General features: G+C 33.5%; 1 protein-coding gene across 2 annotated transcripts; it reads right to left on the bottom strand.

Annotated features, from left to right (window-relative positions):
• Window positions 1-1,253: 1,253 nt before the first annotated feature.
• LOC118205710 (protease-associated domain-containing protein 1) lies at window positions 1,254-47,251 on the bottom strand. 2 transcript variants are annotated; one of them, XM_085810081.1, is made up of 6 exons: window positions 46,949-47,251; window positions 39,201-39,313; window positions 25,884-25,993; window positions 13,346-13,513; window positions 11,919-11,987; window positions 1,254-1,478 (listed from the first exon to the last, which is right to left on the bottom strand). In XM_085810081.1, exons 1-6 carry the CDS (start codon window positions 47,067-47,069, stop codon window positions 1,358-1,360), a joined length of 702 nt encoding a protein of 233 aa, XP_085666207.1. In that variant the 5' UTR covers window positions 47,070-47,251; the 3' UTR covers window positions 1,254-1,357. The 2 variants fall into 2 exon arrangements, with proteins under 2 accessions (XP_085666207.1, XP_035233894.2); XM_035378003.2 differs by lacking the exon at window positions 11,919-11,987 and having other exon boundaries at window positions 46,949-47,246.
• Window positions 47,252-72,089: the final 24,838 nt, after the last annotated feature.

Consider the following 72,089-nt stretch of genomic DNA (forward strand, 5'->3'; position numbering starts at 1 on the left):
TCAACCTAAAAATCTTCAGATTTGGCATCTATTACAGCAATGCAAATTTTATCGTCTAATTCAGCCAAATTTGCAACAATTCGCTTTAAGGAAAAAAATTTAATTTAAATTTCCTCACAGTTAAAATCTGGTGCATTTAAAGATGCTATTAACAAACTGTAGTGCTTTGTGAATGCTGTTCTAACAGGTGTTCTTTTATTAATATTTTTATATTAAAGTTTTAAAGCAATAAAGTCAATTTAAACAAATTCACTTACCTCTATCTTTAAATATCACATTCATACAGCACCACAATATTGAGAATGGATAGATTACCAATCTGCTTTCTCCTTAGAATTTTATTACATACTTATTATTTTAAACAAACAAATTTGAACATAAACATCGATGCCAATCACATCAAGGAAATTATTTTGTTACACTTGTTGCCAAATTTGCTTTGTGGCTACCTAAAGGTGGAGTAATTACGGGATAAAAGTCAGATATGTTTACGTTTATATATACGGTTCAATTACATTTACTGAATTACAGTACTTACTGTTATACAGGGACTAGACCAAAATAATGCGAAGTTTAGTAACTTATGGCGACAAAAATTAATCACCCATACCATATCCAGCTAGACTATATCTCGCCAAAATAGACTTGCGCTTGTAACCTTATTTTTCTCGCAAGGCATCACCTCTCCAGACCCTTCATGCTACACCGCAAAAAAGGAAATCAAATTTCACTAAAATTATCCGCATATATACTAAATTTGTAATAAGCTCTTTATGGAATCATTAACATGTTTTATAATGAAATAAGCATTTTGCCCCATGAGGAATAGCCTATGAGTGGCCTGCATGTAGTCAATACCTTCATCTGCATAGTCCTAACAACTGCATTTTGATACTGAGAGAGCAATTTAAAAATATATCAGCAAAGCATTACAAGCAGTTTTTATCAATAAACCTAAACATAACTGAATTTAATCAACAGGAAGCAATACCACTGAATGCCTTGAACTAAGATTTGTCATTTTGGAACTGTTTCTATCAAAGATCAATACAAACATTACTTTGAAAACAGGTTTTTTTTTTTTTTTTTTTTTTTTTTTTTTTTTTTTTTTATAGTTTATACGGCAAAGGTACATGAAGTATAAAAAAGTCACTTAATCATAAGCACTTGGACAAAACGAATGCTGTTGAAACTTATTAAATTTAAAGCACTACACTAGAAAAATAAAGGAGAAGTATTAATGAAGAAAATCATTTATATGGATATAACTTGTTTATTACAATTTACATATGTTTTATAAAGTCTGCATTACAAAGTATATAGGCAAACAATATTGAATGAAATATTGAATGAATTTTTACCACAAAACCCATGGTGGGGGTTTCTGTTCCTGTTGGGGCATGTAAGTCATATTTATTGGTATATTTATTATAGCTCTTGTAAGATTGTGCGTCTTCAGGCTTTTCTTTATCATGTACCTGCAAAAAAAAATTGTTGATTAAAATTGCAAAATGAAATGAAGTTTAAACTTCGTGATCACATGCTTATAATACAATGAATTTGTCATGCTTTGGAATAAAAAATATAATATTTAAGCTTTTTAGTTATTATGGAATGATGTCTGGAATAGTTAACAGCCTTATTTTTCCTCTCTACCAGCACTTAGATGATGCAAAGAAGCTGCTGCTCTCAAACAATTTCACAAAACTCTAGTTATTCTTCATTCGCTAATTAAAAAAGGTGGAGTATTTTTTTAGTTTTCTTGTTTAGAAGTCCTCATTGGTATTATCTGAATTTTTGCACCAACAACTTTGAGAAAAATTATATTGACTTCATTCCACATAAAAATTAGCTTCTGACAATACAAATTAAATATCATTATTAGCAATATCTTAAGTGATAATTTTAAAATTGGTAGTATTTTTATGGAAGGAAGGCACAAGTCAACAGCTCCCAGAAAAATATAATTCTGCCTTGGTGGAGCATGACATACTGTACTAGATGTCATCTCCCCTAACTGAAAACAAACTAACATCCAACAATAACTGTTAATGCTGAAAACAGTAATTTTTATTTTAGAATGTGTATTTTTGTGACGATATTGTTGCATGAGTATGGGTTTATAATGGATTGAATGCACATAGAACTGATAGCCCTAAAAAATTTATTTAAAAAAAATTACAGTTCTAGAACTTTCCATAAAAGTACTGAATGCACACAGAACTGATGATAACCCTAAAAAATTTATTTAAAAAAAAATTACAGTTCTAGAACTTTACACAAAAGTATTTGTACAACTCATGTCAGTATGATACAGCACAATCAGTAGTTACCACCTCAAACTACTAAGAACATTTGCATGGACATCTTTCAAGACTCTGAAATCTCAACTAAAAACTAATGCTCTCTGCAGGCTTATATAGTTTTCCCCTGGCCATTGAGAAATCTCTAGTACTTTCCATTTTCTCCAAATTAAAACCATCGCTATCTTGTTGATATCGCGTAAATTTAGTGAGATAGCCATTTACATCAATGTTAAATATACTTGCCCCCGTAACTTTATTTTTTTCGGAGGAATTATAAGCCGAATAAAATAAAAACATCTGCCCTGAAGATAAGGATAGTGCTGACAGATCAACTTCCAGTTCATTGCATGCAGCATCAGGAAAAGTTCATTGGAGGAAAAAACTTGCTGCTACAGGGCATGTCATGCACTGTGTTGCCATACCCACTGAAGTCAAAGGCACATATGATTCAGTGACAGGGGAATCATGTGTAGAGGAACACTTGCACACAGTTCATGCTGCAGCAGATGGCGATGAACCATGCAGCTAGACAACACAATACCTGTAGCTATGCTCCAATGTTGTACTACCACACGAGAAAACAATGTACGATCTTTCACAGCCATGCGGATCAGGTGTCTGTCATCGCATGCTGTTGGGCTACTGGCTGCCCCACTGCCAGGATTTTACCATGTTTGGTTTTCCTCTGTCCATTTCTTCCAAACACACATGCGACTGCTTGATCCATCCTCTCACATATCGACAATGTGGCCTCATTCGAACTCCATTAGTTGTTGGTATGGTACCCTCCCTCCGCTGTTGACAAGGCATACTGACCACTAATTAAATGTTCACTGCAGAGAGAGGACAATAAACAAATTTCAAACCAACTTTATAGTCCTTTATATATAGATGGCACAAGCCTGCTGTTCTCGTTTCATGCAAGCGCAATCACTTTGTAATTCTAATTGCTTGCATGTCTTACCTTACTCTCCTGAAAGTTTGATTCAATTTGCGTAATACCACACGTATTCCTTCATGGTAATGCAATTTTCACAAACATTAGTGTAATATCCAGAATCACCGAAGTCCCGATGAGTCCAGATCTCAGACTTCACACTATATTTTCCCTACTCATCACAGTACTATTTCTAACTTGTTTTGGTTCAGTCATTTATCTGCATATAAAAAACATTACATGATGGCGTTCAACTAAAAATGAATTCGGAGTCCAGATTTTGTTAACCCTCTGGTATTATCCCATCAATCATGAAAGTGTTGCCAAGCAGCATGATTTAGTGCCAATTATAGATAAGTGTGACATAACAACACACTAACATCTACATTTTTACTGCAGGTACTTAAGACAACAATAACATTTGTTTGAATGTACTTCTGATTGATTTTTGATAAACCACCTTTTGTTTTTACTAATAAGGATACAGATTAACTGTTAAAGCTATATTTTTTCTAGCATTTAGATAAAATGATTAAAAATCGAAAAGCCTGCCTTCTACATAACAGCAAGCAGTGGATTATTTTCAAAGTTATGGATTCCTAATATAAAAAAGTATATATTAACAGACACAACAAGTTCTTTATTAGAAAACAAATATAAAAATGGCAATGTAACATGGATTAGTATCACAAGAGAATATCCATTTCAAAAGGAACGTGGTTTGAAGGTTATAGAGTCACATTTGTGACTGAATTCCAGTTCATTTATAGCTGGTTGAGAAAACTGACATTGTTAAATGGGGGAAAAGAACAGCTATATATATGGCCAACATGACAGTAATAGGTTATTACAATTATCTGCTTTTTTTTTTTAATAAAAGTTTGTACTCATAGCATCAAAAACAAAGAGACTAACAAAATAGTACAAATTGACAAAAATCTTTTCATGAAGGAAAAAATTTAAGAGCGTCAAATACTGATTGTAGGTCCACCAGTAACCGAGCAGTAAAGTCCCTGAACACTGGTAGTTCAATCCGAGGTTCGAATCCCGTGAAGTGCTGTCTGCATGGGCATTTTCCTGGTTTTCACCATGTGTAAGGGCCATCACCATGTGTAATATCACATCTGTAGACGCGCGCGCTTACCCTGGACAATTCCGAGAAACGAGATTCTAGTAGCATGCACTTAAGCGGCAGGCTTCCGAGAAATGTTTCGTCTAGCTAGGAGGAACGTGTCCCGGCTATGAGCAACATTTTAAAACTTTCCCGAAAATGTTCCGGCTGGAGACGTGTTCCTCGAATGTTCAACCAATCAGACGAAAGTTCTGCTTCTGAAGGATCACGGGTAACTTTCAATATGGCGATGGCTCTCACTGTGAAGTGATGGACGGTGGAAATAGAGGCCGATTTAATTATTGCTGTTTTGTTGTAATACAACTGCCCAAGTCATTTTTTAAATATTTATATATTCATTACATATATAATCGTGGAAATTTCAGAGTTGACAGTATTTTACGACGTTCTTGCAGTTCGGATTTGTTTACAAATTGTTCGTCGCCAAATTTGTCGTATTTCGTGCTGATCGTTATTATCACTGTTATACAATAGAATTTTATTTTTTAAATTTAAGTTGAATAATTTTTTTTAAAATCCGTTTGTATATGCGCGGCTTTTCTCCTAATTACTTATCTTTTAAATTGTTAATTGCATAATCAGTGACACATTTTAAACAGCATAAAAGATGTATAAAAAAAAAGAAAAGCACAGCTTATGTAATAATGAGAATACTCATTAAATTTGTCTATTATTTTCATGTTATTAATGAAATACTTTTTGAATTATAAATACATTAGAAACTATACTTTTATTGTAAATGCTACATATTGAAACATTGGAAATTTATGGATTTATTATTTATTATGCATGATGAAAAACATTTGTATATACATTCATTAATATAAATCTTATTCATTACATTAATATTAATAAATATATATTAACAACTTCTAAACCATCGCATCTCTCTATCTGTATGTAAATATATGACTTATTAGATGTGTATATATATATATGTATGTATGAATACAAAAATGAACATTGCCAAGAAGTTTATTTGAAGTTGCTTTTAATTCAGATAACGATTACATAATTGGCAGCAACTATAGTTATCGTTCTTTGCAAATTATTATGGGTATGTAATAATCAGTTGAAAAATAATTGATGAGTATTTGAGTACTAAAGAGTGTACACATTTTGTTATTGAGTTAATTCATAATTATATCATACGTATGATCTACGTAATAAAAAAATGACTAATAAATAATAAGAAATGTAACAGCTGTGCATTTATAACATTTGATTACTTAAAACAGTGCACAACTGATTATCACCTTCATGTCTGTTTACATAATGAATTGCACTTTCCAATTAAGTGCACGTGCCTACTAGTGGCCGAAGAGTCGTTGAACACTGGTAGTTCTGTCTCAGGTTAGAATGCCACGAACAGGCTGGCTACATGACGTTTCCTTGGTTTGCCCCATTTATAACTGGTATACGAGCCAGTTTTAAAAAATCTTCTACAAAGGGATCCCTCCTGTTGTTATCCCTCGATGCTTTGCGGTAATCACATAAAACAAACTGAGCCCACCAGCGGCCGAGCGGTAAAGTCGCTGAACACTGGTAGTTCGGTCCGAGATTTGAATCCTGTGAACGGGCTGGCTGCATGGGCGCTTTCGTGGTTTTCCCCATGTGTAACGTGTATACGAGCCAGTTTCCCTTAGGCAGATAGCCCTAGTGTGCTTTGCTGTAATCTCAATAAACCAAACCATAAAACAAACTCATGATGTGAACACCTAATTTCTAGACTTGGTATAATTAACTCCTTCGCGCCGACTGTCACGTATACGTGCCAGCAACGAACGCACTTACCTAACGGCTGACATGCAGGCGTGCCAGAGGATTGTTCCATTCTCTACCGACTGTCACGTATTTGTGCCAGTACTTTGCAACGTTTTTCAAGCTATAATTTCTGCCACAAGATGGCACTGTATGTCCATATGGTTTCAGATACACGTAAATTAGACCTTCTACTCGAAATGAGAGAAGCATGACTCACATACACGTGTTTTTGATTATATAAACAAACGGGGAAATAAATGTTTCCGAATGACGTGATTTATGACGTCTCTTTAAATCGCACTTTATTTGCACATGGTAGTTGTTTACTGTAAGTAGAGAAGTTTTATTTGCTCTAAAGCATTGGTTATTTCGGTTTGCAGTTCAGTTTTTAGAAAATAATTAGATCTTGTTAGACGTGAATTCTTTGTTTTTACCGTTGCAATGTCGAAGCGTCGAAAATGTTTAACAGAGCACGAAATAGCAGAAATGATGCAAAATATTTCAGATATTGATTCTGATATTGATTCTGAAAGATTAACTGAAAGACATTTTCCAAAACTTTGTTCAGAAGAGACTGATAAGAAAATGAGACAACGATGCTTCGTTTGTTCACATTCCCGGGAAAATCCTCCAAAACGGCAAATGACTTATTACGAGTGCAAGGAATGTAACGTAGGACTGTGTGTAGATCCCTGTTTTCAAATTTTTCATACGAAAAGAGAATTTTAAGTAATATATTTAGTTTTCAGATGTATAATGTTAAAATTTATAAAATGGTGAGTAATTAAAATAAAATGTGTAAAATATGCATTTAAACAAGAAATAAGGTAATTAAAGTATATATATAAAAATATTTATAAAGCATAAGCCGTTTAAATACTCTATAGAGCATTATTAAACAATGCGTTGATACTTCGGAAATTTCATGGATTTAGGCTTAGTAGCAAAAAAGCCCCTGGCCCTGGAGAGACGCTCGTGTAAGACACTGCCGGACTCAGCGATAAGCGCGCGTTTTCGCTACCCAGCTCGAAGGGGTTAATGTGTTTTAGGTATATTACCGAGTGTTCTATGGGACAGTAAACAACTCGCACATGTTTGATTGCTCATGTATTCATATGCTTTATTTGATCTTCATTTTGCTAAATAGTATCTGCTGGCCGTGAGGAGGTAAATATCAGCCATATAGATTTTTGTCATAGAAGGTCTTTTTTTTTTTTTTTTTTTTTTTGTCTGTTTGTTTGAATGGACAGAACAGTAATTATGAGCCAAAAGGTTAGTCAGAAAATGCTTTCACCAGGTCACAAATTTTCCAGTGAGCCATCAAATTTTCATTGAAATCCAGACAACAGAAAACACACATAAGCGATGTGTGATAAATAAGACTTATCCAGCACATATTTCTAAACTATTCTTAGTGTATACAGAATTTGGCTATTACTGCTGTAATTGATTGCTATAACCAGAAGTGTGTTTATCTGTTACATGAAGTGCCAGAGTGGAGATCAAAGTGATTAACTTGATAGCAATCACCTTTCTATTATCTTCCATTACTAATAATAAAGTTTAAAACGAAAAGCATGTGAACGATACAAAACAACACGAAGAAGCGAATGTCACTTGAAAAGAAACGTCACTTTCGCCAATCTGAGCGATAACTGATTCTTGTTTGGCTTTCAGCCTGTTTACCAAGTGAAGATGGTAACCCTATTTCGCCAAAGGCCGTTTCTCAGAACTGTTGCTGCAAAGGTTTTGTTCGGGCAACAAACAGCTAATGTGATAACGCTTTGACAGATTAATAAATTCAGTTTCCCTCAGAAAATCTTCCATAAAGGCATACGGCAGGACACGTAAATAATAAAAGTAAATAAAATTGTTTATTAATAAAGAGGCATCAGAATTCTGCAAGAGCAATTCGCACAACTTTGGTCGGATCTCTGCCACATTTCATGGTTTGATAGTAGCCATCTTTGATGGTTGATGGGATAATAGGCAAGTGCCAATCTCAACAAGAATACATACTGGTTTAATTAGCTCAACCTGACTTTAATAACTATTATGCATTTTTTTTTCAAAACTTTTTTGTAGAGATAAAAAAAGGGCAACAGGTTTCAAAATATACAATATTTTTATACACTAAGTCCTTACACACATATATGCATATAGTACCCGACACTTATTAAACTCACTGGTTAATAAACTCAGCTGCTTAGTATACTGAAATTTCCAGAAAACACTACAAATACATAATAATTAATGAAAAAACTGTCGTTTATTAAACTCGACTAGGAAAAAGACCCAGTTCTTTGTTAGATATTAATTACTTTGCTTGCCGATAGATGGCAGTGCCTCTAACCTGACTAGCTACTGCACGGTATTTTTGCTGCGTCACACTCTCGTCACTTGCCGCCAACCATGTAGCATCAATGTCTCTCTTATGTATAAAGTAATATAATTTTATCTTATAAATAAACAGTAATTTATCTATGTTTGACGAGTCAACATATATAACATGGTGTCAGAGTAAACCATGCTCACAAATTTAATGCATAAATTGATTTTTTAAGGATTACGTGCATTTCAAAAACTTGGAATCAAAAATGGCGCATAACCTGCCCACGTTGTCACCGTTTGACGCTGGATCGAACCCTTCTGAAGCTTGGAGACACTGGAAGGAAGACTTCGAGGACTATATCGAGGCATTAAGATATCGTCAAGAGTCGGAAAGCACAAAAACTGCGCTTTTTCGACATGTTTGTGGTGATGAATTAAAAAAGCAATATCGATCGTTTGATTTGAAGCCAGAAGCAGGCGGCAGTGAAGTGTCCTTGAAACAAGTGCTACAAGAATTTGACAAATATTTTGCAGATTATCAGAATGAGGTTTATGCATCATTCAAGTTTCTCGAAATAAAGCAAGAGAAAGGAGAGAAATTCATGGACTTTTACTCAAGGCTATGATGTGCAATAGTAGATTGCAACTATGGGCAAGCGCAAGATAGAATGCTCCATGATAAAATAGTGCAAGGCATCTCAGATAAAACATTACAAGAATGGCTAATATGAGAGACAAATAGAGTGAAAAAGACGCTGCAGAATATCATCAGTGAATGCAAGCCAGCGGAACATAGCATAGCACAAGCAACTGAAATGAACGAGAACAAAATCTCCGTAGACACTCTCAGAAAAAACAAACATGGATCCAATCCCACGCAGATAATGCAAGTAAAAGAGCACAAGCGATGTGGAAGAAAACATGAGCCAAAGAAGTGCGCTGCATTCGGAACGGTCTGCCGAAAGTTCGGTGGGAAAAATCACTGGGCGAAAATGTGTCGCGCCAAACCAAAACAGAGAGTGCACGCCGTTGAACGTATGGAAGATAGCGACTCGGAGTTTATTTACCTAGGGGAAGTAAAAACTGTTGACGCAGTGGATTCAAATAAAGCATCAGACTGGTACCAAAAGATCACTGTAAATAAGAACGAAGTGAACTTCAAATTAGATACTGGAGCTCAAGTTAACATTATACCCAAGAGTGAATTGTTAAAGTGGAGTGAGAAACCAATAATTAAGAAAAATAAACAACCAATACTGGATTATAGTAAGTACCAATATTAGGTGAGTGCTACCTTACATGTAAAATTAAAAAATTGACAAAAACTCTCAAATTTCTAGTAACCACTCTGGAATCATCTCCTATTTTGGGTCTTCAGGCTTGCCAAGACTTGGATCTGATTGAAAGAGTGTATCATGTCAAGTAAGAAAAGAAACAAAATGAAGAGACACCAGAGCAAGTGATATTGAGCAAATTTGCAGATGTGTTTACTGGTGTGGGAAAACTAAATCGCACAGTAAAGACAAAAATAAAAGAAAATGTCGCACCTCACGTTGCAGCACCGAATTTGTTTAGATCCAAGGCAGCTTAATGAGGCTATTCAAAGACCTCATTATCCAATCCCTACAGCAGAAGTCCTTATGACAAAACTCCAAGGATGTAAAATATTTACCATTTTGGATGCCAAGAATGGATTTTGGCAACTACCGCTTGATGAGGAGTCATCGTACTTGACAACATTTACAACGCCCTGGGGAAGATTCAGATTTTTAGTTCTTCCTTTCAATATGAACAATGCACCTGAGGAATTTCAAAGGGCCATGGAGGAAATTTTTAGCAATGGGAACGAGATAAATCCATATTTTGATTATTTAGTCCTAGGATCGTTGTCTGTCGAAGAACATTGCAAGTTGTTGCGGAAGACACTTACGATAGCCAAAAGTGCTAATCTAAAATTTAACATCAAGAAGACACAGCTATCTCGGACCTCTGTGACTTACGATAGCCAGAAGTGCTAATCTAAAATTTAACATCAAGAAGACACAGCTATCTCGGACCTCTGTGACTTATTTAGGACATGTACTGTCTGATAAAGGCATTGCACCTGATCCAAAGAAGATCCAAGTGATTGAAAAGTTTGCAGAACCAAAAGGCCGAGAAGACTTGCAGTGATTTCTAGGAATGGTGACATCTATGTTTGACGAGTGAACATATATAGCATTCTTCAGCACCAGAATACCCTACGTCTACCTATTACACTTTTCACAGTTTTCCCATTTTACGTGTTGTGGACTGTGGCTTTATCATTCAGGTATGTAGTGCTTCAATAAATGGGTTTGATCGATATTTACCTGCCCCCCCCACACTGTACACGTAAGAACGTTTTCCAGAGTTCTTTGTGCACACTTGCTTATTAGGAACAGAATTTCCTTATCTTAAAGTTAACAAAAGCAGTTCTCTAGAGGCACTGTAAATGGGTGATGTTTCCTTCTTGAATACCACGTGATATGAGGAGAAAGTGCAACTTTTGTATCCCATAGCTTAAGATTTCGCTCTTAAATCATTTACTTGAGGTAGATAAATCATGTTTACCGTTTTAAGAAAAAACTGAAATGCTTTTAAGCATTACCATACATTAAGAGTGAATGGAAAGGAAGTGGTAGCTGTAGAGTGAAGAAAAGCAAAAGCATCGTCATGCTTGTAATCATGAAGTAGCAGATGGACTAAATAGACAAAAAACAATCTTTCTGCTGGCTAGGATTTTGAAATTTGAATAAATCACTGGAAGAAGTATTTTTTAAAATTTGTTGTGTAATTAACTTGCTGAATGGCCAAACAAAAAGACAAGCCTGAAAGAAAAAGATAAATTACGAAAAGATTTTCATGTTCTTGGTAATTGAAGCCAGAGGAAAAAACTGCATTTAAATTTGGAATTTCCCAAACAGCATTGTGCAGTTTATTTAAACAAGGAATTAATAAGAACTGATAAATGAAAATGTCTCACAGAAGCGCAAAAGAGACAGAAAAGTGACAGATGCTGAAACTGCTTTTTTAGAATGGTTTCAAATTATAATGCTAAAAAAGCTAACAAGCTTCTACAGCTTGGAGAAACAGAAATCCAATATTATTCATTAGAAACTGCATGGTGAAGAGGAAAAAGTGGATCATCACACAGCTGATAACTGTATAAAAGACATTTTCTTGGGCTATTAAATCAATGCAAGCCACTCGCAATTATAACACAGACAAAACTGAACTGTACAACAAAACATTACCAGAACACACATTGATCTCTAAAAGTGACACAGCAGTTGGTTTAAGAAACTGAAGGAATAAGCAACTGTTTTATAAACATGCAATATGAAGCCATAAAAAGACAGAAGTAGTTACTGACAAAAGCAGAAACCCTTGATGTTTGAAAGGAATCAAGAATTTACTTCTAACTTACCATAACAGCAAGAATTCATAGATGACTAACAGTTGTTTTACTAATTTTATTTTGAAATGGCACACTGAACTGAAAAATGAAAAAAAAACAGCTTTACTATTTAGATAACTGTGCAACACACACATCTCTTTCTGAAAAACATTAGTGTCTCTTTCTGCAAATACAACTTTCAAAATTCAGTTCTTAATTTTAGGGTATTATAAAAGCTTTCGAATGTCATTATACAATGTGTATAAAAACTGACTATTAGTGTTAACACGTTGAGTGCCACAACACATTGAGATTTTCCGTTTAGGCGGCGTCGACCGCCGCTGGCTGATAGCGTGTAACATGATATATAACATTTACACTGTTTTATGGAATTACAGAAAATTTATTTAAAATTTACTTAATTTTGATTCATTATAGGACTAATGGATTTCATTGAAACACGGTAAACATAAAAACGGTTCTCCATTACAGCTACTGCAAAATATGACAACTTTCTTAGTCTTTTTTTCTGGCCATTACTCTACCAGCTACCGTTGCATTTTTATTAAACATAATTTACAATATTTCCATACTTCAGAGGCTTTTCCTGGTTTTCTTTGGAGTTTATGATGTTGTTTTTTACATATTCCTGCATTCCTGTTCTATTGAATGTCTTCTTTTGCACAACTTGTAAGGGATAGCGCTAATTCATTCCAGAATTCAGTAATGCCAATTTTCTGCTTCGTAACATCTTTGTATAGAATGTAACTATTTACAAAACAGACTTGGCACGTAACGTGTTGAATGAATGTCTATAGGAATCGCGTTCCAAACATAAACTATCTTCTACTGGCCCTAAAATACCTACGCTTTTAAGTGGTGTGCGTGGCCTGAATGGTATTGCCTAAGAAATATGTGCAGCACTCAATGTGTTAACTGCAGAAACTGACCATGAAAGTGTTGACATTATCAATCGAAAAACACTGCAAATTCTAAGAATTCTTGAACTGAAAGATGGTGATCAGGAAAGCTATCAGCAGTTTTACAAAACTGAGAATGCAACTGATACACTGTTGTTGAACGATATGAAACAAACGCATACCAAATATCTGTTTGTTACAGATTGTACTTCATCAGGAACATATTTGTAAAAATACTTTTACACTATATTTGAAAAAGAATTTCAAAATTGTGTAAATATTTAATTTTAATATTAATTTTTAATAATTCTTTTTGGATTAATTGATGAATTAACTATTATTTATAATTTTCCTTGGGAAAAGTTTAAAACTATTATTGCAATTTGAAGTACGCAAATTGAAACTTAATAAACTCAAATATGCTTAGAACAGAAGTGATTTAAATAAATGGTGGGTATCGTATATTAGAAACAAATAAATATATTATCTTAAAAAATCAACATCAATGATTTGCATATATTATAAATTCTTACTTACCCATCTTTTCCCAAAAGAAATACAGCTGGTATACTACAGTTCCTTTTGGTACTATCATCTATCATATCAATGTACTGATCATCATTGGAAATATCATTATCACAAATTATCACTGCTAAAACACCAGAGCGCTCTGCTTGTATACATTTACTTAAAAAGGAACAACCCCTGTTGGAAGTTTAAATAAAAATAACTAGAATATAATTTATTCACAATACAAAGATTAGTATATATCACAGCTAAACAAAACATATATTTTCATCAATTGTTAATAACATTACACATAGGCCATGATAAACTAATTACACTCATGATTTTTTCATTTATCACTGCCCTGCCAGTATTTGACAGGATAAAAATACTGAATAGAATACTGGATAAAAATTTATCTCAAGTCTGACAACTCAATGCACTGCCTGTATGAAATTTTCCCTGTGCATAAACATGAATATGAGCCAGTTTTCCTTCAAAACTTCTCCATGAAAATGACAGCCATTTTATACTGGACATTTCTTCAGTGTGTCTTCATAACTAAAAAACAGCTTATCATAATTACTAATTAATCTAAACCTTAAAAATTTGCGAGGACTTTCAGATAAGTTTCACCTTCATGCATTATAAGCAACAGTTTAATAAATTTATTTTACCTTCAAACAGAAATGCTTGGCAATTTTTATTTCTACAACTTAATTTTTTTCTTAATATCAATGGTAGTCCATTATAATTAGTGGCTGGTTTTTCTTAAAAGTTACTGTCAAAAAGGCAAACTTAATAAATTTTTTAAGCTTGGAATTCAACATTAAGAAGCCATCAAAAATCTTGTAATCAGGTTAGGCAATCTGCACAATTCATTACAAGAGACAACTACCACAACTTCTGGGGAAAAGACCACAGTCAAGACAAACAGCGCAATAAAAAAAAAAAAAAATTGTACAAAAATGCTGCATCAGCATAAAAGTCATATAAAGTTAAACTGTGCATGGCATCACAATGAACATCACACTTAAAAAATTTTGACTTATGATATATGACATATACGTTAAGAAAAATCGATGAAATGAAACCACGAATCAAAAATAAATTATAGGTGAGAAATGCTGAAAATACAGTTATGTTCAGAATGTATTTATATTTACAAACTAGAGTCAATATATATAATACTCATAGCATGTTATAAAATATAGCAACAATGATATATTAAATTGAATGAAAAGAAAATTTCAAATTTTGCTAGTAAAAATAACTACAGAAAACTGTACATTATATGAAGCCATCAAAATCTTATTCTTTACTATCCGAATTAAAAGACTTAGCATTATCCCGATTTAAATAGTCCAAGTCTGCCATACCATCACATTCATTCGCTTTTTTCTACAGTCTCTTTATCTGGAGATATAATTTCAGCTTCTTTGAATCCTGATATTATTGACTATATTTTCAACAATTTTCACACACTTCTTACCCATTTTGCAACTTTTTCATCTAATGCTCTACACATTTTGTGCTTTTGGTATAAGAGTGTAATCCTTCACTCATCTAAATAAATTTAAGGACATCATCAAAATAAATTAAATTAGGACTCATCTAAATAGATTAAATAAATCTAAGGACTGTAAGATTTTTGTCAAGACACCAGGGGTTATTGCTAAGGTTGTAGACAATTTTGGACGTCTGATTTTGCATGGAATCCATTATCAACAATGTTTTTGATTGAAAAAGAAAAAATCCCTTAAGATACTGTCAAACTGTTTGTAGCCACTAATGTACGATTGTTTCACACATCCATCCATAGTTTTCATTTTAAATATTATCATTACCTTTAACCTGTCAGCACAAGCTAATAAACATTTACATGAAGTTCTTTCATATCCTGTCATAAGCATGGATACAGTTTTTGCCCAATTTCATCAACAGTTCTGTTTGCAGAGGAGTGTTTCATCCAAATTTACTATCTGTAATGGAAGAATTGTTTTCTCTCGTAAATAATATCTGTCATATATTTTAGAAAAGATGCTTTCTTATCCTCTCAGTATATTGGCAACTGCTGCCCAACTGTTGTTCTAGTATGCACAGTTTTTTTTTTTTTTTTTCTCTGTTTTATCAGCTAGGATATCTGTTTTATCAGCAAGGATCTCCATTTATGATATTTGTTACACCATAAATTTTGCTTGCAAGTGAACTTTTAGAGTCAAAATTGCCATTCTCTCTCCTAACTGCTCCCTTTATCCACTTTTATCCTCTAGATCTGACCATATTATTGTACCACTTCTTTGGGCTCATTTCTGTTGTGGCATATTTTAAATTCATTTTAAGTGACTTTTTTACGTGATTCAGGGTTCGTGCACATTTCTGCACAGAGAAATTAGGTACTTTTAAGGCCCATTCATGAAAAAAATTAAGGACCTATGAGCAAATGGGAACCGAATAAATTCAACTAAAAATATTATCTATAGCTAAATTTCACTTTTGTAATACCATCCTAAAAATAAAATAGATCCCTAAGTAGTATGCATTATTACTAAACATGAATTAACATAATTTTAATAAGTTTGAGAATAAAGTATACTTTATGCAATTTATCAAGTAGCATTAAATATTTTACACTTATAATAGCTGGACACATTTGAAAGATAAGTGACATTTACATTTTACTAACAGTTAGCTTTATTTATTTATTATTTTTTTGTCACATACTTCGTCAGTCTGGAGGTTTAGTAAATAGCAGGCAGATTTAATGTCAAAAAATATAGGTTAAAATGAGAAGTAAGATCATAATCAGCATGATTCATAAAGAAAGACTGAACGTTGTCACTGCTGCTGCTTGCCTAGAGAGAAACTTGCTGATAGGAACAAACCTGAAAGGCCTGATACAGGCATGGTTGGCAAGTGTTGAAAGTTAGTCAGGCTCTGTTTTATGCAGTTAGTGTCGTAGCTTCGTGTAGAGTTTCAGGGGTTGTAACCCGGTTAATATACTTTAAGGTTCCAATAAGTCATTAAAGCACCAGAGGGGATAAGTTGTTTTGTATTAAGTCTCACTAGATTCAAAGAATAAGTTTTACTTGAATTTTTACATTTTTGTATTTTATCTTGGGACCACAGTATTATTGAAAGGCAGTAACTCGCTTTAATATGTAGAGATAATTTTTAAGGGTATGCAGTTAGTTATAAATAATTAAATTAGGTAGTTTGATAAACTTAGTCATTATGGATTTACATGGCCACTATTAAATTTTATTTTTTAACAATATTTGTTTAAAAAAATAACAATATTTGTTAAAAAAAAGCCCTATAAAAATCAAAATCTAATAAAATTTCACAGTTTAAAATACATATAATTTATGACATTGATTCTTAAACGATATTAGGATAATTACACATTAAAAGCTACAAAACATTTATGTTTTGTAACAACACTCAACAAAATATTCATCTATTATTTTTATTTGAAGCCTTCCCAAACATTTTGGCTAGTTTATATAGATTTCCTTCTCTTTAAGCATCTTTTCTAACAATTAGAGCTTTGTCTCAAAATGTGTTGAGAATAATCACACGTACTCCCCGGTTTCTTATTTAATGTCATGTGTTTTAACCGTAACTGTTTTATACTTTTGCTTAGGTTGATCTGGCAACAGTTGTAGTAGTGTTCTTGTGTCATGGTGTGATATGTAGAAACGTGCTGTTCCATGTATGTGAAATTCCAACATTTAATAAAGCCTCTACTTAATTATCATTGGCCTCTGATTCACCTTATTTTTAATCTTTACAACAGAACGTGGTTCTGATATTGAACATGCTCAAGGTGAAGCATTTATATTTGTTTTGTGAACTTATTTGTTTGGAATGAAATCGCGCATTAAGTGAAATTTGAAATGGCAGCACGTGATGAGAACACAAAGTATTGTGTTGAGCCATGGTAAAAACTTTTCTCTGTTTAAGCGCCGTGTTGAAGCCGTGTTTGCGGCCAAAGAACTTGATAAATATTTAGATGTTGAAGCGGATGAAACGAAAGTTGTTGAAATCAAAGATGTAAAAAAGGCTTACGCATTGCTGCTAACCCTTCTAGATGATGCCATATTGGTGACCATGTCGAGTGAATCTTCTGCATGTGAAATTTGGAGCAGTTTAAAGAATAAATACCATAAGGTGAGTGCAGTTAGTCAAATATTAGTACGAAAGAAATTATCGACACTGAAGAAACGCCGAGATTGCAGTATGCAGTCACATATTAACAAACTGTTGGCGATCGTAAATGAACTGCGGCTCTCGGGTGCTGAAGTCAAAGATATGGATGTGATTATTTATTTGTTGATGTCGCTACCTTCTGAGTACGACATTATTAAATCGACAATTAAGAACCAGCCAAATGAAATGCTTACACTGGACTTTGTTATGCAAAGGCTCTTGAATGCTGAAGAATTGCAAGGTGAGAGAAATTCTTACGATTCTTGTATTTCTGGCTCAAGTAATAACGTAGCTTTTAGCGCTGATAAGCGTGATATCATCTGCCACAAATGTAAAAGTAAAGGTCATATTGCCAAGCTTTGCAAAAAAAAAATTAGTTTGTTTTGGATGTGGACGCCCAGGGCATTACAGGAAGGATTGCAGATTTAAGCATAAATCAGATTATAGAGAATCGGCTGCAGTAACATTCATGGTTGGCGAGCCTGCTGGAAATTTCATTCTGGATTCTGGAGCATCTACACACATGTGTAATAAAGGTGAGTGGTTTGAAGAAATTAAACCTTTTTCTGGAACTGTTGCATGTGCTTCCAAAAATGATGTTTTAAAGAAAGAAGGTATTGGTACAGTACCTGGAACATTAAATGGAAGAGAAATATTACTTAAAGATGTGTTATATGTGCCTGAGTTGAACTGTCAATTAATATCTGTGAAGAATATTCAAAAAGCAGGTTACAGTGTAATTTTTAAGAATGATGTAGCTGTTATTGAAAAGAAGAATGAAAAATTTGAGTTTGCTAAACTCAATGAGAAAGGACAGTATGTGAGTCAATTTGAACCTGTTAAAGCTTCAACATACATTGCAAATCATAGTGCAGAATTATGGCACAGGCGCATGGGGCACTCATCTGATAAAATATTAAAAGAAATGGGTTTACCAGTATCTGAGTCACCTTCAAGCTTTTGTGAAGAGTGCATATTAGCAAAACATTCCAACACTCCTATGAACAAAGGTCCTAGAAGTAGAGAACATGTGCCAATGAGAATGGTACACACTGACATATGTGGTCCCATTGATCCACCCACTATGGAAGGTGAAAAGTATTTTGCTACAATCATAGACGATTTTTCTAGATTTACTGAAGTGCATCTCTTAAAGCACAAAAGTGACATAAATGAAGTGTTTAAATTGTTCCTAAAGCAGAATCCTGATATCTACAAAATTCGGTGTGATAATGCCTAGGAATACGTGTCTGGTGAACTAGCTCGTTATTGCAAGAAAAATGGCATTATGATAGATCCTGCTCCTCCGTATTCACCTCCTTTAAATGGTGTGGCTGAGAGAGCCAACAGATATCTTTTAGAGAAGGCCCGAGCTCTAATATGTAAAGCAAAGCTTTCTAAATCCTTCTGAGGCTATGCTGTACAGACAGCTGCATATCTCAGGAATAGAATTCCAAATCAGACTGTTGAAAATGTACCTTATAAGCTCAAATATGGGAAGCCGCCTGATTTGAATATTATTAAGGTGTTTGGATCTGATGCATACATGAGAGTTCCTGATAACTTAAGAAAGAAATTGGATCCAAAATCAAAAAAGATGATTTTTATTGGATACTCTACCATGGGTTATCGTTTACTGGACCCAGTCACAAATCATGTTGTGGTTTCTCGAAATGTATTGTTCAATGAAGAGAAAAAGAAATGTATCTCAGTTCAAGATGATTTTTCCATAGAAAGTAAAGATCCTGCTACAGATGAAGTAGTATATGATTCAAGTGATGTAGAATCCAGAAATCTTGAAGAAAGTCACGAAGAAATTACTAGGCAAAGAAGAAATATAAAATTACCTGTAAAGTTGAATGATTACTTTGTTTATGAAGCTAATGTGGTAACTCTTGATACAGTAACATATGAGGATATAACATCATTGCCAAAAGAAGAGCAAGTCCTATGGAGGAAAGCCATGGATGAGGAAATAGCTTCTCTTAATAAAAATAAAGTGTGGGAGTTAGTCAACTTGCCAAAGGATGAAAAGCCAATATCCTGTAAATGGGTGTTGCGCATCAAACGAAACAATGTTTACAAAGCTAGATTGGTTGCTCGTGGCTTTGAACAGAAGCCAGGTATTGATTACTTTGAGACCTATGCTCCTGTAATTAGTACATCATCACTTCGACTTGTGTTGGCTATCATTGTTTAAAAGAATCTTGAAATCTATGCACTAGATGTAAAGACTGCATTTCTGAATGGTGATCTCCAGGAAACAATCTACATGGAACAACCAATGGGCTACAGTGACAACAGTGGTCGTGTGTGCAAGCTTCTTAAGAGTCTTTATGGACTTGAGCAAGCACCGAGGCAGTGGTTCAAGAGATTTACTGATTTTATAATTCAGTTAAACTTCCAACAACTAAACTGTGAAGCATGTACTTTTGTGAGAAGAACTAAACAGAGTGAAATATTTATTGAGCTGTATGTGGATGACTTGCTAATTGCTGGTTCTAATGATTCAGAGGTAAGAATTGTGATTGAATTACTTAGAAATGAATTTGAGATGTCCAAGGCTGAAGTTGCAAATGAATTTCTTGGAATAAGTTTTGAATATTCACAGAACAAACTTACTTTAGGCCAAAAATCTTATGTTGAAAAATTATTAAATAGATTTAGAATGTTAGATTGTAAGCCATCTGATACTCCTCTAGTACCTAAGTCAACTTCATCAAATTTTGTGAATGGTGAAAGATTTCATGGCCCTTATCGTGAACTTGTAGGTGCTTTGCTATATCTATCTATGACAACTCGTCCTGATATTCTGTTTTCTGTGAACTGTTTGAGTCAGATACAAGAACAACCCACTAACAGTGCTTGGGCTGGTCTGAAGCAAATTCTTCGATATTTATAAGGGACATCTGAACTGAAATTATTATTTTGTAAATCTAATAGTGTTGATATTATGATAAATGCTTATGTTGATGCTGATAGGGGGTCAAATACAAATGACAGAAAATCTATTTCAGGGTACATTATTTTCTTTAATGATTGTCCTGTAACTTGGTCTGTTAAAAAGCAAACATCTATTGCTCTGTCCTCTACTGAAGCAGAAATTTTGGCTTTAGCAAAAGCTATTCAAGACCTAACTGTATTTTATAATGTATCTAAAGAAATTTTAGGAGTCGACAATATTCAATTTATGAGTTTCAGTTTATGAGGATAATCAGTCTGTAATTAAAGCAATATTAAATTAAAGTAATTGTGCTAGACTAAAACATTTGGATATTAAATTAAAGTATATTAGGGATATTGTAAAATTGTATGATATAAATCTTGTATATGTTTCTAGTGAAAATCAGTTAGCTGATTTGTTTACAAAATGCTTGCCTAAACCAAGATTATGTTATTTAAGAGATAAATGTAAAATAATATGTGATTAAGGAAGGATGTTGAGAATAATCACACGTACTCCCCGGTTTATTATTTAATGTCATGTTTTAACCGTAACTGTTTTATACTTTTGCTTAGGTTGATCTGGCAACAGTTGTAGTAGTGTTCTTATGTCATGGTGTGATATGTAGAAACGTGCTGTTCCATGTGCGTGAAATTCCATCATTTAATAAAGCCTCTACTTAATTATCATCGGCCTCTGATTCACCTTATTTTAAATCTTTACAAAATGCAAACCAATGCCCTCATTAGTTTCTGCATGCTTTATCTCCTAACAATGTACCTATGAGGGTTTACTTGACCTGGTAAAAGTTAAAGAGTCCAAAACCCCCGACAGACGTTAAGCATATTATCGCTATGTCTGAAAATAACTACAATATCTGACAAAGGCTTAAATAAGTCTCTTATTTACAAAGAACTTGGAACATAAAAGCATGTTCTGATGCTAACAAAATCAATTACAGCTCACGGTGGCGTAGTTAAACAAGCACAGTCAAATTCAAACTAAAAATGTGGACTAGTGGTCAAAGATTTTAATTTAATCTGGCTCAGTAACTCTATCATATGAGGAAATAGAAATGGGAAATTATAGTAAAGGCTGAAGTCATAAACAATTGGGTAATTTATATAACAATAACTGCACATATCTTTGAAGAATAATTTTCTTTATGTATTCAGTTTCTTTCTTCAACACGTTTCCTTTTCATTTTAGAATTTCTGGATTTAATTAAGGATTTCTGTTCTAAAAATCACTAAATGCATTTAGAATGTATAGAAAAAGGGGCTAATTTTATTTCTTTAGTAATATGAACATTCAGAAGAAATATGAAATATATATGATAAAGGCCGGTTACAGAGCTCATGTGGCAGAATTTTTAGAATTTAGTAACACATCGAATAACAAAATCTAAAAATGGCAAAACTTTTAGAATTTAGAGCAGGCACTGGAAGAATTTAGAAAGGCATTAGGCAGCAGAATTTAAGATCCACAGAGATTGCATCAAGTGGGAGAATACCTTGTGCCAGCTATGTGTATGATGCATTAAGACATATTCGATGAATTTTTGGTACTTTTCTGTTTCACCGGCGCAAATTTCGCCAAGCATATTTTATTGGCGACAACACACAGTATACACATAAAAAATTTTAACAGTTCTAAGAAATTTTTATTTTAAAGGTATGAACATTTTAATAAAATTTTGTAAAAAGACATTAATTTAAGAATTTACTATGCTTCCATGCTACAACACCCTGATTCACAGTTTCTTATCACGTGACCCCAAGTGATCTCATCTCACGAAACTACGCTACAAAAATCTAATTTTCTCAGTAATTATCTACATTAATTTAAAGTTAAACCTTAATTTGGAATAAAAGTTTAAATGCAAGAAATATTTCAATTCATATGAACAGCTTACTCCGAAATTTAATTAAAACCGCAGTGCTTTACTAGTGCTAGTGCATTCTCATTAGAATTGAAAAATTTAACCCTTGACTTTGACTTTTCTATATTTTCGCCTTCGGGTGAGCAGTGTGATTGCATCCTAATTGTAATTACCGTGAATGGCCTTAGGGTATAAAATTGAACTATCTGAGTAAAAGCTCTATGTAATTGTATACCAGTGTTGAAAGAAATAATCAATCTGATAAGAACTGGATGCGACTTGTTTTGAAAATAGGGCGTAAAAGATTACCAGCAAGGATATTTCGTTTGGTATCCATTGTACCATTTTTGGCGACTTTATCACTTGCACCGGCAAAATGGAAAAGTACCGAATTTTTTAAATTGTAAGTTTTCAATTTCTTAATAAAAAAAATCCCTTTATATAATGCCTGCCCATGTGATAAGATTAGAAGCATTTTTGATATTTTCCATGCTTGTGTCTAGTGAAAAGTAGAGAAAATAAAGATAAAATAAACATGTTAAGATTCTAGTATCAGAAGTAACACATTCAAATATTGTGTTTTCATTCTTCCAGATGTTCTCCAAAAAGTAAGAAATTCATTGCAAACTTTCTGTAAAATACATCCATTACGTGTTGATACCATGGAGACATTTTTCATTTTGTCACATATTTCTCGAATCTTCTAGAATCATGGGTCTATAAATTTTGCCTTCAAATACTTCTAAACTTTCAAGCTACAATGTCTAAAATTCAAAAAGAAAAATTATTCCTACCATTTCTGTAACAGCAAAAAGCCATAAATATTTTGGAAAAAAGGGAGGGAGAGAAAAAGTGTAAAATTAATTTTATAGCGAAAACTGATGCACATTCTGAGAATATTGAATATTCTTACATAATTACATGGGAAAAAAATCTTACTATGAAAAAATTGAAAAGAACACATTTTGAATTAATTACATAGCTAATTTTGCTTTTTCTAAGAGCTGTTTCGTTAACTGTGCTTTATAGCATTATGCCTTGTTTATTTTTCAGATTTAAAATATTGTATAATTGCCAAAATGAAACTTCATAATATGACAGCGAAAAATAAAAATGTTTTATTTTAATGTTATTTTTTAAATATAATTTCAATATATTACCATTATTTTACTGAAATTTATCAACGTTACGTTTTTAAAAAAAATTGTTGAAAAATTCTCAGATCTCGGAATTAAAAATTTTCTATAGAAGCTGATCTTAAAATCGCCAAAATGTTGAAAAGTCGCCAAATTTAGAACTGTTTAATAAAAGAATTCACATCCCTAAAAAGTGAAAAGTTGTAAGAGCTCTTTATTAGAAAAAATTACTTTCCAAATGCTTATGTTTCACTTCTTGCTTAGAAACTCGAGTATCCCATCATTTATATTAGAAATAGAAACAAATTATAACTCATGAACCCATTCCTCCAAAATGCTAATTCACACTCAAAATGGCAGTCAGAGAAACAGACAGAAATTTCAGATGATTAAAATTAAGTACCTTCTGCTGATTTTGGTCAAAATTAAGGACTTTTAAGGACCAAAAATCCATTCCAAAAAATCAAAAAACATGAATGCAGTACCTTTAGTGCGGGCAGTAATCACCACCCAAATCTATGATTTCCTGCTAATGTTTTGGAAGTTTTTCAAAGCCCAAAAACTTGGTGGCCGAGTGTCAAAAAACATTTTGGACGTCCTGTGCAAAACAGAAGATAGCACCAGCAAGATGTAGCTAAATGTGTGAAAAAAAGTCCAAAGGAGTGATGTCGAGGCTATATAGTGGTTGTCGCAAAACCATTACAGTCCATACAGAGTCTAGCTGATGAATGCAGACACATGTGGTCTTGCATTATCTTGACAGAACATCACCTTTTTGTGTCGGAATTCAGTTTGATGTTTTTCTTTGAAAGCAGCATCAATACAGAATAGCATCTCACTATACACCTTACTGTCGAGGTTTTTACCTTTTTCCAGATACTCTTTGTGGAGAATACCATGGTAATCCTACCAGATACAAAAAAATTATCCTTTTGTCAGTCAAATTGCACTTTGTGAAGCTGCTGACTGGCTCACTGCTCCTTTTCGGCCTGTGTTGTTGAAGTAAGTCCACTTTTCCTCACAAGTGATAAACTGGTCCAGAATTTTATCCTTGTGTTAATATTCAAGCAGATTAGTGCAGGGCCAAACAAGTCTATCCTTATCTGCTTGAGATGCAACTAATGGAATGGCATTAGCAAACTCTCAAGGAGTTGCATACTAATCTTCTTGCACAAGTTCTTGCAGGCGGGTCTCATCAACATCAGTAGGCCAGCTAGAGCTATCTGCATCTTGAATGTCAGAGTTCTTAATTTTGAACTTTTGGTACCAAACCTTCACAGTGTCATATGATACCCCCTTTTCGGCCTGTGTTGATGATGTAAGTCTACTTTTCATCACAAGTGATAAACCAGTCCAGAATTTTGTCTTTGATATTCGAGCAGATTAGTGCAGGGCCAAACAAGTCTATCCTTATCTGCTTGAGACAGCTCATGTGGAACCCAGTGATTGAACTTGCATGTCAAGTTTATGCGATGCATAGCACAACTAATGGAATGGCACTAAAGTCTTACTCCTTAGCGGGTTCTCGAGGAGTTGCATACTGATCTTCTTCGACAAGTTCTCTCAGGTGGGCCTTCATCAACATCAGTAGGCTGGCCAGAGCGCTCAGTTTCTTGAATGTCATAGTCTTTGTTTTCGAACTTTCGGTACCAAAACTTTGCAGTGTCATAATGATATGACATAGTACCTAAAGTTGTACACATGATTTGGTGACGTTCTGTAGCTGACGTTTTGCAACAGAACTGGAAGTAAATGATGGTTCTTATCTGGTACTGCAATAAGTCCATTTCAGACACCTTGCGCTTAATGATAAAGATATTTTTTACAAATTTCACAACACAGTATTCTAAACCAAGTCTTGTTCTTTCAAATGCCAATAGTCATTTGACAAAATATGATATATCACGGCAATGCGAACTGTTTGTACAGACGTTATTTGTGGTAGTGGGAAACTTTCATTAAGACCCAATATTTCAACACTGAATGCATCATCACTTCAAATTCTTGAGCTGCTACTCTATTTCCAATTTCTTCACTACAGCAAGCAAAAATTGCCTTAAAAAAGTGTGAACAACCTCAGTATACCCTATATAAATAGTAAATACTTCTATACTTTTTTAATTTCTTTCAACTTTTGCACCATTCTCCTCTTCCTACAGGACATATTCTTATTTGGGTACAGCCATTTTAACATAAAATTACCATTCTAAGGTTAACATAAATTTTATTTTTATATTGTATCAATAATGGTTAAAACTATAAACTCTAAAATAATTTCGATAAATGCTGACATAACTTATGAATTCACATAACACATGATAGGACATTACCTCAACTGTAGCATTATTTATTATATCTGGATTAATATATTTGTTAATTTATTATATACCTTACCCTCTATCAATCAAGGCAATATTATTACGAAGTTCTAGCTTATTTATAGGAGCACTGCAACCATGAGAAGGCTCAGCTACAACAAGGCCAACATTTTGAAGACTATCATTCTACGGATGGATAAAGAAAAAACATATACATAGGTATAACTTGTATAAATTTATTAAATCATAAATTGCATAAATCTAGTATTCATTTTACATAAGTAACATACAACTCTTACATAAGTAACTCTTACAGCAAGTTAAACAATTTGATAAAATTATTAACAAATTGATAAAATTGACTGCTGGATACAGATGCAGATAAGTCAATGAAAAAAATTAATATGTAACATTAAAATATCAAACAGATAAAAACAAAGTTCTCAATTCATCAGGAAATATAGAGTATTTTGACAAAATTTTCTGCAGACTCTCAAACTAATAAATTAAGCTATTTTACTAATCATTAGATATGATAGCAGGATAAAATAATTATCCATTCAGTCTGTGGCAACACACAAAAATTTTAATGAATGACCACAGATACTGAAACCTTTAGCATTTTTTCATAACGATCTGCTCTCACTATCCAACTAGAGTACACTCACCTGGATATAGGACACCATACAAATATACCATTTGTAAAGTCCTGGCCTTCAAATGCTTAAATTTACTGCAAAAAGCCAGATTTTAAATCAATGTTGCTTATAAAATTTATGCACCTAAGTTCTTCTATTATGGATTTCACCATTCTCCTACTACTGACGCCAACGTTATTCTTTCCGTAATTGCTGCTTTTTTTTTGTTTAGTTTCAGTAACTTGTTTTCTCTGTTTAAAATTAAATTGCACTGTACTGTAAACTTACTTTGTTTACAATACTTTTTATTCTCTTCATTCTTTTGTTTTTGCCCACCTGGACCATTTACTCAAAGAATAACGGTGATGAGAGGATCAGAATTAAAGTATTAAACAATAATTTTAAACATTATCTTAGAATCTGAACTTCAAAATGGAACAACATGGTTCAAAATGGATAACAACATGAATTGACTTTGGTTAAAATTTTAATTTAGTTTCAGAAGAGGAGGGAGAAAACAATGTTCCTCTTCCCGACTTATGTCTGTTGCTTTAGAGTAAGCAAGCATATTGAGGACATTTTTCTCTTACTGGCTTTGTTTCCATAGTAATGATTACTATGGAAGATAGCCAAGTCCTCTAATTTACTTCAAAACCCCTTCTGTGGATGATGACAACACACCTTACAATTGTAAATGAAGCAAGGGTCACAGTGACCTAGTGTGCTTATTTTAAAGCAACACTATTGCTCCATAGCTTCAGAAAAAAGGCTGTCATTTTCAGATGAAGAGGAATATGTTATATATATATATATATATATATATATATATATATATATATATAATGATGTCTTGATTTGCCAGTCATGAAATTCTGATAGTGCTATTTTTTAAAAGCTTTATAGGCAAAAAAAAGCTAATTAGGTTTCTGATATTTAAGGTGAAAATAAGTCTCAATGAAAAAAATATATGTATAGTACTAAAAGCTGACATAATGATACGTTTAAGTACTATAGTAGTCTCTAACTGCGGCCCACAGGGCATTCGCAGCTCCCAAAGCAATTATATGCAACAGAGAAACATATTTTTTTATGTATTTGTTGTAAATACGGTGACAAAAATTTGCAGATCAATAAGAATATGAAAACAATAACTAAAACAGGAAACTTTATTCATGGAACAGCTCTGAATCACTGAATGTGTTGCATGGTTTAGCAGATACCAAAAGCAAGTACAGTGAAATTATTTTGTACAGCAAGGTGAGTTATTTATGTCAAGGCGATGTAATAAAAAGTTTTTTGATTACTAAATTAAATAAAAATTTTATAACACAATAAATAAATAAAATCATTGATGAGGTATTTAATGATACGCGGATACCATATTTATCATTTTTCATTGACTTAACTGGACATTAAATACTCTCAAAAAAGAGCTTAGCTGCAAGTAAGAATAAACTTATGACTGACATGTATGCTTGTATTAAAACTTTTACAGTTAAACTTCTCCTATGAGAAATCCAGTTTAAATCAAAATATTTCATAAGAATATTCGATAAGAATTTGAGGAAAGATGTGATTTTAATAATTTGTAGCCCACATTAACATTATCTTCCTTACTATTAAAATGAAAGTAAATAAAGCACTAGAAAAACAAGAAATGAAGCTAATTAATTTACCACCGTGATGCAGATGTTACTCAAGGATTTGAAGATACAGATTTGATTGCAAGATGATTAACTTTCATTCGTACTCGACAAAAAATACATAAATTTGATCAGTTATGAATTTTGCAGTAAGAATAACATAACTGCTTGGGTCGTTTTCCTGCAGTTGAATTCTCCAAGGATACAAACTTTATCAGAATCAAAAGTGATCAAGTACCAAGCTGTATTACGAAATGAAGTTTGTTTACATACAAATATATGCAATTTTCCTACACATGTCAAAGAAAAATTTAATAAACGAAAGAAAGAGGGTTGTCTTTATTTATCCTCAATTTTTTCCTACTTTTAGTGTTTTCTCTGAAAATTTGGAAAATCTTAATAAACTATGTTCAATTAAGTAAGTTATTTAGTGGATAATTTCGTATATTAGAATAATTTAAAATAAATGTTCGTCTGAAAATTTAATACTTAACTGCCAATATGTTTTAATTTGCGAAGCATAACAAACAAAAATATCTTGCAGTTACCAACATTTTGATTTCAGATAGAAAATACCTTCTTTGCATTTTTTATTATTGTTTATTGTATTTTGATAAATATACATAAAGGATTAAGCACCTAAAGAAAATAGAAAACACAATTTAACCGAAAGAATTAATCTCTTAATTTTAGCCAGAAAGAAGGAAAAAATTATAAATTTGAGATACAAAAGGATAGAGAAACAAATTCTAGAAAATACAACTGGATAATGAAATAAAATTTCAATTAAACCATATAGGAGAAAAATTAAATTAAAAAAATATATTTTCCAAACACAGAAACTTACACATATGCACCATATGTACCATCAGTTTCTAAATGGATGGTGTGTGTATGTGTCTAAGATATAATAAAATACAATAGCTATTTTAAAAATAATTCCCGATCTCAAAATTAACGATTATAGATTTGATGCTTCCCTCCCCCTAAATTCATCTGTTCTCCCAAATTTGACATTTTTATATGTTACATATCAACCTCAAATTAAACAATCATAGCTTGTCTCTACAATTACATCAGACTTAGTATAAATACTCCTGGCACAAAAAACTATGTCATTCCTTTCTATAGCTTCCTCGCTGCAAAAACCTCTGCACTGCTTATGTTGTCCTATCCAAAATGCTTATGTCATACTTTTAAAAACCATGCATATGGAAATTATTGTGTTCTCACTTATGATTAAAAAAAAGATTGTGTCTGCAAAAGGTTGATTTTTGATATCTGCAAAAATAAAGATTGGTGACTTGTCAGAATCTAGTTTTGTCATCTTCATCTCATCTTGCCACTCTCCCATGATGACTACACATCAAAATTATTACATATATGTGTGCGTTAGAGGTATATGCGGAGTAAAGTATATATTACATACAGACTAATTTTGTTTAAAAAAAAGTTGCATCCCATCAGCTAGTGTCAGATCATGTATTCAGCCCGCCAGCAATTTGAGACCACTGAAGTACTGCATGTTTTTAATGGCAATACAGTCAAAAGTCGTTAATTCGGAGACCCATAATCCGGACCTCAAAGCTAAAATCTTTCTGCGCATGCACATAGGCATTTTACTCGTGCGCCCAAGACATTTACGACTGCGCATATGCGTCTTCGCAAGTGCAGAATATGTTTTCGCGTGCGCGTTTAATGTATAACGGACGGTATAAGCTAAAATTATCTAATTATCTATTTCAGTTAATGTTGATGATTGCGTTGTTCCTTAATTTTCGAATTGGATCCGGCTTATTATTTTTTGCAGACTGTAAGAGCAATTTTCTAAAAGTAAGCTTGAACTTTTGATTATGTCAAATAGAATTTCCGATGCTGGAGCTCCCAAAGGATCTAGAAAACGAAAGTATGTTTCGATGTCCATCAAACAAAAAACGAATTGCTACAAAAAATGGATAAAGGCATATTCTTTGTTTATCTAACCGTTCCGAAATCTGTTTATCAATTTCAGGCTGCTCTGCGTGGTGGGGGGGGGAAGACGTCGCGGCGCGCAATGAACTGGAAGTTGATTTGTCAACACTATCGTTATCTTCAGAGCAGATGTTTTTATTTTATTCGGCTTATAATTCCTTACTAAATGTAGTATTTAATTTCGATGTACTCCATCTTTGATATGATTTAAATCAAATTCCTCGTCATTATAAATACCACAAATACAAATCAAATAGTTTTCTGGTTGCAATTTTCTAATTTCGGCTATGCGTAAGGTATGCTTTACGCATCCGCGCGTTGAAAGAAATGTTTAATAAAGTAAACAAATAAATATTAGGCTTCTTTTTTGGTAAATTTTGATACCCTTTAGATCATAATTGCTCATTATTTTATAAATTACGGTTTCATATTTTTAATTTTATAATTTCTGCATGCCATCTTACCAGATTTAAACTGATGATCTATAATCCGGAAAAATCGATAATCTGGAATCGCCGAAGTCCCGACGAGTCCGGATTAAAGACTTTTGACTGTATTTGATGCTAGTGAAGAACATTTCTAACTTTTTTATGAGACACAGCTATTAAGCCTTATATATTGAAAAAAGAAATCAAGTATCATTTATTTCTTTCAATAGGTTTTGATATAATTCAGGTTTCTCTGTATATTTATGACATATAAAACGATATAATTTTTAAACAGAATGTTGTTAGGTATTTAACGCCACTACTTCTACTAAGTTATATGTTGAATATTTAAAAATGTCAATATTTATTTTAAAATACTTATTTTTCTCTGTGTTATGCAAATTTAATAATTACACTGTTCAAAAGCCTACCTACATATTAAATCACGCAGCTTATATGGTTGTTTTTGCCAAAGTTCTTATGGATAATTTTATAATGAAGTTTGACTTTATACATTATTGAGATACTGTACTTGATGCACTCACTATTACGAACCACAAATAATAAAAAGGCTGAAGGAACCATATGTGGCTTAAATTAAAATAGAACAAATTTTAAAGTTTTGTTAGCCAATGTAGTTCCCAGTTTAAAACTTTTTTTTTCTTCCTAAATGTAAATGTAAGAAAATTCCCAAACTTTCTTTTTCATGCCAAATTCATCAACATGATTTTATAAACACAGTTCATGCTATAATTTTACACTATTAAACACTACAATACTTCTACTACCGCAATTTCGGGTAGATAAGCCGTGGCTCATATGTGTTTAAAAGCTGAAAATTTAGGTCTGTGGCATATCTGAGGGAATTTTATTTTCCCTCTGTCCTTAAAACTTTGCTAGCTCAGATCGTAAGTTATGCACAAGCGGAATGGTAAGAATTCGCTGCAATATTCTAATCTCAGATTGCGCTAAGGCAGTGCAATAAGTTCAAACTCGTCTAACTAAGGCAGATGGCACTCTCTGTAAAGACATCATAATGCATGTACTTTCTGTTAAACTCCATGGTTTTGCCCACACTTTCATATGACTTCTTGTTTTAATGGAGAGAGCTATGTTTACTTGCCAAATCATCTGTGCTTTAAAAATATTACTATGGCTCCCACTCAAAGAAAAAGTTATACAGCTGCTTTTGAGCTTTCAGCAGTCAAGAAATTGAGCTGAGTCTAAAGAATTTCAAACTGATGAGCAATGCATTCGGAAGTGGAAGTCCAAACAAGAAGAATTAGAGAAAATGCCTAAGAATAAAAGATCTTGTCGAACTGCTGCTATAGCCTTGCCTGTTTTGGAAGACAATTTAGAGGAATGAACAACAGAGAAGAAAGAAAGTGGATTATCAGTATCAACAGTTAGAATTTGCCTTCAAGCAAAGGTAATTCCTCGATAAATGGGGATTAAAAATTTTGTTGGAGGACCTAATTGGTGTTTCAGGTTTATGAAGCAAAAGTAATTATCTGTAAGGACCAAAACAACAGCTGGAGAAAAACTTTTTGTGGACTGGCCTGGAGAAAAGATAGCTTTTTTTGGAGAACACATCTAAGAAAATTAAAGAAAATTAAAACTTCTTTTATTGTTGTATTTTGGGTTCTGTCACCGAAGAAGAGAAATTAACCTCTTTGGTAACTTTCAAAAGGAAACTTCCCTAAAGGAATTATCATTTGTGCCAACGAAAAAGGATGGATGTGCGAAGAAGCGATGTTATTTTGACCGAAAGAAATTTATCAAAAAAGGAAAGGTGCTTTTTTCCAACCCCAAAGACTCATTATTCTGAATTCAATGAGATCCCATTTACCAGATACAGTAAGATCTGAAGCAAAAAAACTTAGCAGCGATGTCTCAGTGATACCAGGTGAGCTTACAAAATTTTACAACCGCTGGATCTAACTAACAATAAAATTTTCAAGCATGAACTACAAAAGCAGCGGGAGGAATGTCTGCAAAGCAGACTCCATTCCTTCACAAATTCCAGACGAATGAGAACTGCTTTGTATGAGGAAACTGTCTTATGGGTCGATAAAGCATGGCAATCAGTCTGAGCTGATACGATGATATCAGCTTTCATTAAATCGGAAATCATCAGAAAAGAAAATAAAAGATAAGAAATGAAACATTAATGAAAGATTTGTTGGAACAACAAATAGTTTAAAATCCTCAAACAGATGGAGGCACCAGTCAATAACATTTTATTCTCTAAATTAGGCTTGACAATAACACATGCTAAGTTTAAAAATAAGATGTAAATAATGTATAAAAAAGGTTTGGGAGTAAAATTAACATTTAAATAATAGTATATAATTTTAAGATTTAATTCATAATTTTTACAATTTTAAATACATTTTATATTTAATTATATGTATTCAGTATAAACTTATTTTGTGAGCAAGCTGTGTGAAGTAATTCTGTTTGCTCTTGTTGTTGAGTGAGTAGCACGTGGAACTTGAGAATTAATGCTGGTGTGTTTTTACCTTATCATGTATTTGCCAAATTAAGATGAACCTGGAATAAAATAATTAAAACCTGGATTAATTGAGTGCTGACTTGACAGTGAGAAAAATATACGCAACCTATGAATGTAACATACTAATAGATTCCTTGAAAGAAGTGATTTAGAACAGAATGATGAAATTGACCTTGATGATCATTTGTTAAATTTATTTAATTCTGAAATTAACGAGTCAGATTTTGAAGGTTTTGTATAAATAAATGTAGTTTAATTAAAAAATTCTGTTTATCTAATGTAAGCATTCTTTTTCATAATATGGTAATTTATGGTGATAACCAAGGTTTACCTAACCCGTAAAAATAATATCTATTAGAAATCATCAAATGAAGTCTTATTTATTTATATATTACTGATTATATTTATGTTATAAATGTTATAAAATATTATCGATGATGATTACATCAATATGGCAGGGAATAAATGAATATTAAGTGCCATGTTTTGGAATACTTTGCTGGGGCGGTGTAGCTTTCTGATAAACTTAAATTTTTTTCAGTCAATTATCATATGTGCGGCATATACGCCAGGGTGGCTTATATACCCGAAATTACGGTACTTGCTTTGTATACATTTTATTATGTTATTCAGCAGCTCTATATTAGATCTAATCTGCATAAGAACTGTTTACAAAAGAAATTTCAGATAAATATTTATACAGTACAAAGTCCACGACCCGGAATCATGGGAACTTTGAGGATTCTGGCACTTTTAAGATTTTAGATCCTCAGTTTTACCTTCTAGGATCAGCTTGAAATATTCTTATTTGAGACTTCATTCGGGCAAAATCGCAAAGATGTCTCCCCCTTTTCCACTATTTTCCAGTGAAAAGTAATTTTTGAACGATCGTTGTCGCCCACCACAAGTGCAGCAAGATTTGCATACATATCAGATGCTGCTCAGTGCTCTTGATTATGTTGTTATAATTATGTTTGTTTTGTTGTTTATTTTCTTGGCCTAAAACCCTCATTTACATAATTTCACTGTTATCAACTGATTATTATAATACTTTTTTTAACTAACATAAATGTTAGGAAATAACCTAATGTTCTCATTTTCCCCTACCTATAAACTGCATTTCAGAATATGTAAATATTATTTACACTGTTAATGGCAAGTTGAGACATTCTAGAAAAAAAGGAATTTCAGTTACGATGTTTTTTCCTTGGATGGGATGCTAAGACCGCGACTGTTGTGAAAGGATGTCTTCTTTCTTGAAAGAAATGCTAAGATCTACATTGTTCCATAATTTTGCACAAATGTGAAGCTATTTTTAAAGGCAATTATTTTAACACACGAAACTAATTTTATTATTAACCCCCTTGCGACACCATGTTGCTAAATTGAAAATCCTCTGCAGATGGGTGCGTCATATATGCATCAGTCCCAAACGTCACTAGCAACCAGGTGATGCACTGGTGCATCACTGCTTGCATTGATTTTCCAGACATGCGTCATATATGCACTTTCAAATATGCACGTTCTTTCAGAAATTTTTTAAATCACTAGATGGCAATCAGAATCCATTACAGTTAGCTTATTTGAACATATACATTGCTGACCTTGTGCCCATGAAGTACTTTCTGATTCTGGTGATTTGTTTAAATGTACAACCAGATGGTATAAAGTAAACAAAACCCAACTGACACACGGTTGAGGCTTCACGTGATGATATAAGCATTGAACAGTTTCAAATGCTTTAATTTTGTTTTTTTAAACAGGAAATTTAGGAGTGGAGCTGTGGTTTTAGGAACTCCAGTTTGCATTCAGTTTGCATCTTCTTTAGATAGCAGATGTAAGATTTTTTGCACTGGTTAAGAGAGTTAAACTAATAGTGCGATATCTTAGAGAAAAAAGTTTTCTTAACAGAAGACGAGTATATTCGAATTATAAAGCCCATGAATGACTATTTTGACACTGGAGACACTAGATTTAAGTGAAAATAGGGATTTTGATACCAAAAGTTTGTCAGAGACTGAACTGGAAGTTTTGCTTTGCTCTCACCTCACAATTTAGCACAACAGTGGTTACTCCATCACGAATTCAATCTACTAAGTAATTGAAACCTTATGAATTTACGGGAATTGCAGAAGTAAATTTAATTTAAAGTTTGCCAATAAAATTGACTTATATCTGAGAAAATTCCACAATTTTTTTCGATAATCTAATGAATATAATAGTTGAAGAAACTAGTAATGTCTATGAACCAAAGATGAGTGAAAATTCCCCTTCATTCAAAATCAACATACCCCTGTAGATGTACCTAAAATGGCGAGATTCCAGCAATTAAGTATTCTGCTGGGAATAATTATATAATATTTAATCATATATTTTATTATGTATGTTTAGATATAAATTTAAGTAAGTTACAATATTTCAGCAAAACAAGTCAAATATTTTATTTTACATTTATTTTAATTAAAATTTTTCAGAATCTCTTGATATTCTATATTTATGATTATATTAATTTTAAACATAATTACAGAAAAAATTAAAACAATGAAAAATATTTTAAATGAATTTTTTTAAAAAAAGTTAGGCTTAGCGGCGTGAAATACCTATCTTGCGAGATCATACTACTGCAACAACACCATCTCCAAGGCGAGTTTCGCTAAGTGACATGTCGTCAGACAGAGTTACATGTTGTAAGATTAAGTACTGATGTATATATGATACACTCATCGAGATGGGGTGAATGGACATTATCTCTTCCATAATGTTATATAAAATGCCTGAAGATAGCAGAGCTTCACCAGAAAAATAAGATTACAGGGCCAAATCAATTTAATATTGAGGTAAACAGCTAAGTCTTTAAATTGGTGTGATATTGGCAAGTTGGCAAAGGTTTTTTGGTGACTAACTTGTGTCACCAGACTTGACAACCATTTGGTGTCATTTCGGCTCAGTCCCTGCATAACTAATTAGTACTGTAATTAATCCATATATGTAACTGTAAACGCATCTGGCTCTTGTATGTAATTTTAACCATATATACCTTCCAGGAAATGGAAGATACAAGTGACTTTTTGGTGGCGAGGGAAAGCTATACAAGCCCAGAGAGAGCATAAGCTCCCAGTTTCTAGCTCAGAGCTAACTGCACTTTTGTGAGATCATGTGAGCTTCGCTCTTTGCATTGTATTGTGTTTAATGTTCTTAGTAGTTTAAAGTGGTGACTACTGACTGTGTTGTCATACTGAGAAGAGCTGTACCAGTACCTTATGGGATGTTCTAAAACTGTAAAGTATTTTTTCTGTGAAAATAAATTTTATGAAGCCATTATCGGTTTTGTGTGCATTCAATCCATTACCAAACTGAATGCTACTTTTAAAAGCAACTGATATCATTCCCAGACATTCGAAAGAATTATTTTAAAATTATTTTCAATATTTGTATTAACTGAAATGCTTCTTTATTTCAATAAATATATTCATTAATTCTCAGATATAAATCAGTCGCTTCAAGTAGCAAAACTTTAAAATTCTTTCAAAAGTTTTCAATCAAAATTTTCCTTTTTTATGTTTATGTGTCATACATAAGTAAAAATTAAAATGCTTAGTATATCAACTTTTGAAAGTTACATTCATGACTGTTCCTTACTTAGAACAAAGTGATCAAAACAGTCATATATTGCAAAGCAGGGAATAATAAAAATTCTTTATATTGAATTACTAGCAGCTTCGCTGCCAGCCTTCGTCTGCCTTTTAAATATACCGAGAAAATGGCTGAAGGGAACACCAAACGTCAAATTTAAAAACTGCGTAGAATTTTACTCTGCAGAACAACTTCATAAAAAAAAGTTATTACGTATAACAAAATTACAATGAAATAAGCAATATCTCTTAATAAAAATATTAATTATCCTAATAAATAAATTAACCAACTTTCCTTTGCAAAATTTTACGAACTAAAATGATATAAAGAAGGTTTAAGAACTTTGTTTCCTAAAAAAATTACTCAAAACTTTGCAATATCTTAAAAACAGTGAAATGAGCAATAAATAACATAAAAGAATACAAAAAAACAAAAAATTCTGAAAAGCAAAGTATAATTAATATTTTATCTTATATTTTCAAGAGAAAAAAATTACAATGAAATAAGCTATATCCCTTAATACAAATATTAATTATCCTAATAAAAAAATTAACCAACTTTCCGTTGAAGGAAAAAAAATCATGCAAAACTTTTCAATATCTTACAAACAGTGAAGTAAGCAAAAAAAAAACATGAAAGAAACTCAAAAAGCAAAAAATTCCGCGCAGAATTTTGCTCTGCAGAACAACTTTATCAAAAAAAATCAATAAAAATGTATTATATACAGTCAAAAGTCTTTAATCCGGACCTCAAAGCTACAAACTTTCTGCGCATGCGTAAATGCATAATACCTTTACGTATGCGCTTTTAATTTATAACGGACGGTATAAGCTAAGCTAAAATTATCTAATTACAAATTGCGTTGTTCCTTAATCTTCTAATTGGATCTGGCTTATTATTTTTTGCAGACTGTTAGAACAATTTCATAAAAGTAAGGTTGAACTTTTGATTATGTCAAAAAGAATTTCCGATTCTCGAGCTGGCAAAGGATCTACAAAGCGAAAGCATGTTTCGATGTCCATCAAACAAAAAGTGGAATTGCTGCAAAATATGGCTAAAGGCATATCCTTTGTTTCTCTAACCATTCCGAAATCTGTTTATCAATTTCACGCTGCTCTGCGAAGGGGGGAGAAACGTTGCGGTGCGCAATGAACTGGAAGTTGATCTGTCAGCACTATCCTTATCTTCAGGGCAGATGTTTTTATTTTATTCTAAGATGATCAAGTCTGAATTAAATTCGATTCTTATTTTTGTGAATTTATGTGGTGACAGCGGTATACACATCGTTCAGATAACTTGAGGCAGTTTTTGGATGCTGTTAAGGAGCTCTGTGCGTCACACGTACCAAAGAAACAGAAATTTTTAAATAAGGTTAAGTCTATATTTCCTTTTTTTACTGCATAGATTAGATAACATGCATTTCCATTCTTATGTTATTTCCTTGTTTGATTTAAAATGCAGTTTATTCAGATAATATATTTTTGTTTTAATTATGTTTCACTGCATTATGTTTTGGATGCCCTTTTACTAGAGAGGGCGTTGGACAGAAACAGGAATGATGCCAAAAAATCACCAATTTTGGCAAAGGGGAACCCTGAAATATATTTTTACCTTTTTAGAATTCAGGACCTGCAAAGATTGCACTGAGTGCCAAAACGTGCCATCTCCCCACCACAACCTCTCAAGAGTCAAAAGTGTGATCCTGGCCAACACAAATACAAGTTCAATCAATGTACGGTTATTGGTCACAGTGTAACTGTCTAACCAGCAAGTATTTGAAAGTGGCATGCAGGAATATATTGTTGGGGAAGAAAAATCACATTTATTACACACCTGCTTTTGTTGAGTATTATATTCTCCCTTCCTAGATTTTATTAGAGAAGCTGGGAATTTATTTTATTATTTTATCCATTTACTTAGTTATTGGTTGTTTGGTGGTCTAGTGATCCAGATATTAGATCATTCTGCACATTGGGAGTCCGGATTTTGGGACTTTGCACTGTATTTAAGATAATTAAGATAACTGTATCTTTGCACTGTATGTTAAATTATTTGCCATTTGCCATGATATCAATGGCACTACAAGAAATGCAAGACTCATTTATATGATTATGAATAGGCATATGTATTTTAGTCTAATGCTTGATCATATCAATCAAGCTTAATCTGCAAAAATAATAAATTATTCATCATTAAGCAATGCAATTATTTAACAAACACAATATATTAGTACAGATATTCCTAATATTCATTTGGAAACACTCCTAATTTGACGAAACATTTTTTAAATAGGTGAAGTTCAGCCTTAGACTAGTATTAATTTTAGATAATTAGATAAGTGTGAAACAACAACATAGATTATTGTTTTAGCTACAATACTATTCTGCTAATGTAATGATTATAATTTGTAAAATAAATAAATCAATTTAAAACAAACACAAATAGGTCAACTGCATTTAGAAAGAACTCGCACACATAACATAAACTTTATCAGAGTAAAACCAGGCATAATTCGGAGGTTATTATTATTTTTAAAAGATAAATCTTTGTCTAGCAAGTACTCACAAATGGGACACCAAAATCTTGAGCAGGTCTCACTTTAAAAGTATAATGCAATGTTTCAGGTTCCACAATCTCAAAATAAATATCTTCTTTTATACCTTTAACATCTTCAAAACCTACGATATTAAAAAGAACGATCAAAAGATACACATTTTGACTTATTCAAATTAAAATATTCGGTACTTTTCCGTTTTGCCGGCGCAAGCGATAAAGTCGCCAATAATAGTACAACCGATGCCAAACAGAATATTCTCGCTGGTAACCTTTTAAGCCTCATTTTCAAAACAAGTCGCAGCTTTTTCTTATCAGATTGATTGTTTCTTTCAATACTGGCATACAATTACATAGAATTTTTATCAGATAGTTCAGTTTTATGTCTAAGGCCATTTTCGGTAATTAAGTTAATTAGGATGCAATCACAGCGCTTAACCCGAAGCCGAAAATATAGAAAAGGTAAAGTCAAGGGTTAAATTCATCCATTCTAACGAGAATGCATTAGCGAAGTAAAGCACTGCAGTTTTACATAATTTCTGAGTAAGCTATTCGTACGAATTGAAATATTTCTTGCATTTAAACTTGTGATCCAAATTAAGATGTAACTTGAAATTAATGTAGATAAGTACTGAGAGCATTAGATTTTTGTAGAGTAGTTTACGTGAAATGAGATCGCTTGGGGTCACGTGATATGAACCGGCGAATCAGGATGTTGAACCATGAAAGCATAGTAAATTCTTAAATTAATGTCTTTTTACAAATTTATTGGCTTTTTATAAAATTTTAAGCGATATTAAAATGTTTATGCCTTCAAAAAAAGAATTCTTAGAACTAACGTTTTTTTAATATTTTTTATGTGTATACTGTATGTTGTCGCCAATAAAGTCTGCTTGGCGAGATTTGCGCCGACGAAACGGAACCAAATATTCATATGCTATAATACATTATGATCTACAGTGGTATTATTTGTTAACATATTCTCGACAATGAGCATCATACAAAATCTATATCCACATATAAATAATAATTATAAAAATAAATAATACAAAAATCAAATGTTACATTGTTTAATTATTATTATGATATTTTACAACTGTTTTAATAAAGTATGAAAATAAACAGTATCTGGTTAGAGGAGACTGAAGGATACCCCTTGTATTATCAAAGTTGTTTCAGTTATGGTAACATGAGTAGTTGAATGTTCAGTAAATATACTTTTACCTAGAATTGGATGCTCCTTTGACCTTTTTCAGTGAAAATATATCAATGTGTACTTTATAAGTCAAGGGAGTGCGCAATGCCTAATTTGAGAAATTCTGTGATTTTTTTTTTAAAGTGAAAATAGGTCAATAATTAGGATACCGAGTTTGTGTAATTCTTTGACTTATTTTCTTTTTGTGTGGTGGCAATTTTTAGGGTTAAAATCGCCACTCGCTAAAAAGTCAAAGGAGCACCAATTCTACAATACAGGCAAACAAAAAAACTACATAATGTCAATAAACTTAACAATAAAATAACCAAACAATAAAATAACATAAAAAAGGCAAACATGTTATGAATTTAAAGCCAAAATAACAAGTCAAAGAATTGCACAAACTTGGTATCCATGTGCCGCCAAAAATCACCAATTTTTGTCACCGGGTTCCGTAAATATGCTTTATCTTCTATAAAAACCACTAGTGTGTGCAAAAAAAAAAAAAAAAAAGACTTATTTCCATAATGCAAAATGTTATTCCTGTTCTTATCATGCATACTTTATGCTTGGTAATTGTACATAATTATATGTTTACAAGATAACTACAGAGGTGATAAATAAAATAATTCGGTAAAAATATATTTACAGGTGCCCCCTTGGCGAAAATTAGCAATTTTCGGTGGTACATGGATATCAAGTTTGTGCAATTCTTTGACTTGTTATTATGGCTTGCGTAGTGGTGATTTTTGGTGTAAAAATTGCTGCTACACAAAGACAAAATAACAAGACAAAGAATTGCACAAACTCGGTATCCATGTAAGCATCGACCTATTTTCACTTATAAAAAAATCAGAAAATTGTACAAACTAGGCATTGCACACTCCCTTGACTTCGTCCATGTACACATTGACCTATATTCACTTAAAAAGTCAAAGGAGGAGCCAACAAAAAATATATAATCTCAATAAACTACATTTTAAATTAAACAATGAAGTTACATAAAGGAAATTCATTTTTGGACTACACAAAGGAAATATCCACTTACCTTATTTGCGAAATAACGTGTCTTCAGTCAAACAAAATTCCGGTTAAAAAATATAGTCTCTGGTACCCCTTGACGAAAATTGGTGATTTTTGGAGGCACATGGATACAGAGTTTGTGCAAATCTTTGACTTGTTATTTTGGCTTGTGGCCACTACACAAAACCAAAATAACAAGACAAAGAATTGCACAAACTTAGTATCCACACACACAAAAATGGCAATTGCACAAAATTTCGTGCATTGTGCACTCCCTTGACTTTATCCATGTACACGTCGACCTATTTTTGCTTAAAAAAATCCAAGAATTGCAGAAACTTGCATTGTGCACTCCCTTCACTTTGTCCATGTACACACTGATATATTTTCACTTAAAAAGGTCAAAGGAGCACCAATTCTACAATACAGGCAAACAAAAAAACTACATAATCTCAATAAACTGCATTTTAAACCAAACAATAAAATAACATAAAAAAGGAAAAACATGTTATGCATTTAAGCACTACCAAAAGCAAATATCCACTTACCATATTTAGAAGTTCTTTCGTCTTTAGTCTGTGGCACACAAAATTCCTTAACAGCATCCAAAAACTTTCAAAAATTATCTGAACTCGAATCCATATATCGGCGTCGCCACATCTGAACCTTTCTTCCTACAAAACCATTCAAATCCATCTAAGCGGTTTTTACATTCGACTAGACACATAACCTTCCTATATACAGGACACTTACCTTCATTTACACACCAGTCAATTAATGCTCTTTTTCCCTTTCGTTCCAAATCATACAGAAACTTAAAATTAATCTTACTACATTCAGCCATTCTACCGGCTAAACAATAAAGCGAACACACATCACAAAAGCGTTTACAAAACATCCAATGATTCAAAATTTCCCAGAATCATGCACCCGATTATGTCACAATAGGGATTCCATAACATTCAACTACCAGTTACCATATTGTAAAGATCAACCGTCTACTCTAACCCTTAAAAGTATTACTGACTTTTTTTTGCATGCATATCACCTTTACGGTACACTGTACAACAAAGATGTCTTGGTAAACGTATATTTTAAGGTACCCTTTGGAGAAACTTGGTGATTTTTGGCACTACATGGATACCGAATTTGTGCAAGTCTTTGACTTGTTATTTTGGCTTGCGTAGTGCTGATTTTTGGCACAAAGCCAAAATAATAAGAGAAAGAATTGCACAAACTCGGTATCTATGCACATTGACATATTTTCACTTAAAAAAATCACAGATTTGCACAAAAATGGCATTGTGCACTCCATTAACTTTATCCATGTATACATCGACCTATTTTCACTTAAAAAAAACATCAGAGAGTTGCACAAACTAGGCTTTGTGCACTCCCTTGAGTTTGTCCATGTACACATCAATATATTTTCACTTAAAAAGTCAAGGGAGCATCCAATTGTACACTATAGGCAAACAAAAAAATACATAATCTCGATAAACTACATTTTAAGCCAAACAGTAAAATAACATAAAAAAGGAAAAAACCTGTTATGCATTTAAGCATTACACAAAACAAATATCCACTTACCTCTGGGGCACACAAAATTCCTTAACAGCATCCAAAAACTTCCTAAAATTATCTGAACTAGAATCCGTATATCAGTGTCACCACATAAATTCACAAAAATAAGAGTAAAAAATATCTCACGTATTCTGGACTGTCCCGAAAATGGCTACTAAGTAAACCTTCATTTAGACACCAGTCAATTAATGCACGTTTCCTCTTTCGTTCTAAATCGTACAGAAACTTCAAATTAATCTTACTACATTCAGCCATTCTACCGTCTAAATAATGAAACAAGCAATGTATTTCCTAAGCACACATACCACAAAAGCCCTTACAAAGCATGCCACGATTCAAAATTTCTCAGAATAATGCAAATGATCATGTCATAATAGGGTTTCCATAACATTCAACTACTCAGGTTACCATAAATGAAACAGCAACTTGGCAATAAATTAAACAACAACTTGGTGATAAATGAAACAACAACTTGGTGATAAATGAAACAACTTCACAATAATACAAGGGGTTCCCTTTAAGTCAACTCTAAACCTAAAATTATCTGAACTAGAATCTGTATACTGGCGTCGCCACATAAATTCAAAAATACGAGTTAAAAATATCCTATGTAGCGATGTTCAACCATACGCATTTCCTTCCTACAAACAGGACACCTAATAATGGCTACTAAGTAAATCTTAATTTACATGCTCTTTTCCCCTTTCTTTCCAAATCGTACAGAAACTTCAAAGTAATCTTACCACATTCAGCCATTTTATCATCTAAACCACTAAAACAGCAATGTACTTCATAACCAACACGCGCCACAAGCCCTTATAATAAATCTTTTCCCATAATTCAAAATCTACCACAATCGTGCAAACAATTATGTCATATTAGGATTTCCCCAACATTCAATTATTCAGGTTGCCCTAAATGAAACAACAACGTGGCGATAAATGAAACAACAACTTCGTGATCATACAAGGGGCACCCTGCAACTACTCTAACCAATAATTCAAAACTGGTGACCAGGAAAAAAAATGAACTGATGAAACTTCACAATTACGAATGTTCTACACAGAAAGTTGATCACATGAAAAAAGCTCAGATGATATATTTATGCATAAAGAATACTTTTCATACTATTTTCAATTTATATAAAACAAATTCCTGCTCCAAGATTTTGTTCCATATCACGTATTCCAACACAAAAATACATTTTCTAAATCATGAACATGCAACAATCATTCCATCCAGCCATCTGTTGTTAATTTATGAATCAGCACTCTGTTCTTTCTCTATTTTGATATATTTCTAATACTGATATTTTTATTTAAAATTTAGCCTTTATTTTAATTTCCAACAAAAAAAAAAAAATAAGTGCAATTAGTCGTTCTTTCTGATTTTTCACATAATCCACTGAGCAAATGCATTCACAAATCAATAACACTATGTTGCCAAAATAGTTATATGCAACCCACGATGTTGCCAAAATGTATTTATGTGACAATTCAAGTATTCACACTGCAGACACTTGTTTCAGTACACACCGAATTCTACCATCCAAATTGAATGGTCAATTTCCTAATTAGTGTTTGTTTTTACACTAAGTAAACTTTTTTTTTTCCTTGTAATGAATCGTATTGGGGTTGTGATGTCTGCCAGTTGACGGAAAAGAAAATACTGCATTTCTTCAGAAATATGGCCTTCTGCCCAACAGTAGAGAGTGCAAAAATTTACACTTCATGTAGTTGTACTTCTTAAACAATAGACTTTTAAAAGAATGTAATATGAAAAATTACAAGCTAAGTATTAGAACGTGGGTTGCAAATTGATCTAAAAATTGTTTTATATTTTTTACACTAGCGATATTCATTTACTATAGGACAAAACCAGAGCTTAAATTGCGCCGGAGCCCACTGGAGCAAAGCTCTGATACTTCTCAGTTTCGATATAAATTAATTTCAGACGGAGCACACCGGAGCCTTAAATAAAAGGGCTCCAGCACTTCTTTCATGTAAGTGAAAATCAGTTTTAAGACATAAATTTTGTTTTATTAGTAAACATACCTTGAAAATCAATTCTAACTTCTGAATGCAGGCCTGTCTCTCACTCGCAATCAAACCTTGCACAGAGGTTGAGACTGCTATCACTTGTACAGTGAACTCTTACGTTTATTCTCACGTTGTATTCATGAAAATTTATTCAGGAAACGGATTCAGGGAAAATTTCTACTTGACAGCTAGAATTATATTAACAGGGCATCGCGATCAGAAAGTCTTCAACTCTTCCCTCTTTATTTTCAAAGCTACACTTTTCCATTAAATTTCTTTCCACATTCCGATACTGTTTCTAGAATTCTCCCTATTCTCCTTACGGGAGCTTTAATCATTTTACCTTTTTTCCTTGGTGCTGCAAAAAAAAAAAAGTGGCACCTGTCATCCCTTGAAATAGTTAGCTAAACCTCTAATCAGGGCTTATAAACTCGGATGGAGATCAGTTTAGCTGCTTCTTAGCATCTATGTGGAATTGTAATTCCAGCCGATGCGCCAAATATGACAAGGTCCAATTTTTTTTTTTTTCTATTTAACTATTTAAAATTAATTTAATAATTTATTAGATTTTTGTTCATCTCTTTACCTTTTTCTTAATTTTAATTAATTAATTGTTAAATTAAATTAATATTAATCTTAGTTTAAATTTATTATTTGATTATCTTAATTTAGCTATTTTATTTGTTACTTTTTTTTCTTTCCTACTTCACAACCTTCCATAAGGCTCCGGCACTTCTAATTTTAGAAATTAAGCCCTGGATAAAAGAATATACATCCATGAAAAATTGCAATTTATTTCAAATACACTAAAGAGACTAGTGTAACAACTGTTGTTGGATAATTATGGTAATGGCTAGCACAAAATGCCTAATTTATCCCTGATTTTTTTAAATTACAAAATTAGGTAATTCTTAGCTTTTTTATTTTATAGATTCATTGGTCTTTTATAGAATTAATAAAATATAATAGTAAATAAAATGGAGCAGTCATTGATGCAATAAAATTCTTGTCCTAGGCCATTTTTCCATTATGTAATTTCATATCTTAATTTACAATAAACATGTTGTAAACTGATAGAGGAAAAAAATCACCATCTGAAACTTGCTCAACTATATCTATTTGCTGTTACCATATAAGCATGTTTCCCCTTCATCATTTTCAGGCCTGCAAATATATGCACATTACCTGGTATGTTAGTATCTTAAATAATACACATCTTTATATTTTTTTTTTTTTTTTTTTTTTTTTTTTTTAATATACTCATCTCAGAATCAAACCAAATGCAAAAAAGAAATTGTGCACAAACAATTCCTGGCAAAAATATATTACTTTAAATACAGAAATTAAACTTTGAAGCTAAAATTCTAGATTGAACAAAAATTTTTCTGACATGAATAAAGGTTAAAAAAAGCAAATATTTTTACATTCAATAAGTATTAATAATTATTCATTATTTTCAATCATTTTCGAAATGCTACTTTAAAAAATAAATAAATTTTTAAAAAAGGGGGGAACTCGTATTTTTGTCCCCCTGAAGTACAATCAGTAATAAATACTACCCGCTTCATACAAAAATCAACAGGTAAAATTTCAAACAGCTTTCATAGCATTAAAGTAAGTGCCTGTTCCAGTTATTCAATACTCGCATAAATATCTCTAGTTTGAACTTTTAACTATTCACAAAATAAATGAACAAAAAGGAAATTTGCTGCTTGTTCCATTATTCTGATAACACAAATAAAAATTATTTTAAACTAAAATATATTCACAGAATGAAATCAAATATGCTCATCAAATATGGTCTCTTAAACCAAAACAAAAACAACCGGTAAATATGTAGCGTTACGAATTGCAAAACTGATTATATATTACAGTCATTTTAGAAGAGTTTAAAACTTACAGAATATATTATTTCATACCATGAATGACGGCAAGAAAATTTATATACAAGAAGATATTGCTTATAAAAAAATTACGTATATATGCATTCCGTAATTGTAAATTCGTATTCCTTATAATATCGTTTCTACAGCTGATCATAACTCTGCGTCCAAACAAATAGTATGAAAACAATAAATTAATTTATACATTTATCTGCCATATAGTTCACAATTAGCACAGAAAACGAACAAAATACATTATCATTTTGAATGCAACATTCATTCGCCAATGTTTAACTCGCTGTGGTTAGAACATACAGGAGGCGCTGCAAGTTCTCCAACTTTTTCAAGCAGGAACCGAAGCGCAGTGTTAAGTATAGGAGAATAAAAAAAATTTAAGAGATTTTATTTTAGATAAGATGTGTAAAGGAAAATATAAAAGTGGTTAGATTCCGACTTACGAAGAAACAGATATTGCAGTGTCAAGTGATGATGAAAAAGATATGAAAAGGCAAGAATTGTTTTAAAGTAAGTACATTTTCCGATTTGAAGAGCCGGATTCAAAATTCATTAAACTATATCCAAAGATCATTGAAGATTTTCTCAGACGTGTTGATAATAAAAGAAAGAAGAAGCGTGAAGAATACTTTGGAAGAATAAAAAGGAGGAAAGAGCAGAAAAGAGAAGATCTAAAACGTGTGAAAGATTTAGAGAGAAGAGAACTTGAAGAAAATTTTTTAAAGTTGAAAGAAGAGCTTGGTCAAAATGAATTGAACCTTAACGAAGATGATATTGAAAACGATTTTAAACCTGAAAAACTTGACCAGAAAACGAAAGTGCTTTTTGATGATGATTATTGTGCTATTCAAGAAGAAGAATGTCCAAAATTTCCATTTGATGAGGAACTCGATAATGCAGATTGGGACCATTGGATTGGACCAAGTAAAAGTGATGTGTGTGGGGAAGAACAGCTCGAAGAAAGTGCTTCTGAAACATCCGGTGTTGAGATTACAAATTCTAAAATTTATTCTAAATCACAGTTTAGGAAAGAAATGATTGAGTCAACTCACACAGGAAGGATAAAGGTTAGAAATAAATCCTTATTTCATAAAGTAATTTCTAAACCTAAACCAGTTTGTGATCCTAGATGGCAAAACGTTTGATGACTATTTGGATGAGTGCTGTAGATTAGATTATGAAGTGGTCGAGCTATGAAAGTGACTTCTAAATTCATGGACTTTGAAATTTAAAATAGACTTTTAAGTGAACTTTAAAATGGACTTTTAAGTAACCTTTAAAATAGACTTTTAAGTGAGGTTTAAAATGGACTTTTATATTAAATTTTGGTTTAATTAAACATTTGTTTTTATAAAAATCCTTTTATCAAAAGGTGGGAGTATGTTAAGTCTAGCATAGTCCATATACATTTAACCAGTGTAATATTAATTTCCTTTTTAGTTTTGCTTGAGTGGCAACAGCTGTAAAACGTTATTAAGTTAGTAGAATAAACTTGTTTGGTAGTGTTTAAAATTTTTGAGAGGTTAATTAGGTAGAAATAAGTTGATGAATGGACAAAATGGTGTACATTTACTGTCTGTTATATATGTAACTGTAACTGTATCTATTATTATCTTTAACCATAAATATAGTTGATGGCAGGAATGTTTGTTTGAAATTCGTGTGTGTGGCGAAGATTCGGTACTGTGGTCAGAAGCGGCAGCACGATCGCTGCGCTCCGTAAAAAAGTGAAAATTTTTCCTTTCCTCTTGGTGATTATCAATTAAATTTCTTTGAAAAATGTTTATTTTTCCCCTACAAAACCTATATCATTCCAATGAATTTCGGCTCCGATGTTGACGAGAATAAAACAGCGGACAATGTAAGGATATACTCCAAAAGCCTGGAATTTTAAGATAAGTACTTTTCTTTCATCTAAACTAAATCAAATTTCTATAAATAAGTGCCTTTAAATCAATAAATCTTAATTTTTCATCAGTTTAAAGCATTAAAAAATACTTGAAATTGCCATTGCTTGTGGCTTCCTTTGTGTATCAACTCGAAACAGACGCCAGCGTTATCAGTTCACGTCTGTCAACACTTACAAAGCCCTTAAGGAATCTCGAGACAGGGAAAATTTGGGGATGAGAGGGATAATTTGGGCATCGCGCTATTTCCCTCTCGGATCTTCTGGATTCTCTTTTCTTTCTAGATCGCTTGAATATAGTTTCGCCTTTAAATAATATTATACCTCACCGATTTTTTCTCATACTGTTCTTTGCTATCTGTTAAATGTCCATATGTAAGGGATGGTTTATTCTTCACCGCCTTAAATGAATTTTTAGAACTATGAGCTTATATAAATAACAGTGTGTCTCATTGTGTTATATTAACATTATTTAACTAGTAATAAATTATGATAGTTAAATTAATAAATACTGTTTAATTTGTGTTTTTAATACATATACTCAGTAATTTACACACATAAATATATATATATATATATATATATATAATGTTGTATGAACTTAAATCCATTTAGTGCGAATACAAGTTATTATTACTTGCGCAATTGCTGCAAAGTTAGTTAATAATAATTTATTTCCTAAACAGTATTGATTAATTGATTATATTATCTCCTAAGTTTAATTAAAGTAGAATTATATATATATATATATATATATATATATATATATATATATATATATATATTATTTTATTTATTTATTTATTTATTTGGGTGTATGCGGTTGTGGTCTTGTATTGTATATGGTTCTATGTTGTTTACCTGCTGCTGCTTTTTGAAAAATGTATGAAAATGTTGAGAATGAAAGTAGCATAAGTTACTTTGGTTAAATTAATATATACTTTTGTTTGATGACCTTTGTTGATATCTCAGGATGCAAGCGTACATATTACTTTATATTCCATGCTAAATACCTTGATACGAAGCATTTTAACACCGTCAATATTTGTTTTTTTTCCCAGTAACACATCTATTCACCATTAGCAAACACACTCACTACACAAACACACCTGTGAGACACTATTTATTGTAAATGAAGACAGTTTCTTCTCCTTTTAACTACACTCCTGGACACAATCGTATTTTAGGATATTTTCTACTTCTTTTCCTTTTCTTTCTATAGGCCCCTTTTTTTTTTTTTTTCTTTTTCCCTCTATTATTTTTGGGCCATTTATTTTAAATTTTATTTTGTCCCATCTTTTCTTCCTGGCCTTTTGAACTCGTACAAGATGTACGAAGTTCCTTTTTACTCTCCTCAAATACGAAATTGCCCCTCTTTCTATATACCTTTCCTTCGCACCTATGCTTGATTTTCGGCCATCGGTGCAGAAAGACTTAGAGGGTGCAACACAAGACATCTGTCTACTTTGTCTGTCTGTCTGTCAGTAGATGGGAGGCGCTGCGATCACCGAGGCAAGCGGCTGGACGTTCCAAGCGCTCCGTAAAAAAGTAAAAAAAATTCCTTTCCCCTTGGGGATTATCAATTAAATTACTTTGAAATACTGATTTTTCTACAATACCTACACGTTTTCAAAAGTTTTTCAGTTGCGATGTTGATGAGAATGAAACAGCGGACAATGTGAGGAAGTACGACGAAAGGCTGGAATTTTAAGATAAGTACCCTTCTTTCATCTAAACTCAATCAAATTTCTATAAATATGTGCCTTTAAATCAATAAATTTTAACTTTAAATCAGTTTTTAGCATTAAAAAATACTTGAAATTGCTTATTGCCTGTGGCTTCCTTTGTTAAACAATTCCAAACAGACGCCAACGTTATCAGTTCACGTCTGTCAGACAGACAGACAGACAAAGTAGACAGATGTCTTGTTTTGCACCTGCTAAGTCTTTCTGCACCGATGGGTGAAAAATCAAGCATAGGTGCGAAGGAAAGGTATATAGAAAGAGGGACAATTTCGTATTTGAGGAGAGTAAAAAGGAACTTCGTACATCTTGTACGAGTTCAAAAGGCCAGGAAGAAAAGATGGGACAAAATAAAATTTAAAATAAATGGCCCAAAAATAATAGAGGAAAAAAAAGGGCCTATAGAAAGAAAAGGAAAAGAAGTAGAAAATATCCTAAAATACGATTGTGTCCATGAGTGTAGTTAAAAGGAGAAGAAACTGTCTTCATTTACAATAAATAGTGTCTCACAGGTGTGTTTGGTAATGGTGAATAGATGTGTTACTGGGGAAAAAACAAATATTGACGGTGTTAAAATTCTTCGTATCAAGGTATTTAGCATGGAATATAAAGTAATATGTACGCTTGCATCCTGAGATATCAACAAAGGTCATCAAACAAAAGTATATATTAATTTAACCAAAGTAACTTATGCTACTTTCATTCTCAACATTTTCATACATTTTTCAAAAAGCAGCAGCAGACTAACAACATAGAACCATATACAATACAAGACCACAACCGCGTACACCCAAAATAAATAAATAAATAAATAAAATAAAAAGTATATATATATATTTATGTGTGTAAATTACTGAGTATATGTATTAAAAACGCAAATTAAACAGTATCTATTAATTTAACTATCATAATTTATTACAAGATTAATTATTTTACTATCATAATTTATTACTAGTTAAATAATGTTAATATAACACAATGAGGCACACTGTTATTTATATAAGCTCATAGTTCTAAAAATTCATTTAAGGCGGTGAAGAATAAACCATCCCTTACATATGGACATTTAACAGATAGCAAAGAACAGTATGAGAAAAAATCGGTGAGGTATAATATTATTTAAAGGCGAAACTATATTCAAGCGATCTAGAAAGAAAAGAGAATCCAGAAGATCCGAGAGGGAAATAGCGCGATGCCCAAATTATCCCTCTCATCCCCAAATTTTCCCTGTCTCGAGATTCCTTAAGGGCTTTGTAAGTGTTGACAGACGTGAACTGATAACGCTGGCGTCTGTTTCGAGTTGATACACAAAGGAAGCCACAAGCAATGGCAATTTCAAGTATTTTTTAATGCTTTAAACTGAGGAAAAATTAAGATTTATTGATTTAAAGGCACTTATTTATAGAAATTTGATTTAGTTTAGATGAAAGAAAAGTACTTATCTTAAAATTCCAGGCTTTTGGAGTATATCCTTACATTGTCCGCTGTTTTATTCTCGTCAACATCGGAGCCGAAATTCATTGGAAGGATATAGGTTTTGTAGGGGAAAAATAAACATTTTTCAAAGAAATTTAATTTATATTCACCAAGAGGAAAGGAAAATTTTTCACTTTTTTACGGAGCGCAGCGATCGTGCTGCCGCTTGCCTCGGTGATCACACAGCCCTCCAGTTCACGTCTGTCGTCACTTACAAAGCCCCCTTATCTTCCTTTGAGGAATCTCGTGAGAGGGAAAATAGGGGACTCACGGCATCGCGCTATTTCCTCTCGGATCCTCTGGATTCTTTTTTTTTTAGATCGCTTAAATATTTTTTGCCTTTAAATAATATTATACCTCACCGATTTTTTCTCATACTGTTCCTTGCTATCTGTTAAATGTCCATATGTGAAGGATGGATTATTCGTCACTGAGTTAAATAAATTCTTAGAACTATGAGCTTATATAAACAACAGTGTCCCTCATCGTGTAATTAATTAAGTAATTAATTGTGTAATTAATTAATTAAGTAGTAATAAATTATGATAGCAAAATAATAAATCCTGCAATAAATTATGATATATAAATTAATAAATACTATGTTTAATTTGTGTTTTTAATACATATACTCAGTAATTCACATACATACACACACATATATATATATATATAGTGTGTGTGTGTGTGTGTACGGTTGTGGTCTTGTATTGTATATGGTTCTATCTTGTTTGTCTGCTGCTGTTTTTTGCAAAAATGAATGAAAACGTTGGGAACGAAAATAGCACAAGTTACTTTAGTTAAATTAATATATACTTTGTATGATTACTTTTGTTGATATCTCAGGATGCAATGCATATTACTTTACATATACTCAGCATACACATTACTTTGTATTTCATGCTAAATACCTTGATACGAAGCAATTTAACACCGTCAATATTTTTTTCTCCCCCAGTAACACATCTATTCATCATTACCAAACACACTCACCATACACACACACACCCACACTTGTGAGACACTATTTATTGTAAATGAAGACAAATTTTCCTCCTTTTAACTACACTCATGGACACAATCGTATTTTAGGATATTTTCTACTTCTTTTCCTTTTCTTTCTATAGGCCTTTTTTTTTCCTCTCTATTATTTTTGGGCCATTTATTTTAAATTTTAGTTTGTCCCATCTTTTCTTCCTGACCTTTTGAACTCGTGCAAGATGTACGAAGTTCCCTTTTTACTCTCCTCAAATATGAAATTGCCCCCTTTCTATATACCTTTCCTTCGCACTTATGCTTGATTTTTCGCCCATCGGTTCAGAAAGACTTAGCGGGTGCAAAACAAGACATCTGTCTACTTTGTCTGTCTGTCTGTCTGTCTGTCTTAATAATAGGAAGACGGAGGGATGCTGGCGCTGCGATCACGAAAGCTGGAGGCAGTGTCTAAACATAGCTCCGAAATTTTTTAAATAACTGTTTCAGTAAATATTTTCAACTCTCTAAAAAAGTTTAATGCACCTTTCCTATGCAATGTCTCATTCATCAAATTGAAAAAGGAAACTTCGCTTCATCGAAACTTCAGGTGTTTTGTTAGCTGTTTACTATCAACACGAGAAATCCAAAAGAGGCCCTGACACGGAACATTCAGATAAGTAACATTCTGTTCTCTATACAATATATGTTTCTCTATCACTAGAGTGCAATTAAATTTTTTTATTTATTATTTTTCATAAGATTCTAACATTATACAATAGTTAGTAATAGTAGCAAGTCATGTGGTTCTTTTCTTCGTAACTATTCCGTAGAGACGCCACATTCCTTATCAGTAGTCCGTTCTTATCAGCAATTCACACCCTTCGGAGGCCCCTCTCTTCGTGCTTAGGAATTTCTTGAGAGGGAAAAAATGGGGATCTCTTGACCAACGAGGAGTATACATTGTGATTTTTGTAACTAAGATCCTCGACTTTTTTTTTTTTCAGGTCTCAAACTTAGAATTATGAGCAAATATAAATACAGTGTGACGGAATTTGTTAAAGTTGTACTATAATAAATTACAATGGTTAAATTAATAAATTAATTTTATATTTAACTAATATTTAAGAAAAATAAACTGTGTAATTTATTTTTGCTGAAATGCTCTCACACTGTGTATGGATTTATGATTTTGTCAATTACTGTTTTTATGAAATATACATGAATTTTTTGGGAACGGTAATATTTAATGTTACTTTAGTTAAAATATTATGTACATCTCTGTGATGATATATGTCTTTTCTTGTTAGGTCTCAAGATAACGGCATACACATTACAATGTAGGAATTCATTCATTCATTCATTTTTTTTTTAACTTAGCTAAAGTTTGCTTCTTAAAGACACGAATTTTTGCAAATGAACTCCTTAACTACACTCATGGACACAATGGTATTTTAGGGTATTTTCTACTTCTTTTCCTTTTCTTTCTATAGGCCCTTTTTTCCCCTCTATTATTTTTGGGCCATTTAATTTAAATTTCATTTTGTCCCATCTTTTCTTTCTGGCCTTTTGAACTCGTACAAAATGTACGAAGTTCCTTTTTACTCTCCTCAAATACGAAATTGCCCCTCTTTCTATATACCTTTCCTTCGCACCTATGCTTGATTTTTCGCCCATCGGTGCAGAAAGACTTAGCGGGTGCAAAACAAGACATCTGTCTACTTTGTCTGTCAGTATAGTAGATGAGCAATGTAGAATAAACGATGTTTGTGTACATCTTGTAATCATCACTGAGCACGTACCCAACACATATAAAATACAACACATGGCGCAGCTCGTTGTTGATTAAAAAAGAAAATCTTTTGAAGAACCATGCAGCCTCGGTAAAGATGTTCTAAACAAAAACATCATGGGAAGTTGTTTACACTGAAATCGAAACTTATATCGCTGGTAAGTGAGTTGTTTATTTTTATTGGAAGTGGCTAAAAAAACGTATATATAAACTATTTAAAGTCCTAAATTAAATATGGATGGATTAAAGCCACCAAGTAATCTAAGTTTCGAAGGAAATTTAAGCGAAAATTGGAAGAAATGGAAACAAAAATTCCAAATTTATATGTTAGCGTCTGGTGGTATTACTAAATCACCTGAAATTAAAGTAGCTATTTTATTGCATATAATTGGTGAAGAAGCACTTGAAAAATTTAATACTTTTAATTTAAGTGAAGAAGATAAGAAGGATGTTGACAAAGTAATTAAAGCTTTCGAAAATTTTTGCATACCGAAAGCAAACGAAAGTGTTGATAGACATATATTTTTCTGTCGAACACAACATGTAGGTGAATCGTTTGATGATTTTTTAACCGATTTAAAGAAATTAAGTAGCAACTGTGGATTTGCAGAATTAAAGATAGTTTAATAAGGGATAGAATAGTAAGTGGAATTCTAAATAAAAATTTCAAAGATAGATTATTAAGGGAAGATCAGTTAACATTGGAGAAATGTATTAAAATGTGTAAAGCTTCTGAATTAGCAGAACTTCAGCTGAAAACTTTAACTGAAGAAAATAAAATAGAAGCTATCAAACGTAATAAATTTCGACCTTCAGAGGGAAAAAGTCAGCCTTGTAAGAAAGACTTTCATGTAAAACAAAAGCAACAAAGTACTAAATCTTCTTCAAACTATCAAGGAAATAAGTACAATAATCCAAAACCATGTAGAAAATGTGGAACTTTTCATAAGTTATACAACTGTCCTGCTTATAATAAGATTTGCTTGTACCGTAAAAAGAAAAATCACTTTTCTAAAATGTGCACTTTTAAAAATGTTAATGTTGTATCAGGGTCTATGTTCCTTCTAACCTTTTTCGGGAACATGCAAGGACCTGACTCGGAACAGAGAGCTTACTAAAGCTATGTTCAAAACTGTGGGAAGTAAACAGGATACACAAGAAGGGTATACAAAACCCTTTATTTTTTTCTCTTTACAATGACTTCCGTACTTCGGAATACACCGACCCGCTACTTGGGGTCAAAACGTAAAAGTATAAAAATAAAACTAAACTCTAATTTAACTTTAGAATAATAAACGTGGAAGATTGGCCTTATATTAACAGGAAGCGTATGTAGTACAGAGAACTGTGAACACTACAATACGTTTAAAATTTATCAAGAGGATTAAAACCTCTGGCCTGGAAGGCAACAAGCAACTGCGTAACTTCTAAGGTAAGCGGCCTGCTTCGACTCACTGCTTCCTCTCTCTCGCTTGGCAAAAAGCCACAACTTAAATACCTGGCGTTCGCCAGACAAACTTTGCATAAAAACGTTAACGCTTATACTTCTGGCCGAAAGTAGAAAATAAGAAGTGATAGTAAAGATTTAATTATATAAACGTTAGTAAAACTTAAGATCCTTACATACTTCCCGCCAGAGTTAATTAGTTTGAAACTGAGGTCTAAAACGACCTTGTTGAAAACTTTTAGCTCTAGAATCTAACGCGAGGCCAATCTTTTACAAATATTTTTCGCTAGAAACTAAAAATTTAAAAGAAAGAAATTTGTTTTTACAATAGCAGCTCCCAGGATACACAATTTTTTTCATCTGTACTGCATCCAAACAGGAGCTCTTATTCAAATCTGGTTCCTTCCAGAGATCTGGAAGGAAAACTAGTTTAATGAAATGTTACACAATGAAATGGCAAGTAACATGTATAATTATATTTCACTTAACATTCTTATTTCATTCATGACTATTTTAATTATCTCTCCCCGTGCTCTCTGACATGTGTTGTAAAAGAACACCAAACACGAATGTGTTTCTGTCTACGTGTTCCACACTTCCTCCTACAATCAAAACACTAACGTGTTAAAATTCAACATAACAAGACCTCTTAACATACCCTAATTTCAACTCTAAACCCTGAGGTACTATTCTGAAAGTGTCTAACTCTGAAGTGTAACGTCAGAGAGCCTAACTACATCATTCAACCTTTAACACATATTCACCATGATCTAGACTTTTTACAGTCACACAAATAAAAAAAATTTTAACATTCACTTTTACCATATCACGGTATTTCTTAACATTTAAAATAACAGTTCACATTGTATATAAGAACATATCAACATGCCGTTAATTTTACACATTTTGAAAACATACATTAGTAGTACAGTCGGTCACAAAAGTATTCGCACACCGGCACCCATTCAGAAAATTTACTTTTCCGTTGAGAAACAAAATTGTCTCCAGAGTCCATCTTGGTTCCATAGAAAAAAAACAAAAGGATGGCTCATGTCCAAAATTGGCTAGGTGCATGAAACAAAATACAACATGACCTATCTGGGTGAGATGGGAAACAAAATGGCTGCTCACGTGATCCATTATTGCGCTCATAGAAAACGCAAAGTGTCGCTCCGGCTCGTCTCGGTTCGCGAAGAGTGAAAACCCAAAACGGTCTGTAGTGTCTATCTTTGTTGGATGAGAAAACAAAAGGATGGCTCATGTCCAATTTATTTAGGTGTGGGAAAAAATATAACGTGACCTATCTGGATGAGATGTCTCCAGCGATCCAGTATAGACTTTTTCCCCATCTGCAATAGATGACATCTATAAACAATTTTATTGAAATCTCCTCGAAATATAAGAAACAGCTAGCTCGTGAAATTGTAAGGTATTCCCAAAGAATTCCACTTCTTGAAGAAGGAAAAACATCCTAGCTGCAGATGAGGTAGAGAGAGAAAAAGCATGTTGCACCATGGAGAGCCCGCACGGTTCTGAACAGAAAACGTGGAATGCTTTTATACAAAAGAGTTGAAAGTGAAAGTAAAAGCCGATTGGAAATTTTTCACTTGGTTGCCGACTGGGAAAAAATTTTCAAAGCTCAGAAAAAATACTGAGATGTAAAAAAAAAAAAAAAAAAACTTTTTGTTAATTTTTATCATGTCTTCTACACATGATAGAAATTAACCCTACCCCTTTTTGTCTGGGAATGTTGTCTCACTGTTTCTAAAAATAGACCATGACTCATTCTAGGAAATATATGTTTTAGAAAGGATGAGTCATGGTCTTTGGGTTTCTCCATTCCAAAGTAAACAAAGTGAAGACATCAAATTAATAGAAAAAAAGGAAGACTTTTTTTTTTCAGCTCTGGAAATATTTTTCCCATTCAACAGCCAAGAAATATTTCCAGCCAATACGATTTCATATTTACTTTCACTTTCAATTCATTTCTTATATCTATAAGAACATTTCATGTTTCTGTTCAGATCAGTGTGGGTTGTTCAAGATGCAGCAACTCTACTCCATCCCACAACCAGGAAAAAAAGATGTTCTTTCATGAGGAATTCTTTTGGCTTTCGAAAACACTGATGACATGATGATTGTAATACATTTCTGTTCTCATGTCCCATGCTTGAACTCAGAATTATTTCCAGAACTCTGAAAATTTTTCCTAGTCAGCTCGATGACCCAACTTTCGTATATTTATTTTTTAAGCCACTCGAGTTTCGACTTCTCATCCGTGTGTACTGTGCATTCAACCTGGAGACAGATTCCCTGAGCTCTAAGAAAATGTTTCCCAGCCCACTCAATTGCTGAAATGGATTAAAAATAAATTCTTTCATACATTTTTAAACCTCAAGAGTGTTAGCTGTCATGGAAAGAGCCTTTTTTTCCCCTGAGCTCTAAGAAAATGTTTCCCAGCCCACTCAATCGCTGAAATGGATTAAAAATAAATTCTTTCATATATTTTTAAACCTCAAGAGTCTTAGCTGTCATGGAAAGAGCCTTTTTTCCCCTGAGCTCTAAGAAAATGTTTCCCAGCAGACTCAATCGCTGAAATGGATTAAAAATAAATTCTTTCATACATTTTTAAACCTCAAGAGTGTTAGCTGTCATGGAAAGAGCCTTTTTTCCCCTGAGCTCTAAGAAAATGTTTCCCAGCAGACTCAATCGCTGAAATGGATTAAAAACAAATTCTTTCATACATTTTTAAAGCTCAAGCGTGTTAGCTGTCATGGAAAGGGCCTTTTTTTCCCCAACCCACTCAATCGCTGAAATGGATTAAAAATAACTTCTTTCATACATTTTTAAAGCTCAAGCGTGTTAGCTGTCATAGAAACTGAAATTTATGTCATGGTTTGTGTCTCACACGTCGTCAACGGTATGGTTTGAAATGTCTTCAATATCATGACATCTCCTTTCAAATAGGATTGAAGGATTTTTCTTAAACTATGTTGAAATCTTGTTGCATCCAAACCACGGATGGGAAATTCTGATTCATGGATGGATCATCCAATTTCGCTAGAACCTGATAAACGTTTGCTGATGAAATCGAAACGAGGGGTCCTAGCTTTTCAAAAGGGAAACATTTTCCCCAAACAGAAGAATGATTTCTATTCTGTGAGACATTAAAAAGTGGAAAGAAACTTGTGTTCACAGAAGCTCTTTCTAGAAGAATGTTCCTGGGTCCAGATGAGATAGAGAAAGAGAAAAAGCATGCTGCACCTTGGATAGCCCGCACGGTTCTGAATAGAAAACGTGGAATACTTTTATAGAAAAGCGATGAAAGTTAAAGTAACAGCCAAATCGTCTTGGTTGGAAAATTTTCACTTGGTTGCCGACTGGGAAAAAATTTTCAGAGCTCAGAAAAAAATCTGAGATGTAAAAAAAAAAAAAAAAAAAAAAAAAAAAAAAACACTTTTTGTTAATTTTTATCATGTCTTCTAGACATGATAAAAATTAACCCTACCCCCCTTTTATGTGGGAATGTTGTCTCACTGTTTCTAAAAATAGACCATGACTCATTCTAGGAATTATATGTTTTAGAAAGGATGAGTCATAGTCTTTGGGTTTCTCCATTCCAAAGTAAACAAAGTGAAGACATCAAATTAATAGAAAAAAGGGAAGAGGTTTTTTTTTTTTTTTTTTTTTTTTTTTTTTTTTTTTTTTTTCAGCTCTGGAAATATTTTTCCCATTCAACAGCCTTTCACTTTCAGTTCATTTCTTATATCTATAAAAACATTTTATATTTCTCTTCAGATCAGTGTGGGTTGTTCAAAATGCAGCAACTCTACTCCATCCCACAACCAGGAAAAAAGATGTTCTTTCATGAGGAATTCTTTTGGCTTTCGAAAACAACGATGACATGAAGATTGTAATATATTTCTGTTCTCATGTCCGATGCTTGAACTCAGAATTATTTCCAGAGATCTGAGAATTTTTTCTAGTCACTCGATGACACAAATTTCGTATATTTATTTAAGCCACTCGAGTTTCGACTTCCCATCCGTGTGTGCTGTGCATTCAACCTGGAGACACATTCCCTGAGCTCTAAGAAAATTTTCCGAGCCCACTCAATCGCTGAAATGGATTAAAAATAAATTGTTTCATACATTTTTAAAGCTTGTAGGGTTTATATTTATTTTAACTAACATTTATTTTAAGTTTAAACTATCTTTCCTGTCAATCCTTACCTTCCCCTGGAACTGCCAATGCCAGAATATGTAAATTTGAGTAGAACGCGCAAGCATTCAAATTATCAGCGGAAGTAGTATGATTTAAATAGAAGGAAAGAAGTTCGGTGAGAGAGAGTTATTCTTACTTAGCGAGCGCGGAGGTAGTTATAGAGATTTGAAAAACCCCGCGTTGCGGCCTATGTGCTTGGCGGGAAGTAGTTGCAATTGTTCCAGTGAGCTTCAAGTCTGCTGAATTAGCAGCCGTATTGTAAAACGCGGTGAGTTAGTTATTTGAGAGAGCCTCGTAGTTAGAATATTGTCTTTAATTTCTTTTCAGGTTTTTATTTTTATTTTGACTGCCGAGTTGGCACCGTTTGTAAGCGTCAAGAGAACGCAATTGTAAATTAGTACGTTGAATAAAAAGGGACTTAAACCCTTTATAAGACTCTGTGGTTTATACAAGCTTTCACAGTCACCTCTTGGTTGCGTGCTAGTTAGAGGCGCGCAACGTTATATTGGCGCCCGAACACTTATCGAACTGAAATGGCCGAAAACTGGATGGAAGCCGCTGGACAACACCAAGAAATGACAACGCAGTTAGAAGGATTTGGATACCTGGTCCAGACTTTGAGAGCATCAATCAAGCCAAACGTCTATTTCGACGGAAAAAATTCGGTGTCCGTATTTTTAGAAGGTATAGAAAACCACTTTCAGCTCTATCCTGTGCCCGAAAGACAAAAAGTTGCTATCGTCACATTAGCACTAAGAGGACAGGCCGCGCTATGGTGGAAAAATATAGGCAAATTTCTTCTAGGTGAATTTGGAAGCCCGACGTATACTTTTGAAAATTTCAAAAAATCGTTAGTAAAGGCCTTCCCCATAGTGAAAGATCGCGCACGGCTGGAAGCCGAGCTATATAGTTTCTATCAACGGGATACAGCACAATTGACGGACTTTATTTTACGAAAAATCAAGCTAACGGATATGTTGTATGGGAAAAAACCCGATGCGGAGATTATTGAAATAATATTACCAAGATTGTTACCCGCTGTCCAAGACTACTTTGAAATTAGAAACCCAACCACATTGCAGGAACTTTTCGAATTGGCGGTGAAGTTTCAAAATCGCAGAATCGCGGAAAGAGCGAGAGGGGAAACATATTCTCAAAGTACCAGAAGGAAGGAGGAAACAAGAAATGGAAATCGCTCATATGGGGGAAAGAACTATCAAGCTAACGCATCGAAACTTGAAGGGCAAGGCCCAAAAAGAAAATTTGAAAATAAGCATCCGCGTACCCAGAAGACACAGATTGAAAGGAAAGCTTTAAACGACTAGAGGGGCCTGTGAAAGGGAGGGTCCAGACCCCGGAAGTTTTAGAAAAACCCTCAAATAGACATCTAAATACAGTCATCGTAAAAAACTCACAGCTACCAATTATACAAGTCCTGGTTGGCGATGTACCAGTAGAAGCGCTCATCGATACAGGGGCAGAAGGCAATTTCATGAGTGAAAAGTTCTTCAAAAAGAATTTTTATAGGATACGACTCTTTAAAACCAGAAATACGGAAATTATAGCGGCGCAAGGAAAAACATGTCACTGCATCGGGAAAGTAGCATTAAACGTACAGGTAAAAGAGGAAAATCTCAAAGTATTAATTTTTGTGGTGAAAGATCTGCAACACTCTCTTATTTTAGGTATGGACTTTTTAAGGGCCGCGAGGGCCAAATTAAATTTTCAAGATAGTTCCGTGGTGCTGGAGATGGACCAGAGGGTGGTGGAACCGGTGGAGACACCTGAATTGGACCTTAGCCATTTGAATGACCAGGAAAGTAAAGCAATACAGCAAGTGGTGAGTAATTTTTCTCATTTGTTTTCAGAAAAGCCGGGAAACTGTCAGATTGTAACTCACAAGATTCAATTAAATGCCGAAAAACCTTGTAGGACTAAACCTTACCGCTATGACAAACAAAAAGACGTAATCATCGAAGAACATATTCAGGAGATGTTAAAGAATAAAATAATAACGCCCATAAATAGTGAATACGCGAGTCCAGTCGTACTATGTAGGAAAAAGAACGAGTTTCCTCCTTCGGATAAAAGGGCTTGGAGGTTTGCTATCGATTATAGAAAACTAAATAGCATAACTAAATTCCCAGTTTACCCTTTGCCGGTTATAGACGAGATCATTAGACAGATCAAATCGACGAGATATATGTCTACTTTGGACTTAACGTCTGGCTACTATCAAATAGCTATGAGACCCGAAGATATACATAAAACCGCGTTTATAACAAAATCGGGCACTTATGCATTTTTACGCATGCCTTTTGGGTTGTGTGGGGCCCCGTCAACATTCCAGAGAGCTATGGACATTGTTCTAAAGCCTGTCCTAGGAAAATCAACTTTAATTTATCTAGATGATATAATTATAACGAGTAGTACGTTGGAACAACACATTAGTGATCTCGAACAAGTTTTTAAATTATTAAGAGAGGCCGGTCTTACAATTAACGCCTCAAAATGCAAGTTCGCAACTAAAGAACTTAAATATCTCGGTTATAAAATTTCGCAAAAGGGTATAGAAACGCAAGATTCAAAAATAAAAGCTATTAAGAATTTCCCACCGCCCAACACCGCCAAGAAACTTTCGTCTTTCCTTGGACTATGTTCTTACTATCGATCTTTCATAAAAGATTTCGCTAATATTGTTGAACCACTCTTAGTAATCAAAAGAAAAAAGAGTAAATTTACGTGGACAGCGGAAGCTAACACGGCTTTTGAAAGATTAAAAGAAGCGCTTATTAATGCCCCTGTTTTAAAATTCCCTGAGGGGGACGAAAACCTGGAAATTGCGGCAGATGCATCAGACTATGCGGTGGGTGCGGTTCTTATGCAAAATAACCATCCGCTGGCATTTTTTAGTAAAACATTGAATCAAACACAAAGGAATTATACAGCTACAGAAAGAGAAACATTAGGCGTATTAATGGCTGTACACAAATTTCGAGTTTATTTCGGCAAATCGCCAGTAACTGTCTTTTCGGATCATGCGGCTGTTGGTAGACTTTACTCGGGAAAAAACCTAACGCCCAGGTTAATAAGATGGGCTTTAAAACTCCAAGAATATAATATCACAATAAAATGTAAACCGGGTAAGGAAAACAATGTAGCTGACGCACTTTCTCGTATAAAACTGGACGAGGAAGGTAATGAACTTAAATGCGCTGTGTTGACTTCAAAAATTTTAGATTCTAGAGATACGGTTATTACTGAACTGAAAGCTGATCCTGAATTTGGAAATATCTATGCTTATTTGAAAGACCCCGAAGGCTTTGAGCATACAGATATCGATGCGATAAGAAATAGAGCAAAAAACTATGAAATAATAGATAATTTATTATTCTATACGAAAACAACGAACGAAAATCTTGAGTATAAGCCAGTCATCCCAGCCTCGCTTCGATTAAGCATTTTGAGGGAGTTGCACGAAAAAAAAAAACAGCGGGCCACCTTGGGGTCAGAAAGACTTTAAAAAGGGTACGCGAGGCGGTATATTTCCCGCAATTATACAAAATAGTAACGGCGTATGTCAGGTCCTGCAATCAATGTCAGTTAATAAATGATATTAATTACAGCCCGGCCGGGTACTTAAATAGCATTCGCGCTACATTTCCGAATGCAATTTTAGGCATAGATCTCCTTGGTCCCTTCCCCCAGAGCGAGTTAAATAAAAATCGTTTTCTTTTAGTAATAGTAGATCATTTTTCAAAATGGATAGAAATTGTTCCACTTAAACGCGCGTCAGCCAAAACAGTCGCAGATGCATTCTTACACAGATACATTTTAAAATACGGTGCACCGATAAAAGTCATTAGCGATAACGGAAAACAATTCATTAGTCAAATATTTGAAAACATATGCAATGGACTTGATATACGCCATATCAAAATGGTTCCGTATAGACCACAGGCTAACATAGCAGAAAGAGTTAATAAAAACATTGTAAAAATAATTCGCAGTTACGTTAGCACACATCACAAGCGCTGGGATGGCTACATAAATGAATTAGCTTATGCTTTAAGAACGGCACATCATGATACTACGGGAAAAACTCCAGCAGAATTATTTTTAGGCAGAAAGTTAATTACGCCTTTAGATAAATTATTCTTTGTGCAACAAAGAGAGCAGGAATTCAAACAAAAGGACGTGCAAAAACTAATTGATCAGGCGCTTAAAACCTCGGATACGGCAAGAAATAGGCAGAAAATTTATTACGATAAAAAACGCCGTGAAGCAGATTTTAAAGTTGGTGATAAAGTATTGAAACGGAAATTTTCTTTATCAAGTGCCCCAGACAATTTTATGGCAAAGCTAGCTCCAAAGTTTGAAGGCCCCTATGTAATTCAGGAAATCAAAGGAGTAGTTTTATATCTTAAAAACGAGAGAGGGGAAATCTGTAAAGCAAGTCCCGACCAGGTGAACAAATACTATAATCCCAATGATTTTGAAATCCTTAAAAGTTTCTTGCAGGACTCAAGTCTAAACGAAATAGAAGGGCCAGAGACTGCAACAACTATTCCACCACCCAAGAAACGGAGAACTGAAGAGAGACCTAGCACTTCTACAACCCGGACGTCGGTATCAAAAAGAAAAAATGATTATCAAACTCCGGCGTTTAAGAAAAACAAAAGTACAGATGAACCGGGTAATGAAACCGTGGTAAAAAGAAAAACACCACCTACAAAGGATGGCAGGAGGAATTACACATCAAGAAGAACGCGCACACGGCCACAGAGTCAGGTGCCAGCAAGGCCGCCGTTCCGGAAACTGAAACGCCAACAGGAAGCACAGAAGTACGAGGAACAGAAGAAATTCAAGGACTCCAGACCGGAGGACGTCAAGACCAGCCGTCCCAGGCAGAAACGCAATAGCCAATAACCAGACGATTACTCCGTCAAGAGGCCAGCATGTAGAGGACGCAAAAGAAAGATCAACGGGGACGACAATTGGAGATCAACAAGGAGAAGATTGACATCCATGACACCTCTAACTTGGGATCAATTTTGCCAAAAACGGATGACGGAGTTTCAAGCATCGAAAACTCAAAGATAAGTTAAAACCTTCTATAAATATTTTTCTCTTTTGTTCCGAAATGTTATGCATAAGTACGAAGTTCTATGTTTTGACGAAAGTCAATATGTCTCGGTTGAGACTTAGTTTTGTTTTACTTTATTTAGCTAAGGCAAAAGTATTATTTTCTTTAAGTGTAAAAGCTAAAAACAAGCATTTTCTGTTGGTCGAAAGACTAATTCTGTTATGTTAAAGCCAAAATTTGGCCGGAGATAAAAATAACTTCGCATTCTTGTATGTACTAATAAGAATTTTAGTTTCAGTGCCGCCAGCTTGGCGAAGGATGAGTAAAGTAAAAATTTATTTTCTCTTATTCATTTTATGGTAAATTGTAAAAAGCATATGTATTAAACTTTTGTAAATGTATGTAAATACTTGCATGTTATGTAAAAGTAGAATTTAGTCTAGAAGCATAAAATTGTAGATGCTAAAAGTGAATGCTTAAAAGCAATGAAGTCAAAATTTAAGTATTAAACTGTAAAGTCATGCTTTAGAGCGAAAGCCTGCATGTTTAAAAGATGAATGAGGGGGAAGTTAGAATGAATGTGTTTTGTAGGGTTCTCCACCTACATTTGAATTTTTAAGAATATTAAAGTAGCTCATTGAGTTGTAGAATGTCGAGTAAGGTGTGTCTATTTGGTTGTTGAATTCTAACAAATCATGGTGGTTAGGGGAAGTGTTGTAAGACTAAAACACGAATATTCCCGTTTGACACCACACACGGTGGAGAGCCAGGGTAAAGTTAAATTAATGCCTGAAAAATTGAATGAATGAGAAGTAAGCAATAACTAAGAAAAACGAAACGTTAAAAACAAAAATTTATTGTGTCAAGAAAGTGTAAATTATAATGTATGTAGAAAGATACTGATACTTATTCCTTCCAGATGCTGGAAGGAAAGACCAAGATTGATTGATGAAGTCCAGGAAAAGTTGCTGTAAGAAGAAACCTTTGTAAAGAGTAACAGAATTTTAATTGTTACATAAGATTATTTTTGTGTAAACGAGGCTTTCGCCAGTTAGTTCAGAATTAGATAAACTTACAACAGGTCGTTTGTAGGACCTGCTTCCAAGTTTTCCAAATTCTGGCAGCGGAAAAGGTAGGGTTTATATTTATTTTAACTAACATTTATTTTAAGTTTAAACTATCTTTCCTGTCAATCCTTACTTTCCCCTGGAACTGCCAATGCCAGAATATGTAAATTTGAGTAGAACGTGCAAGCATTCAAATTATCAGCGGAAGTAGTATGATTTAAATAGAAGGAAACAAGTTCGGTGAGAGAGAGTTATTCTTACTTAGCGAGCGCAGAGGTAGTTATAGACATTTGAAACACCCCGCGTTGCGGCCTATGTGCTTGGCGGGAAGTAGTTGCAATTGTTCCAGTGAGCTTCAAGTCTGCTGAATTAGCAGCCGTATTGTAAAACGCGGTGAGTTAGTTATTTGAGAGAGCCTCGTAGTTAGAATATTGTCTTTAATTTCTTTTCAGGTTTTTATTTTTATTTTGACTGCCGAGTTGGCACCGTTTGTAAGCGTCAAGAGAACGCAATTGTAAATTAGTACGTTGAATAAAAAGGGACTTAAACCCTTTATAAGACTCTGTGGTTTATACAAGCTTTCACAGTCACCTCTTGGTTGCGTGCTAGTTAGAGGCGCGCAACGTTATAAGCTCAAGCGTGTTAGGTATCATGGAAAGAGCCTTTTTTTCCCCCTGAGCTCTAAGAAAATGTTTCCCAGCCCCCTCAATCGCTGAAATGGATTAAAAATAAATTCTTTCATACATTTTTAAAGCTCAAGCGTGTTAGGTATCATGGAAAGAGCCTTTTTTTCCCCCTGAGCTCTAAGAAAATGTTTCCCAGCAGACTCAATCGCTGAAATGGATTAAAAATAAATTCTTTCATACATTTTTAAACCTCAAGAGTGTTAGCTGTCATGGAAAGAGCCTTTTTTCCCCTGAGCTCTAAGAAAATGTTTCCCAGCAGACTCAATCGCTGAAATGGATTAAAAACAAATTCTTTCATACATTTTTAAAGCTCAAGCGTGTTAGCTGTCATGGAAAGGGCCTTTTTTTCCCCAACCCACTCAATCGCTGAAATGGATTAAAAATAACTTCTTTCATACATTTTTAAAGCTCAAGCGTGTTAGCTGTCATAGAAACTGAAATTTATGTCATGGTTTGTGTCTCACACGTCGTCAACGGTATGGTTTGAAATGTCTTCAATATCATGACATCTCCTTTCAAATAGGATTGAAGGATTTTTCTTAAACTATGTTGAAATCTTGTTGCATCCAAACCACGGATGGGAAATTCTGATTCATGGATGGATCATCCAATTTCGCTAGAACCTGATAAACGTTTGCTGATGAAATCGAAACGAGGGGTCCTAGCTTTTCAAAAGGGAAACATTTTCCCCAAACAGAAGAATGATTTCTATTCTGTGAGACATTAAAAAGTGGAAAGAAACTTGTGTTCACAGAAGCTCTTTCTAGAAGAATGTTCCTGGGTCCAGATGAGATAGAGAAAGAGAAAAAGCATGCTGCACCTTGGATAGCCCGCACGGTTCTGAATAGAAAACGTGGAATACTTTTATAGAAAAGCGATGAAAGTTAAAGTAACAGCCAAATCGTCTTGGTTGGAAAATTTTCACTTGGTTGCCGACTGGGAAAAAATTTTCAGAGCTCAGAAAAAAATCTGAGATGTAAAAAAAAAAAAAAAAAAAAAAAAAAAAAAAAAACACTTTTTGTTAATTTTTATCATGTCTTCTAGACATGATAAAAATTAACCCTACCCCCCTTTTATGTGGGAATGTTGTCTCACTGTTTCTAAAAATAGACCATGACTCATTCTAGGAATTATATGTTTTAGAAAGGATGAGTCATAGTCTTTGGGTTTCTCCATTCCAAAGTAAACAAAGTGAAGACATCAAATTAATAGAAAAAAGGGAAGAGGTTTTTTTTTTTTTTTTTTTTTTTTTTTTTTTTTTTTTTTTTTTTTCAGCTCTGGAAATATTTTTCCCATTCAACAGCCTTTCACTTTCAGTTCATTTCTTATATCTATAAAAACATTTTATATTTCTCTTCAGATCAGTGTGGGTTGTTCAAAATGCAGCAACTCTACTCCATCCCACAACCAGGAAAAAAGATGTTCTTTCATGAGGAATTCTTTTGGCTTTCGAAAACAACGATGACATGAAGATTGTAATATATTTCTGTTCTCATGTCCGATGCTTGAACTCAGAATTATTTCCAGAGATCTGAGAATTTTTTCTAGTCACTCGATGACACAAATTTCGTATATTTATTTAAGCCACTCGAGTTTCGACTTCCCATCCGTGTGTGCTGTGCATTCAACCTGGAGACACATTCCCTGAGCTCTAAGAAAATTTTCCGAGCCCACTCAATCGCTGAAATGGATTAAAAATAAATTGTTTCATACATTTTTAAAGCTTGTAGGGTTTATATTTATTTTAACTAACATTTATTTTAAGTTTAAACTATCTTTCCTGTCAATCCTTACCTTCCCCTGGAACTGCCAATGCCAGAATATGTAAATTTGAGTAGAACGCGCAAGCATTCAAATTATCAGCGGAAGTAGTATGATTTAAATAGAAGGAAAGAAGTTCGGTGAGAGAGAGTTATTCTTACTTAGCGAGCGCGGAGGTAGTTATAGAGATTTGAAAAACCCCGCGTTGCGGCCTATGTGCTTGGCGGGAAGTAGTTGCAATTGTTCCAGTGAGCTTCAAGTCTGCTGAATTAGCAGCCGTATTGTAAAACGCGGTGAGTTAGTTATTTGAGAGAGCCTCGTAGTTAGAATATTGTCTTTAATTTCTTTTCAGGTTTTTATTTTTATTTTGACTGCCGAGTTGGCACCGTTTGTAAGCGTCAAGAGAACGCAATTGTAAATTAGTACGTTGAATAAAAAGGGACTTAAACCCTTTATAAGACTCTGTGGTTTATACAAGCTTTCACAGTCACCTCTTGGTTGCGTGCTAGTTAGAGGCGCGCAACGTTATATTGGCGCCCGAACACTTATCGAACTGAAATGGCCGAAAACTGGATGGAAGCCGCTGGACAACACCAAGAAATGACAACGCAGTTAGAAGGATTTGGATACCTGGTCCAGACTTTGAGAGCATCAATCAAGCCAAACGTCTATTTCGACGGAAAAAATTCGGTGTCCGTATTTTTAGAAGGTATAGAAAACCACTTTCAGCTCTATCCTGTGCCCGAAAGACAGAAAGTTGCTATCGTCACATTAGCACTAAGAGGACAGGCCGCGCTATGGTGGAAAAATATAGGCAAATTTCTTCTAGGTGAATTTGGAAGCCCGACGTATACTTTTGAAAATTTCAAAAAATCGTTAGTAAAGGCCTTCCCCATAGTGAAAGATCGCGCACGGCTGGAAGCCGAGCTATATAGTTTCTATCAACGGGATACAGCACAATTGACGGACTTTATTTTACGAAAAATCAAGCTAACGGATATGTTGTATGGGAAAAAACCCGATGCGGAGATTATTGAAATAATATTACCAAGATTGTTACCCGCTGTCCAAGACTACTTTGAAATTAGAAACCCAACCACATTGCAGGAACTTTTCGAATTGGCGGTGAAGTTTCAAAATCGCAGAATCGCGGAAAGAGCGAGAGGGGAAACATATTCTCAAAGTACCAGAAGGAAGGAGGAAACAAGAAATGGAAATCGCTCATATGGGGGAAAGAACTATCAAGCTAACGCATCGAAACTTGAAGGGCAAGGCCCAAAAAGAAAATTTGAAAATAAGCATCCGCGTACCCAGAAGACACAGATTGAAAGGAAAGCTTTAAACGACTAGAGGGGCCTGTGAAAGGGAGGGTCCAGACCCCGGAAGTTTTAGAAAAACCCTCAAATAGACATCTAAATACAGTCATCGTAAAAAACTCACAGCTACCAATTATACAAGTCCTGGTTGGCGATGTATCAGTAGAAGCGCTCATCGATACAGGGGCAGAAGGCAATTTCATGAGTGAAAAGTTCTTCAAAAAGAATTTTTATAGGATACGACTCTTTAAAACCAGAAATACGGAAATTATAGCGGCGCAAGGAAAAACATGTCACTGCATCGGGAAAGTAGCATTAAACGTACAGGTAAAAGAGGAAAATCTCAAAGTATTAATTTTTGTGGTGAAAGATCTGCAACACTCTCTTATTTTAGGTATGGACTTTTTAAGGGCCGCGAGGGCCAAATTAAATTTTCAAGATAGTTCCGTGGTGCTGGAGATGGACCAGAGGGTGGTGGAACCGGTGGAGACACCTGAATTGGACCTTAGCCATTTGAATGACCAGGAAAGTAAAGCAATACAGCAAGTGGTGAGTAATTTTTCTCATTTGTTTTCAGAAAAGCCGGGAAACTGTCAGATTGTAACTCACAAGATTCAATTAAATGCCGAAAAACCTTGTAGGACTAAACCTTACCGCTATGACAAACAAAAAGACGTAATCATCGAAGAACATATTCAGGAGATGTTAAAGAATAAAATAATAACGCCCATAAATAGTGAATACGCGAGTCCAGTCGTACTATGTAGGAAAAAGAACGAGTTTCCTCCTTCGGATAAAAGGGCTTGGAGGTTTGCTATCGATTATAGAAAACTAAATAGCATAACTAAATTCCCAGTTTACCCTTTGCCGGTTATAGACGAGATCATTAGACAGATCAAATCGACGAGATATATGTCTACTTTGGACTTAACGTCTGGCTACTATCAAATAGCTATGAGACCCGAAGATATACATAAAACCGCGTTTATAACAAAATCGGGCACTTATGCATTTTTACGCATGCCTTTTGGGTTGTGTGGGGCCCCGTCAACATTCCAGAGAGCTATGGACATTGTTCTAAAGCCTGTCCTAGGAAAATCAACTTTAATTTATCTAGATGATATAATTATAACGAGTAGTACGTTGGAACAACACATTAGTGATCTCGAACAAGTTTTTAAATTATTAAGAGAGGCCGGTCTTACAATTAACGCCTCAAAATGCAAGTTCGCAACTAAAGAACTTAAATATCTCGGTTATAAAATTTCGCAAAAGGGTATAGAAACGCAAGATTCAAAAATAAAAGCTATTAAGAATTTCCCACCGCCCAACACCGCCAAGAAACTTTCGTCTTTCCTTGGACTATGTTCTTACTATCGATCTTTCATAAAAGATTTCGCTAATATTGTTGAACCACTCTTAGTAATCAAAAGAAAAAAGAGTAAATTTACGTGGACAGCGGAAGCTAACACGGCTTTTGAAAGATTAAAAGAAGCGCTTATTAATGCCCCTGTTTTAAAATTCCCTGAGGGGGACGAAAACCTGGAAATTGCGGCAGATGCATCAGACTATGCGGTGGGTGCGGTTCTTATGCAAAATAACCATCCGCTGGCATTTTTTAGTAAAACATTGAATCAAACACAAAGGAATTATACAGCTACAGAAAGAGAAACATTAGGCGTATTAATGG

The sequence above is a fragment of the Stegodyphus dumicola genome, chromosome X2, assembly GCF_044657685.1.
Source record: "Stegodyphus dumicola isolate Sdum_Otavi_A_Nest chromosome X2, ASM4465768v1".
NCBI classification, from domain to species: Eukaryota; Metazoa; Arthropoda; class Arachnida; order Araneae; family Eresidae; genus Stegodyphus; species Stegodyphus dumicola.

What these genes read in the sequence shown, in the direction of transcription:
- LOC118205710 (XM_085810081.1), bottom strand. Translation starts at nt 47,069, where the DNA reads ATGATCAGCTGTAGAAACGATATTATAAGGAATACGAATTTACAATTA. An exon ending in ATTGCCTTGATTGATAGAGG is followed by an intron (nt 13,514 to 25,883) that starts GTAAGGTATATA and finishes AACTTCCAACAG; the next exon opens with GGGTTGTTCCTTTTTAAGTA. An exon ending in TTTCTTTTGGGAAAAGATGG is followed by an intron (nt 11,988 to 13,345) that starts GTAAGTAAGAAT and finishes TTCATTTTTCAG; the next exon opens with TTCAGTGTGCCATTTCAAAA.